The 72,089-nt window shown below is 33.1% G+C and overlaps 5 protein-coding genes, 2 long non-coding RNA genes and 1 pseudogene across 8 annotated transcripts; 5 read left to right on the top strand and 3 right to left on the bottom strand.

The window, feature by feature from the left end:
- Window positions 1-275: 275 nt before the first annotated feature.
- LOC129303981 (ethylene-responsive transcription factor ERF013-like) lies at window positions 276-1,194 on the bottom strand. Its single transcript, XM_054943588.1, has one exon. The coding sequence runs from the start codon at window positions 1,071-1,073 to the stop codon at window positions 417-419; it is 657 nt and encodes a 218-aa protein (XP_054799563.1). The 5' UTR covers window positions 1,074-1,194; the 3' UTR covers window positions 276-416.
- A 12,235-nt stretch (window positions 1,195-13,429) lies between these two features.
- Window positions 13,430-17,620, top strand: LOC129304082 (E3 ubiquitin-protein ligase ORTHRUS 2-like). Its single transcript, XM_054943719.1, has 9 exons — window positions 13,430-14,044; window positions 14,471-15,003; window positions 15,545-15,670; window positions 16,098-16,197; window positions 16,294-16,355; window positions 16,436-16,538; window positions 16,682-16,826; window positions 16,992-17,206; window positions 17,335-17,620. Exons 1-9 carry the CDS (start codon window positions 13,583-13,585, stop codon window positions 17,506-17,508), a joined length of 1,920 nt encoding a protein of 639 aa, XP_054799694.1. The 5' UTR covers window positions 13,430-13,582; the 3' UTR covers window positions 17,509-17,620.
- A 184-nt stretch (window positions 17,621-17,804) lies between these two features.
- LOC129303594 (uncharacterized) lies at window positions 17,805-20,929 on the bottom strand (annotated as a pseudogene).
- A 1,733-nt stretch (window positions 20,930-22,662) lies between these two features.
- Window positions 22,663-25,524, top strand: LOC129300898 (uncharacterized). Its single transcript, XR_008590860.1, has 3 exons — window positions 22,663-23,005; window positions 23,275-23,373; window positions 25,303-25,524. It is a non-coding gene; the product is annotated as an uncharacterized LOC129300898 (long non-coding RNA).
- A 1,672-nt stretch (window positions 25,525-27,196) lies between these two features.
- On the top strand, window positions 27,197-29,843 carry LOC129301871 (transmembrane emp24 domain-containing protein p24delta3-like). Its single transcript, XM_054940485.1, has 4 exons — window positions 27,197-27,573; window positions 28,136-28,348; window positions 28,458-28,534; window positions 29,440-29,843. Exons 1-4 carry the CDS (start codon window positions 27,334-27,336, stop codon window positions 29,582-29,584), a joined length of 675 nt encoding a protein of 224 aa, XP_054796460.1. The 5' UTR covers window positions 27,197-27,333; the 3' UTR covers window positions 29,585-29,843.
- Window positions 29,844-40,728: 10,885 nt separating this feature from the next.
- On the top strand, window positions 40,729-45,166 carry LOC129301645 (WAT1-related protein At4g08290-like). 2 transcript variants are annotated; one of them, XR_008591061.1, is made up of 7 exons: window positions 40,729-41,164; window positions 41,245-41,307; window positions 41,640-41,756; window positions 41,854-42,256; window positions 43,822-43,973; window positions 44,067-44,696; window positions 44,810-45,166. XR_008591061.1 is itself a non-coding variant. In XM_054940219.1 (6 exons), exons 1-6 carry the CDS (start codon window positions 40,917-40,919, stop codon window positions 44,302-44,304), a joined length of 1,221 nt encoding a protein of 406 aa, XP_054796194.1. In that variant the 5' UTR covers window positions 40,729-40,916; the 3' UTR covers window positions 44,305-45,166. The 2 variants fall into 2 exon arrangements, 1 of the variants encoding a protein (XP_054796194.1); XM_054940219.1 differs by having other exon boundaries at window positions 44,067-45,166.
- Window positions 45,167-46,528: 1,362 nt separating this feature from the next.
- LOC129301336 (uncharacterized) lies at window positions 46,529-48,060 on the bottom strand. The gene is made up of 2 exons (XR_008590963.1): window positions 47,946-48,060; window positions 46,529-47,723 (listed from the first exon to the last, which is right to left on the bottom strand). It is a non-coding gene; the product is annotated as an uncharacterized LOC129301336 (long non-coding RNA).
- A 6,846-nt stretch (window positions 48,061-54,906) lies between these two features.
- Window positions 54,907-58,369, top strand: LOC129303682 (WAT1-related protein At4g08290-like). Its single transcript, XM_054943156.1, has 6 exons — window positions 54,907-55,151; window positions 55,253-55,315; window positions 55,480-55,596; window positions 56,606-56,840; window positions 56,924-57,085; window positions 57,193-58,369. The coding sequence occupies exons 1-6, from the start codon at window positions 54,949-54,951 to the stop codon at window positions 57,598-57,600; spliced, it is 1,188 nt and encodes a 395-aa protein (XP_054799131.1). The 5' UTR covers window positions 54,907-54,948; the 3' UTR covers window positions 57,601-58,369.
- Window positions 58,370-72,089: the final 13,720 nt, after the last annotated feature.

The raw sequence follows: 72,089 nt of genomic DNA, 5'->3' as shown, positions 1-72,089 counted from the left end.
TAAAATGGAGGAAGAAGCAATAATGATACACGATTTGAAGTGTGCAGAAATTCACATCAGAGTTCAAATTCTGTGTTATCTCTACATGAGATTCTTTAACATTTATGTGACATAAATTTAGTCACAGTCAGTAATAAGAACTTGGGAAGGAATTTGGGTTGGCTTGAAAACTTAAACACCGGGACATTGATGGGCATTAACTTGTTTTTGTTTTCTCCCCTGAAAATCATTTCTCACATTGATATAATAGAGGAAGCAGCAATAATGATACACGATTTGAAGTGTGCAGAAATTCACATTAGAGTTCAAATTCTGTCTTATCTCTACATGAGTTTCTTTAACATTTATATGACATAAATTTAGTCACAGTCAGTAATAAGAACTTGGGAAGGAATTTGGGTTGGCTTGAAAATCTCTCAGCAGAAGCTCCACAAATTGATGTCGATTTCTTCGTAGAAATCATCGAGCAGCTGGTGTGAATAAAAATCAAAAGAAGCACTACTCAGCATTTGATCAACATATTTAGGGGATTGCAGCCCTTCAAGGCCGTACCAAGGTTCCGTCGCAGGCACTGGTTCATTCGGGTGATCATACCTAGAGAAGGACTTAAAGGATGAGATTAATGAAGCGTCATCATCAACTAGATTAGAGGGAGAGGAAACCATTGATGAAGATGATACTGATGAGGAAGAGGCTGAAGCAGGAGGAGGAGGAGGCAGGGTGGTGACATTATCAACGGAACTATTAGCAGCTGCTGCAGCTACTCTTTGGATTGATTTAGGGGACAGAAGAGTATCTTGAGGGATATTGAAGGGCGAAGAAGAAGAAGGGAAATTGAGATTTGCAGAGGAGCCTTTCAGGCACAAAAGTGCAGCGTCATAGGCTCTGGCTGCTGCCTCAGGAGTTGAGTAAGAGCCCAGCCATATTCTTGTTTTCTGGTTAGGTGCCCTAATCTCTGATACCCACGATCCCCAGCTCCTCATTCTCACTCCCTTGTACTTCTTCTTCCCATCTGGTACGCATACTTTCCCCTTCGATGCCCTCTCCTGGATCTTGTGTTCTCTCTTCACCATCTAGTTCAAAATCAGTGATTTTGACGAGAGTGTATGCAAACTGCAACGAGTCTCTCTTGGCTCTCTCTTCCTCTAATGTTTTTGCCCTTCCCAACGTATCAGATCGCAGCTGAAGGCGAGGATGAAAAGGTCCCATATTTATAGATGGAGCCTGGAGGCTTGCCTTCGAAGATAGCTTATTAATAATTAATCCCTGAGCTCGCCCTTATTCAAGATTTGACATCACTGCCAGATGGGTTCTGGTTATTAATTTTAATATTCAATGAGGTTCGTAAAATGACATCTCTGTCCTCTCTTGCCGAAGCTTCCTTCATATTGCATTCTCACTGTTCCTGATGTTATTGCACCAAAAACAGAATCAAATTAACCTGTAGGTCAATTGAAAGTACATTAGGTTTCCTACTGTAAGAGTTTTTGATTTAGTCAATTGCATGAATGCGAGAAAAATGTTGACATATATATATATATATATACACACACATTCAAGCATGCCGGTGAGAGAAGTAAATGCACCCATGACTTTATGATATGGGAATACTGGTACGAGTTACGAGCAACGGGGCAAGGACAACTAAGAATTAAATATGTGGCCACACCACCTTAACTAAACAAGAAGACTCGAATTCTGCGAACCAGTGACGAGGCATACATTGAACTATTGAAGTACATTATGAATATGGCGCCGTCTGATTTGTTCCCCAGTTGAGACCCAATCTCTCTCCTCAAGGTTGAAGTGAAAACCGAAAAGTGCAAGGGTAAATTTGTAACTCGGCGAGGACAACGACAGGATTTGATTTTATAGATTTTCTTTTTACTATTCACGGAAGGAGACCCATATGATTGATTAATCCAAATGATGATGGAAGCTGGGGAGAAAGAAACGTACTTAGGACTTCGGAGCATGAAAAAATAAATAAGGGAGGCAGCTTCCTGGATACTCAGGTTAAGTAAAAGCTGTTGCGCACAAAAAAGTGAAGCGTGAAATAAATAAAAAATAAACAAATAAGAACAGAGTCAACAAATAAACCGAACAGTGAAGGGCATTTGCAGATGTCATCACAGCTGTTGCCTCTCTGTACGTACTCCGTTCCAAAACCGCGTTATTCAATTGCCATGGACCCTCCTTCCCATGCAAAATCTTGGTGTTTTACTCTCATAATTGCCGAAAACTATCATTATCAATCCATCAGGCATTAGAAGCGCTTGATCACTAAATTCAAAATTTCTTATCCAAGTTGATGGATGAAATGAAATCAAAGATTGATATATTCATCATCAATATTATATACTTCTTGTTGATTGTTACTGTTGGATGCTTGTGATCACTACTAACTCACTTTTCATTTCCCCACTTTCATATTTGTAATTTGAATTTTTCTGATTTTAAGGTTTTGTTCGGATCCCGTGTTGGTGTTGCAATTAACTTTGGGAAATATCGCCAGCACACATGCAGGAGGATAGGTGGGGGTAGCCAAAAACACAATCTTTTGCTCTTTTTTTTTCCATTGTTTGAGAAGGAAATGACCGTTTCTAATTGGGTTAGGGGCAATTTTCACGCGTTTAAGGGAGTATGCTGGCGTGTTTTGTCAACTTTACAGCGAAGGTTTTGGTAATCGTCCGCGATAAATGAGTTATACTTGGCATGGTAGCGAGGTTCCTGAGGTTTGATTAAATATCCAAAGATAAGGATAGGACACCCAGCGTTTTTATGTTCTCAGACTAGATTTTTCCCTTGATCAGGCTAAACATATCTTGAGAGAAATCTTTTTGAGATTGTGTAATCTTAATTATCAACCGCGATTCTTTCATGGCATGTTAATTATTACAAATCACTAGACAATGTTTTCATAATCTGGAATGTGTGGTTCGGCCTATGATTTTTGGACTGAAAATAAACCCAGGCAAGGCGAGACAGACATATTAACGATGACAAATCGATCAATAGTCGCAATTTGCAAGATCTACAGTAAGTGTTCATGTGGGAGAAGAATGGGATCGTCGATCCGTACGAGTACATGTTATTCACTTGCACGCACGCACTCATCAGCAATCTCCATTAAAGCATGAACATTTAAGATCTAATTACCCAAAAGAAAATAATTAGAAAAAAGGATTAACTAGGTTGGAGATAAAGGCATACGATGATCCTTTCTTTAATTAGTTTATATATATATATATATATATATATATATTAATTGATAATTGATTCTCAACGCGATTGATGCCAGGCTGATCATGTTGACTGTTGTTTGTGGAAACATTAGGGAGGAAGGGTGTTTGGAAGGTAGAAGGAACCATCATCAGTAGCGAGCGGGAGCAACAAGATACGCTTTTGAATTAGTAGGCAAATGCATCATTCAGAGTGCACCTTTTGGAATTTGTTGACAAATTTTCTGCTTAACCCACCACGTAAGTGAAATCTGCTTGAGAAAGAGATCTAAAAATCGAAACGTGTCTTTTTCCCCAAAAAAAAAAATGGTTCGAGCAAAGTTCAAAACTGACACGCGAGTTTTGTACATCAAATATGAAGACCACAGAATGCAACAGGAGCGCAGTAAAAATATAATGTGGCAGGATGGTTGTGCGTTTTTAATGACAAATTAATATCAGGTTAAAAAAATAATATTAATAACATCAAATTCAGAGGAAGAGGGAAACATGGTCCACTTTGGGTGCTTATCATGGTAATGAGGTATGAACTATTTAAATTTTAATCAAAATGATCCAAATTTAAAATATTATTTTTATTTTTATTTTTTTATTAAAATAAAAAATTATTAAAAATTAATAAATATTTTTACCATCAACATGGTCTAGATTTAATTTGAGAAGTATAATTTAATATTAAAATTTTTATAATTTTTATATATGAATTATCCAGTTGTAATTTGTGCAATCCATATTTAATATTAAACATTTTTTATAATTTTTATTTTGATAAATAAAATATTAAAAATTAAAATATATAAAACTGGCACATTTTTAAAAAAATATTTTTAATAAAAAATTATAAGTTAGAAATTTTAAACGTAGAGTATATTTTGATAGTCAATATATAAAAATTAGGGAGAATGATAAATAAGAACCTTGTAAGAACGTTAATGTCAAATTAAGATTTTTAGTAGTAAAATATGAGAGAAGGAGTATTAAAATTTGAAAATGTCAATATTCAAAAATCCTAATTTGATATATTAATATACTTATGAGGCCCTTACTTGTCATTCACCCTAAAAATTATAAAAATTTAGTATTAAATTAAACCCTTCAAATTAAATCTAAACCAAATTGATGATAAAAAGACTTATTACTTTTTTTATAAATTTTTATTTTAATAAATAAAAATAAAAATAAAACTTTAAATTTAAACCATCCAAATTTTAATATAAATGGTATAGATCTCATCACCATGATGAGCGTCGAAAATGAATCTCAAGTCAAGGCCTACAAGGATAGCACGAGAGGGATGAGTTTCCTATATGACACACTTTTAATTAAATTTGAACTTATCAAAACACTTAAAGTGTTATCTGGTTTCTATTTTGAAAAATTATTTTCTATTTTTAAAAATAAAAAAAATTAAAAACTCATTTAGATAAGTGTTTTAGGTTTAATTATTTTTAAAACAATTCTTTTTTATTTTTAAAGATAAAAAATAGAAATATCTTAAACTTGTTTTTATTTTATTTTTCTTGTTTTCAAAATACGCTATATTTGATATTGGAAAATATAGTTAGCTTGAATAATTTTTATCATAAGCCATCATTAATTGCTTACAGTCATTATTATCAGCCTATTTTAAAATTTTAAAACTATTTGTAAATTAACATGACCAAATATATTTTTGTTTTTTAATTTATTTTGAAAAATAATTCTAAAAACTATATCATAAAATATTTTTTAAAAATAAAAAATAGGAATGTAAATAAAACATGCTCATATATTTCATTAGTTTCTGTCGGATTTGTTGACCGTAGTTGATCGTTTTAGGGGCATTGGGATCTTCTTTTTTTCTTTTAAATCTTTTTAATGGCCGATTGATTTTGTGAATAATAAAAGTATTTTATTTACGTTTTGAAAAAGAAAAAAAATAATAAAATTCTCTCGAATTATATAAATGACATTTTAATTTTTTAAAATGTTGAAATTTCACAAAAATTTCTAGAGACTTCTGTGTCAATAAATTTTAAATTGAAAATATTATTTTACCCTTATTGATAAATTATGATTTCTTATTTAATTCTTGCGATTCTTTGAATAAAAGTTATTATTCTTTAAATAAAAATTGTTATTGAGGTTTTTTATTTTGATAACTTGTTTTTTAATAATAAAAATTACATTTGATAAGTTGTGATTTTTTGTTCAACTCTTACAATTTAAATAATAAAAGTTATTATTTCTTAAACAAAGCTTGTGATTGAGGCTTCTTATTTTCAATAAGGGTAAAATAATTTTTTTACTTAAAAATTTATTGACACAAAAATCCCTGAGGATTTCTTTTCACTTAAAAATTTATTAACATAAAAATTTTTAGAGATTTTAGTTAAATTATGGCACTTCAAAAGATCAGATTATTATTTATATATTCGAGAAGATTTATTATCATTTTCCCTTTAAAAAACTTTAGCATTAAGAGATTAAAAGGCTATGTTGATTAAAACAGCTGCAATACGAGAAAGGATATTCATCCCTCCTTTCATATAAAACTTGTTACACATTTGACTGTTCACAAGTGTTTAGAGACAACCATGTACAAAATATGATTGGGTATTAAATATGAACCAATAATTATGTTGGTAGAATGAAGAATACTTGAGATAAATTTAATTAATAAAGAGAAACCAAATTTAATGAGGCTGATTTTAAAAAGTTTGGCTAATATTTGAAAAGCTTAACAACTTGACTAACCTTGATAAATTTTCTTAGTCTATATTTAAAATAATCAAAGGTAACTTACATGTGTTGAAATGGTAGAGCCAATGATCTTGTAGTTTAGTAATATGTAAACTTCCTTGTAACTTGTAAGTGGGTTTGATTGGGAGAATGATAAAAAGGTTTCAAAAGAATTAATTAATTCAAATTAAGTTTTAAATGTCAAATTTTAAAAATTTGTGATACAATCTCTCAATTTTATAATTGCGTTATGATAAATTTGTAACTTGTTTTTCAAATTTTAACATAGTTGAAAAATAAAAAATTATTTTTCCTATTAAAATTTGGAATACAAATTGTAAATTTATCACAATGGGGTTGCAAAATTAAAAAATTGAGTTGCATGTTTTTAAAATTTGACACTTGAGACCTAACTTAAATTAATTGATCCTCTTGAGACTTCTTTGTCATTCTCCCTTTTGATTTTGCTCACCCAAGCCTTTTAGTTATCCTATTTTTTATTTCTCTTGAACTTTTTCATAAAATACTTGAGAAAAAGGAGATGATTTGCGAAACAATTAATCATGACGGATGTCAATTAATAGCTAAGGTATTAATTACCTTTAATTTCATGCTCATTATAGCTTATTGTTTGCATATTATTTAGTAACATGACATTATTTAATATAAGGTTAATGAGCAATATATTTCTTAAACTATTGTACTAACAGCATCCTACACTCCAAGCTCTTATATTGTGCAAAATCTCCCTCTAACCTTCAAATTCTTAGTACTTCACATCTCATTGTTAAGTATTGGAATGTTGACCATTATGTGTGATGGGAGAGAAGACGATTTGACTAAAATTTGCCAAGCTAACATACCACACGTGGAAGGAAATGTTAGGCTGAAGGGTTATATTTGTCATTGTGCCTAAACAATGGTGCTAATTGAGAAGTAGAGGAACATGACTTAGTTTGATCTATTAGGTGTCCTAAACGACTAAACCATACCCCATCTGATATGTTAAGTGTCCTAAACGTTACCCTCGAAGCTATTTCAAGTTGCACCCATCAAGCAAGTTCCTTCTTTTGGTTCTTTAAATGAGAGAATGCAAGCCAAACAAGAGAAGCAACAGTAGTAATGATTATGAGTACATAGGTTGCACCATAATGGAAGTTATAACTACTCCCACAATGGTAGCAATGAAGCAAAGAGCAAAATTGATAGTGGCACCATAAGGAAGGTGTAATTTAGAGCAAGACTCTTGAAGATAACAATAAAGCTCTTGGTCAAGTTTAGAAAAGGAGTAGCACATGTGGCTTAAGTTAAGGGAATCACTATAAGAAAAGGGATTGTCTCGAGTATCAAATCTAAAGATGTCAGAGGCACAATCACACTGGGATCAAGTAAGATGATTGGAATCAAGGGGAATAATGTGGAGAAGATCATAAAGAGAAGTGTGCATGATATGCACACAACAAAGACATCAGAGAAGTAGAAACTAAAGTTTAAAGGTGGACTCACCATAATTGAAGTAGGTAGAGATAAGGTGAGTCAAAGAATTTGATTTGAGTTGTGAGATAGCTTTTTGGATGCAATCTTGATCAGGTTGAAGCAACTTTTTCAGGAATCTCCTTTGGGAGTCTTCGTAGATGAGCTAAGTGTAAGGTTTCCCTTACTAATCTCTACTTAACTTCAAAATCAAGATAATCATGAAATTAATCCAAGAGGATTACTAAGTTTGTAAAATTACATAAATGGTCCCAAATTTTCAAACTTTTAAAACATTATAAAATACTTCTCATGAACCAAAATAAGAAAAAATATTTATAAAAGCATAAAATATCTAATTGTATCAAAGTATTTGTATTTGAGTTAAAATATACAATTTAGTAGAAAGACACAGAGGTATGCCACAACATCCCTCCCACATGTTATGGTACAATCCTCTCAGTGTCATGTGCCGCAACGCATTTCACAAATTAAATAATACTATTGCTGTCATTTGACAGCAACGGAGGTAAACTTTTGACTTGCCCCATTTTTTCATCCAATATCTGATTAAGGTAATTTAGATATTCACAAAAAAAAACTCCTTCAGAGCTTTAACTAAAGGCATTGATCTCACTCACAAATAACTTCTCATTAAAAAATTGGACATCCATTTGCAAACTCATTTCTCTTTACTCTTACAACTTTATTAGGGTGTCTAAATATTCTACCAAGTGCCATACACCCACAAATACCTTTATATCACACTCATTAGAGTAGAAAAGACTTGCATAACACATCACAACATTTCAGTAATACAAATATTACATTTTTAACTCTCAAACCCTTAATCATAAAAACAAAAAGGTGAGACAAATTCTCATAAATCAACTCATAAACCATCACATTCATGCATTTACACATTTTCTTACTTGTAGTATTTCGGCCTTATTTAGACTTGCAAACATGTCATATACAAATCAAGGTCTAAAATAAATATTTAAATCAAATCAACTTATAGTACAAGTAATTCAAAATAATATGATAACCTAGTTGAAAATTATCAAATCAAAATACACATTACATAACAATAGATGCCGACAGATTAGGAACCAATATCCTAAGCCCTTGGTGCTTTTTTCTTATCTTGGCTCAACCCAAGTCTTGTAAATATTAGAGAGCAAAAGGTTGAGTATCTATAACCACCCAAAAATTAAGGACAATCTAACATATATAAGTACATATCAATCGATTATAATGATGTAAGCATCATATACACAATTTCATGATTTTTTAACCTTTTCTTTCAAAGTTTTTGCTATGACCACAAAGCTAACAACTATGTGGTCGGACACAAGAATACAACAACACTCACATCAATGATAATTATTGATACACATAAGGAAACTTAATACTAATAATCATGTGCCTATATCAAGTTATGTAAAACCACAATAATAATAACTATGTGATCATATAAAGAAATGTATGATCAATACCATCTTTATCTTCTCCTGATACCTTCAACATGAAACTATTGGCTATTTGGTGGAATTTGCCTATTTGATCAAACTACTTAAGCCTTTCACTTATGATGAGCTGCCTAACTAAGACTACTATACCCAATTATGAGTCATAGTTTCTCCCAATAATAAAAATTATAGGGTGCTACACCCTTAAGCTAGCCTCCCATGAATAGGTAAAAACTAATTAGATTCAAGTCCTTCAAGAAATAAATGGGACAATTCCTCAAAAAACAAATGGGACAATGAAAACAAGGCAAGCCATCAAGCTCTAAATGATAGCCTTATCTTATGAATTTCAAATCCCTACTCCTCTCCTTAAGGTGAACTCCTACCTCATATAATCATATAAATGAATTTGTTGCTTAAACACAAAACTTGCACATTTTTAAACATGCCCTTACATGTAAATTTCAAACGACGTCTTTTATGGCATGTAATTTCTCAACACATCACTAGTAATGTCACATCATTCAACAACCACACAAATGACCTTTTAAAATAATCAATCCAGACATAAATATAGTTCATGCTTTTTATTTCAAAACTTTATCAATATTTTACGCTACTCCTACACATTCACATATCCATGTAAAATTTCACAATCATCACACAACCTTTATTTCATGTTCATGTTCATTTTCACACGTATCACAGAGAACATTTTTTTTAGTTATCATACTTGCATCTAAAACAAGATTTTAATCTTCATGATTTTCCAAACAAATTCATAAACTCATATAATCAATTAAATAAATAAATACACAAATTAAATTTTTTTTAATTACTTCAAACCTTTAGTATTTACGATCTTCACAAGTAAATCCTAGCTTCAACATCTAAAGAAAATGGAAACGAATGGAAGTAAAAAGCTTAGGAGACTTACCTTTAGTATTTACAATCTTCAGTTTTCTCTTAAATCTTCAATCCCTTGTCCGCTAGCAGAATTCTCAAGTTCTTTTCATTTTCTCTATATTTTCTTTCTAATTTTTAAACTTATGATTGCTCTTTTTTACTATTAGAATTCTACTGTGCACTATAGCGCATGCCATATATACCGCAACATGTGGTATAAAGAGTTGTGTTTCATGTGTTGGTGACTCATGCACTATGGCATGTGACACAAGAGTACTTTCTCTTGTTTTTCTCCCTTTTTGAGGTTCGAGCATCCCAACTCCACACTAAACTTAATCCTAAAGTTGAAATCATAACTCAAAATATTTATTAGCTTTCTTTAATCACACACCACATTAATTTACTTAATTAACCTCATTTAACTTAGCTTAATCAAGGTTAATTTTTCATAACATTACATTGAGGTTGGTCCTATGAAGGATCATTTCTAAAGCGGTTGAGTACTTCTATATAACAGCATTAGATGGGTGCAGCTTAAAGTAGCATCGAGTAAAGAAGAGTAAATGCAGAGCAACCAAGATAAGGGCAACATTGATATCTTGTTTCCAACTCAACAATACATCAAAAATGGCAAGGAAGAATGAGTGCCCCATGTCCGTCTATGTGGCCCCACCTTTCGAAAGTAACGTCCATTTTTCTATTACTTAACAATGAGGGGTTAGGTGCTAGGAATTTTAAAGTTGAAGGAATATTTTACACAATATATGAGTTTAAAGTCTAGGATACTATTAACATAGTAGTTTATGGAGTATATTGCTCATTGACTATTTAATGTAATATAAAGTTACCTGATAACTTGGAAAAATTGGGATAGTATGAGGGAGTTTTCAAATCTGGAGTGTGATCCTCCATTTTTCATGTCACATGAAATTATATTTATCATCAATTTTTTAAAAAGAAAGTTCAAGTAAATTAGGTCATGAAATTAAAGTTGCTAAAGTTTAGGCATGCTTTTAGGCTAAAAAAAAAAACTTTTAGAAATGCTTAAAGATTATCCATTTATAGGATCTTGACATCAATAGTAGAATTTGAACTTATGACCTTATAAGTTATGATCTTGTAGGTCAAATTCTTACCAATTAAATCAAATCTTTATTAATCCACCCCCTTCTTATAATCTGTTGTCATGTATTGTATCTTTATGGATTCATATGTTTTATGATAGTCAGGTTCATAATAAAACATACTGTACACTCTATTCACTTGATCAGCGCGTATTCAAGATTTGATTGATTTGTTAGAAATCTATGTCCTATATATGGTTTATTGCAGATATAGTAATAAAATTAAAATCATTTTATTACGTTTAAGAAATATTTAATTGATTAATTGATTCCGGGATTTTTTTTTTAACATGCTTTCTTGATTCCCCCAAAGTACGCCTCTATTTCTCGCCTCCTTCAAATAATTTACTCTCCCTCCAATCCTCTAATCATTTCACACCGAAAAAATGCCAATTGAGAAAAATTTAAGTATTCATATACGAATATCTGAAGCTACAACAAGAAAATACATAGAGAAAGCAATGATACTAGTGTTCTTTTTTTGTTTTTTTTAAAAAAACAGGTGGTCTTTTAGTAATCAGAGTTGCTAAAGTATTCACCTTTTTGTTTGCCTATACTTAATAAATCTCCAATTTCTTCCTCAATTTTCAGAAGGGAGGATTACATATAATCCCAAGTAAAAACTTTAATTACTCATATGTCATATTTACATGTTATCTTATGATATTTTACACACATGGATCTATGGATAATAAATTTTCCTTTGCAATATTTCTCTAGAATTCTTTCCGATCTCTCTCTTTCTCTCTATAGAAGGCGTGCCTCCAATACCCTTTGATTCTATATCTCCTCTTCAAGTTATTTATTCTTCTCTAATTATTCAAATTGTGTCTTTTTCTTTGTTATTTACAAGTATTTTTTTATTAAAAATAATCTTATTTAAAACAAGATTTGATATTAAATATAAACATATCTTCCATTCATAACATAAATTTAAATATTAGTTTGTAATGTTGTGAGGGACCTATCCCTCCAGTGAAACTTAACTTCTTTTGTGGTTTTAAAAGTAATGAAATTTTTAATTTTATGCTGGGTAAGAATTTAATATTTACATTTTCTGCAATAAATAGTCAACCTTTTTGGAATCTAGAAAAAGATTTCGAAGTTATTAATATTCTTTTACTCATGTTCTCTTGGTGATTCATTTATTTATATTAATCTTATCTAATGTGATCAGATCTTGGTGGCTTCATCATTTTAATAATTTCCAGAATAATTTATATTCGTTTCTCGGTATTAAAGGGACATAAAATTTTACCAAAAAGGGGGACATAAAAGTTACCCACACCGCAACAGAAATAAATTGCGAACAGCGATTTCTTTTAAAAAAAACTCCTGAACCCAAACATTCGTTGCAATAAAGCCAAAATATTTTATATTCATTTCTTAGCATGAATGTGTCATAACATTTTATTTCACAATAACTTATAAATATTCTTTTCATTTTAAATTATAAGATATTTTTTTTAAAAAATTTTTTGATGCACATGCATATGACTGTATAGTTGGGACTACAGGCGAACTTGACCTTTAAAGGTCTAAGCCCTTAAGCCCGATTATTCATTTTCAGTCTCTTTTTTTAGGCTTGATCCTTATGTAAAGGACTCAGGGGTGAACCCAAAAGCCCTGTTAAAAAAATTAAAATAAAATTAAACATTATAAATTAATTAAAATATTTTAAAATTTAAAAATTAAAATTCACACAATATTTTAAAAATTAAACAATATATTTAGAAATCTAAACAACACACATTTATCAATCAAAATCCAATTTTTTTTATTCTCATTATCTACAAATAAAACATTAGATCACTCAGATATAAGTGTATTTATTGAAGATAAATTTGAAAATTCAATGTCAATTACCTTTACAACTTCTTCTTGATCACTTACAATAAATATTAACTAAATTGTGTCATTATCAACCAAATATATGTATGTGTGTGTGTATATAAAATAATCAAGTTTATCAAGACTTGAAAGGTCGCCCGAGCTTGAGCTTTTTTTCACATAATTTATCAGGACTAGATCCTCAAGCCTGATTTTTTTTAAAAAATAATTTTTAAAATCTGAATCCTTATTTAAATAAGGCTTACAAACCCTAAAACTTAAATATAAACCTTATTCTGGACTTTATATGACTGTCGCCGTGCATGTCCTTTCATCGTCTATCGGGTCACCGGCCCTAATATTTCATCGTCTAACTTTTTCAAGCACGGAAAAGTGTCATAAAATTTAACCAAAACAAAATTATGTCCAAAGGGTCAATTTCTTATGAAAGGGCAGAACACACATTCACTGCAAGCTGCAAATAAGGAAGTTTTTTTTTTAAAGCAAAACAAGTTAAGGAATTTTTTTTAAAAAAAAAAGCAAAACAAATAAGGAAGTCTTTAGAAGACTTATTTCCAGTAACTGCCGCGAACACCTGCATTCTCACATGAACCACTCCGCGCCTCGTTATTCCAAATTCCGACCCAATTAAACTCTCTTCTGAATTCGCCTTTCATCATTCATTCTCTCTTTCACCGCCTTCATTTATAAGTAACGTTGAGAAGTAGAGCAGCAGGCCATCACACGTTCAGTGTTGATTTGCAAACCGTTCTCCTTGTCTCTTGTCCAGCCTCAAGCTCGTCCGCTTTCATCCATGGCGCACGTTGCCCAACTTCCCTGCGATTGCGACGGCGTTTGTATGGTCTGCAAGGCGAAGCCGGCAGAGGAGGAGAAGCTGACGTGTAAAACTTGCACCACGCAGTGGCATGCTGATTGTCTTTCCTCCCGTCCGGCAACTATGGAGGAGACCGTTCAATGGGAATGCTCCGACTGCTCCAGCCTGCCCTCTGACCTTCCGGTACTCAATGAGAAGACCTCGCAAGAGGGAGCTGGGGGCTTGATACGTACAATTCGAGCGATTGAGGCGGATGCTTCTCTAACAGAGATGGAGAAGGCCAAGAAACGTCAACGACTTCTCAGCGAAAAGGCTGTGTTAGAAGAGGACGAGGACGAAGCCGAAAAGAAGAGAGAAGAAGGAGGGAAGGACGTGCTGGATATTCTCAATGGAATTCTGAACTGCTCCTTCTGCCTGCAATTATTAGAGAGGCCGGTTACGGTAACTTCGAATTCCCTGAGATGCTTCACCACTAGCATAATTTCTCAGTTCTTCTTCGGTGAATGTAAATTATTTCAATCATTTTTTATTCTCTCTTCTCTTTCCTTCGTCAGCATTCCTTTATTCAACCCCATGCGGGTAGCTCCTTCTCTAAAGTGTCCCATCTAAAACGAATAAATTTTCTCTCTCTGTTTTTCTCTGGCCAAGTTTTCTCATATGATTTTATTTTTAATATGAGATATAGGCGAGCACTCTAAGGAAACCTTCGATCCTTATTATTACTTGTTCTTTGGTTATATGGTTCTCGCTCATTTGGATTATGTCCAACTTTTGTAGTTTTTTATTGGGATGGTGATGACTTAGCATCCATTATTACATCATATTCTCGGGGACTAATAAGAGATCTAATCAAACGTTTTCATCCAGACCCCTTGCGGCCACAATTTCTGCCTAAAATGCTTCCAGAGATGGATCGGGCAGGGCAAAACTATATGTGCAAAGTGTCGCGCTACAATCCCTCACAAAGTGGCAAGTCAGATTCGTATCAATTCTGCTCTTGTAAGTGCCATTCGTAAGGCAAAAGCTTCCAGAGTCAATGTTGGCGGAGAAACTTCCAAAGTCTACCATTTTGTACACAACCAAGATAGACCAGACAAGGCATACACAACAGAGAGGGCCCAAAGGAAAGGCAAAGCAAATGCTGCAAGTGGAAAGATTTTTGTAACAGTGCCTCAGGATCATTTTGGTCCAATCCCAACCGCGAATGATCCATTGCGGAATCAGGGTGTGCTTGTTGGCGAGTTTTGGGAGGATAGGCTTGAATGCAGGCAATGGGGTGTTCACTTCCCACATGTTAGTGGTATTGCTGGACAGTCAAATTATGGTGCACAGTCCGTTGTTCTTTCAGGCGGTTATGTTGACGACGAGGATCATGGAGAGTGGTTTCTCTACACCGGAAGGTTCGTAGATGGTTCCCCAAGTTTTGAACTGCATGTTTTTGGTTTCACTTGGCCATTCTATCTATATCGAAGTCCCCTGTTCACTGCTCTTAGTTTTGCTCGTTTGGCCTATGTGGCTTGGGCTGAAATGTGCTCACTGGTCGTGATTCCGTCGCAAATTATTGTTATATTGGTCATGCATGGTTGATAATGTTCTCCTGCTTCCCTCTTGGTTTATGCCAAACCATGACTACAATAAAGAGCTGAAAATATTATATATATATATATATATATGCCTCGACCGGTTGTTTTGTCCTTCCTGTCTAACAGTTTTAATTATTGGTTTTATTGGAAGTACCAGACTTAACTCAGGTGTTCTATCCCATTTCTTTATTTCTTTTTCCCCATACGGTCAGTTATTTTCATTCTTGTCGTTTTTGTTTTTTGGGTATTTGAACCCTGTTGAATAAATGTTCTCTCATAATGCGTTGCTCATATTGCGGACTCCTGATTCATATCTCTCCGTTTTCTGTTGAATTCACTAATGCGTCTGTTGTTGCAGTGGTGGTAGGGATCTCAGTGGAAACAAACGCACGAGCGATACACAGTCTTTCGACCAAAAGTTCGAAAAGTATAACTTGGCACTTAAATTAAGTTGTTTGAAGGGGTACCCAGTCCGCGTCATCAGGTGAGTATCTAGATCCAGAGCAGCTCTCTTTTCTTGGTTCCTCTATCTTTGAAGTATTTGATATTATGGTAGTGCATTTAGACGTGCTCAATTAGATCACACATGCTATTTAGTATAAGTAGGTACGCAAATTGCGATAACATTATAAACCACATTTCGTTTGGACTTGTTCCTTAAAATATTTTTTGTCCAAGTGGGGATAAGACGTAAGCTGGGAACAAAAACTTGTTGAGCGAGATATGTTAATGAAATACTAGCCAGTGATCAGGACAACTAAACTGCGATTTTATAAAATATGTAGGTTAGCGTTCAAGTCCCCAAATATAAGTTCAACCTCTTACTGGATTGTGTCTATTATTGTTCAACCACTTAACATGGCCAATATTTGAGATTTATATGTGGAACCTCTTCATAAATTCAAATATAGATCCCATAAAGAGAAGCGGTCCTCGTATGCCCCCGAGGAAGGTTTGAGATACGATGGGATTTACAGGATCGAAAAATGCTGGCAAAAACAAGGATTGCAGGTATATTTTGCTATCTATTGATAGTTTATTGCTTGACTATTAGCTAGTTCTTGTTTTAATTTATGCAACTTTTCTGATAACATATGGTTTATCCAGGGCTTCAAGGTTTGCAGGTATTTGTTTGTTAGATGCGATAATGAACCCGCTCCTTGGACGAGGTATTTGCTATGTTATTCATTCTATTTTCTTATACAGACTAATTAATTACTCCTACTAAATTATCTTAAATGGCATATAGTGATGAGCAAGGTGATCGCCCAAGACCATTACCAGTAATTCAAGAATTGAAGAAGGCTGTAGCCATAGCTGAAAGGAAAGAAACTCCATCTTGGGATTTTGATGTAAGTGACTTTTGAAGATTATTTTGCTGTGATTTCATATGGCTTCACTTTTTCCAAAAATTGCTTCCCAAATGAGATTAGTTATATCGAATACTGATGATGCAAGCAGAACCTTCAGAAAATATAATTAATGATTTCTTTAGGAGCAAGATTTTTGTTGGAAGTGGAAGAAACCGCCGCCTCCAAGCCGAATGCGTTTAAAAAGTGTGGATCCAGAAGAGATTGAAAGGCCAGGGAAAGAAATAAAGAAATCCAGAAGCATGTCAATTAGAGAAAGCTTGTTAAAAGGTACGATTTCTTCGCCGAGCTCTGTATTGGTCAACTTGTCATTTATAGTAATTCTATTTAGTTTTCTCAAACTAGTTAAACGGTTCATTTGCTCCTAATTAATGTAAACTTTAATAGTACCCCATCATAGATGCTTTATTTATGTTATTTTGTTTCCATATGTAGGATTTAAATGTTGTATTTGCGGGCAAATTATGGTTGCTCCTGTGACCACACCCTGTGCCCACAATTTTTGTAAGTCATGTTTAGAACGAGCATTCGAAGGCGTGCCTTTCATCAAAGAGAGAAATAAAGGTGGAAGGTCACTTCGTTCGCAAAAAAATGTACTAAAATGTCCTGTTTGTCCTACCGACATTTCTGATTTTCTTCAAAATCTTCAGGTTGGTCGTGCGTGATTTGCTCTCACCATCTCAAATTTCAGCTTCGGTCGATCTTTATTATTGTTTTAAGTGAAGAGAATATGTAAAAATGGTTTCTAAGTTCATCTGGTCGCATGCTTGTTCGACAGGTTAACAGAGAGCTAAGTGGTTTAATTGACTCGCTGAAGGATGAGATTGAAGCAGAAAGAGATTCATCGAACTTGATCAATGAGAATTCAGGCGGGGCAAACGCAGACTATGCGGAAACTGGAGATGAGGAGGAGGAAGAATTGGTTGAGATGACGGGTCTCATAGGGTTATAGAACAGGAACATGCATGCATGAGATTTTTATTTATTCATTATCAAACGAACAACTATCCTCAGTTTGATGGCTCTTTTCAAATGCAATGATAAAAGTTCAAAGGATTATTTCAGTAGTGGCTATCCTTTTTTAAGTCTGTCACAGCAGAGTTTTGTTTAAATTATCGTGAATATTAATAAACGTCAATACATAATTTTATCTGAGTAATAAACGTCATATTCATTCTTCTTTTTTTTTTAAGGGGGGGGGGGGGAAGGGAGAAAAGCAAATGAGATCTGAACTAAAAAATGTTCATAGATTCCAACAACAAAAAGTTTCCAATCCTGAACTTGTCATTACAGTGAACTTAGTCTGATTCAAAGAAAAGACTTTTGATCTTGAAAGAAAAAGGGATCAAAAGCAAGGCAATAATAGTGAACAATAAGAAGCAGACAGTTTTTACGCCATGGAGGATGCTTCTTTGTGAAGAGACAAGTACGAGGTCACCTCTTTGAAGCTTCCGCGAATAAACTCAAGGAACTTATTACTGACTCGTATATCTCGATTCCCCTCATATACACAGTATCTTGTAGGTGCTGCGAGCGAAGGCCATGGGAGTCAGAAGAAGAAACTGTCATCCAGCAAAAGTGGAGCGGAATAGCAGTAGAGGAGCTTAATGATGGAGGATTAGGGAAAATGTCAAACCTCATTGTGATCATGAAGCAGCATGGGGGTATTTGTCATTGCTGAGAAGCCAAGAACAGGAATTCCTCTCTGTCTAACATACCGAGAATCGGTTGTTGAAGCAAGAATTTCAGGTTTTGCAAGTTTTCCTCCAGTTGATGTGATGGCCTGCTCGAAAACTAGCCACCATGGATTGGAATCATCAGTTCGGGTCATCATGGGGCGCCCCACGTTGTCTCTAAGAGGTCCTTTCTCTTTTCTCTGCCACAAATCAGATGCACTCAATGTATCAGCAATTTTTTACATCATATGTGAGGCAAAAAAGATTGCAGTCCAGAAATTGAAGCGAAGACAATGGCCAGAGATTCACAGCCCTTTCTTATTAGTTATTATTACTTTTTTGTTTCTGATGTCAAATTCATTTTTTTCAGAGCGCAAGAATGGTGATAGGTGTTCATCCCTATACGTTGTTTATATGATTTGAGGCTGGCGTTAGTTAGAAAATATCATATGAAAGTCAATAAAGAGACCATAAAACGACAGGAAGTGAAGCATTTCGTGCGGAAAACAAAATTCACTTTTGTACTTGAGAGAATTTGGAAAAGGACAGAAATTGATTCAAAAGATGGCTTAGAAAATCATATACTGTAAAAGGTCATCTAATGCAGCATCTCGGGGTCATACATTTTCATATCTAGGCTAATCCAGGCTGTCAGCATAACTGTTCGAGGCCAAAGCACGTCATGCAGTGGGGGGAAATCCTTCCAGGCACAAGGCTTTTTAATCAAATCTGGACTTTTGAATTGGGCAGATTACCCAAGTTTTTTGAAGTTTGGGTATCATTCTGACATACTACGCTAAATGCTAATATGCCACAGTTCTCTTACCAACAGACATAATTAACTGGATGTTATTTCTAGCGCATAAAAATGAATTTCTTCTGGCGCAACATCCCACAAAATCATGATATCAAGCAGCATAGGGCTTCTAATCAAGGATTTACCAAACCAACTATTGGAACCTGTGCCGAGAAAAAACATTCTGCAATTCTCCGGTTGTGTTTGGCATTGCACGCAGCAATGATTGAACCAGGCATGAATCAAAGCAAAAAAGCAAGTTCTAAAAGGAAGCAAAATTCCACAAAGAAAACATGCGAGTAAAAAGGAACGTTTAATGCAAAGCCAGAACCCAGAAAATTTTTGAAGTCACTTGACAGACAAGTTCTCTGACCAAGACATTGCTTTTCAACGTGACAACTTGACTCATGTGATGAGGACCTTCAAATCTACATGCAAAGCGACCAAAAAAAAAAAAACAGAGAGAGAGAGAGAGAGAGAGAGAGAGAGAGAGAGGAAGAAAGAAAAGAAGCCAACTTCATCCGAGACAATTGACTCATTCGTTGATATATATCCTGCGTGTAAGGGCAATCTAAACATGACAAATAGTAACATAAAAAATTCATCAAGATTCAGAAGCTGCGCCCAAATCTTTCAATACTTTGCACAATATACGGTGTTCAACATGGAAAGGCAACCCAACTCGTCATTTCCCATTAAGATATAAAACGAAAAGCAGATTTCATGTGGATTTTACCTCATAAGACATATTTCTAGTGGCTGGTGCCCATTCTTGAGCAATTCTTCTTCTCATTTCTTCTGGATCCGCAGTAGGGGGCAGCCTAAGATCGAAACCTGCTTCAGCGTCCGAAGGCTGCACATTCATTGCAAATCCCTGGACAAATACCGCACAACATTTATTTCGAGGCTTTTTTGGTACATTATTTCAAGTCATTTTCAATATAATCAGAAGTGTCAATTTCAAAATAGATGTGTTTATGAAGCTCACGGTTATAGAAGGAACCCCGGCTTTCAAATAAACGGGATTAATTGAAATAACTACAGAATTAGCAACTTCACCGGACTTGACGACATCAAAATGACTCTCCCTAAACTTGCTTACAACCTCACAGCTCTTCATCAAATTCTCCACCGCACTATTATCATACATCGTCGACCCATGCCCAGGTGGCCCTCTCGCTTGAATTTTCGCTTCTCATGGCGACCTATCCGCATAGAACACCCTAAACTCTTCACCAGGCGAGGCCTGTCCTTCATCCAACATGAACCCAACATTTAAATCCTCAAACTCCTTCGAACCCACAAACTTGGCAGCCCCATCAAACCCACCAATCTCCTCGCCCGGAACATAGGCCACGTGAATCGTGCGGGCAGGCGTGAAATCCTTCTCTTTGAGATTCCGAATCGCCTCCAAATACTGCATCCCAATGCATTTATCGTCCTGAGCTCCACGGGCATAGATTCTCCCGTCGGGCGTACGGCGGGTGGATCCACTTTGAGGGCTTGGCTGGGACGTAGTCAAGGTGGGAATTGAAGAGAAGAGAAGGAAGAGAAGGATCGGAGCCAAGCCATGTGAGGAGAAGAAGGGGCTTACCGGGAGAGAGCTCTAGAATTTGATGTTGGATGCCGATGGAACGTGCTTAAGATGTAAGGAAGGAGACAGCTGAAGAATAATCGGGTTCTGGATGTGCGATCTTGATTCCGAGGTATCGCTGGAAACGAGTGATCGGCGTGTCATCTTCTTCTTGGTGGTGTTTATGGGATTGAGGCGCGGGTATTGAAGCTGCAGAGAAGAACAGTGATGTCGAGAAGATCAGAGTATGGTAAAGAAGTAGGAAGCTAGGACAGCGAGGTGCAGCCATGCATAAGGGAAAGTGACAGAGAGAAAGCCGACAGTAACTCGGAACTGGTGAAAGAGGAGACCAGAAAATTTCCAAGCAATGGGGTATTTATTGTTGGGGCCAAAAAAATAATTAATTATTATAAAATTTATTAATAATTAAATTAAAATTATTAACAATGCAGTTGTTAATAATTTTAATTTTATAATAATTATTTTTTGTTGTGAAATTTATATATAATTTTTTCTTTTTTATTTATTGATTAGATTTTAATTTTAGCCAAAAATAAATTTTAATTTGTGATTATTGTTTGATTTTTGCTCGAATTCAATAAATTTCTCCCTGTCAATTTTAACTACAGATTTGGCCAACAAAATTTATATCTGTAAATAATGTTAAAATACTCTAATATTTCTGAAAGTATGTATAAAAAAGTATTATTTTGAGAGATAATAACTTTTAAATGATGTTTAAATTTTTTGAAAGATTAATTTCATGGCTTTTGATTTTAAAGATATTATAAGCAACAAAAAGAAAAAACACTCTGACTTTTTCTTAATCTTACTCAATTACAAAGATTTCTCTTGTATTTACAAAATATACAGTGTCATTTGATTTTAACTACTCCTTGTTGGAGACTTTGAAATATCTTCTATTATTTAAATTATATATAAAAATAATTACCTGTTGTAGATAGGAAATAAATTTGACTTTTTGTGGTGTGAAAAAAGACACGTGCCATTTATATTTTTAGTCATTAGAGTCTAATTGAACTCACTATGAATTACAGATTATTTTTTTTTAAGAACATTCAATGTCTTTAAATGATGAAAAATGCTACTAGAGTGAGTAATTCACATCAAACCCCACGAATTAAGCCAAACAAGTTAAGAACAAATTTAGGACCAGCTTTAATAAAATAATGGTTTTTAAATGTTTAGATTAACTCAAATAGACCCAAATATTCAAATAAAAATATTATATGTTTAATATATATAATATAATAAATGTTAATTAATTTTTTAAGTTTTTGATCATTTTATATTAAAGTGTCAAAACATTTGAGTGCATTATTATAAATATTTTTTAAAAAATAAAAATATTTTTATTTTCATATTTTGATTATTTTTAATTAGAGGCAATAATTTAAACTAATTTAAATAAAATTTAAAAAATTAGGGTTAGAATTCATAGTTTGAAAAAATTTATATTTTGAGCTTATTCGAGTTGTCTAGATAAGCTCGAATATTCATATCTATTTTTTAAATAAAAAATAAATTAATTTCAACCGATGCCTCGCTCATCGCTGCACCCTACTTTTTCTCCCTTTAATAATGTAGTTGATAATTTAGATGAGTCGGGTTTTATTTGGATCATAATTATTCGAATTGAAATTAAAACATCAAAACATATAAAAAAATCTATATAGACAAACTCAACCCCAGCCCCTCAGACTTATTCAGACTGGCTCGAATATTAAAATTATTAAGTTTTTAATATTTTATATTTTTATGTAATTTTAATTCTAAAAAATTAATATCTTAAATTTTTATACTATTTTATTTATAATAAAAAAATCAAGTATTTGAGGAAAGTTGATTCCGGTTTAGACTTGCCTGAATTTCTTCACTTATTCAAGCAATCAAATAAGCTCAAAATAAAAAAATTATTTTAAATTAAACTAACAAGCTTGAATTTAAAATTTTTAAAGTTTATTCGAGTTGACTTGTTTAGCTGGCTCAAATTACCCCTCCATTCAGCAATGACTACGTCTTCCCTGCTGCAAAGGGTGACGCTCGACTCTCAGCTTTCCATCTTCATCCTTCGTCTTCTTCGTTCAGTCTTCTTCCTTCTTCGCTCGACGCTTGCCCAGCTTGGCTCAAAGTTCAGATCTGAGTAAAAAGCAAGAAACCAATTGCTCAGGTCCAGCTTCCAGAGTCAGATCCTCCCATTGACGTTTCCTTTGGCATCGTTCTCATCTCCAAAGTCCTGTAGTTGCCTTCGTTTTTCGCTCAGGACTTCGAAACGGATCTGCGGTTCTAGAACTGCGCCGTCGCCGCCCTTCAGGAAGTTGTCGAAGCTTATCTGGTCTGTCTTTTCGAGGACACTAACCTGTGTGCCATTCACGCTAAGAGGGTCAGTGTTATGCCTAAGGATATTCAGCTTGTGAGGCGTAATCTCAGGGATGAGCGTGCTTAAGCATTGAGTTAGAGTTGCATAATTCGTTTGTTAATGTTTAATTGCCATAGCTTAGATGGATTTACCTTTTGGAGCTTTTTCGTGAGCAATCGCTGACATAATGGTTATATTTCTTCTATAATTTTGTGATTCGATGTGCCATTTTTTATACCTCTTAATCAAAAATTAAAGATTTCTGAAGCATTTTTGTGATTTATGGATGACAGAAAATCCTTATCCTGGGTAGGGATTCAATCTTGCGCCTCATGCTCGGACTTCTATTTCTACTTTTTATATTCAGGGGCGGACGGTCAATTATCTTGAAGGTAATGTGAAAGAATTGATAGCTATTGGTGTATTTTAGGGTGTGTTGCTGTGTTTATACTGTTTGCAGAATTTTAATTTTTAAGTTAAAAATTAAAATTGGTTAAAAAATTTAATCTTTAAAAGTTTTAGATAATAGTGCTGACCTGAATAAGTTCGAAACTCAAGGTTATTTAGAGTTGAGTTTGGCTATATTAATTTTTTATAAATTTGGGTATTTTAAACTTAATTCGAATAAATCTGACTCACCTGAATTATCAACTCTAATTTTTATTTATAAAAAATTTTAAAATAATATTTAAAATATATTTTTATAGTGATTTTTAGATTTTAAGACTCACATATTTATTTTTTAAAACATTGAATCTTATACATCACTTAAATATCTAAAAAAATATATTTTTATATTTTTTATTAAATAAAAATAATTAATTTTAAAGTATAAAATAAATTAAAATTAATTTAACAAAATAAAAATGCAGATATTTGGGTTGCTTGAAGTCTAGAATAAATTGGTGTTGAGCGTAGTCTTTTAAGCTTTTCAAGAAGCTTAAGCTTGTCTTGGTCAGACTTATTTAGGCCTCAACCCGTCCAAATTATCATCTCCAAGTATAATAATATCCATAAATTTGCTTTAATGGGTGCATTAGTTCCCAAGCAATGAAAAAACAAATGACATTCATTAGTTTTCTAACTTAACTTCCACAATCCATGCTAGGTGGCTTTTATCCACTGCCATGTCACTTCAATTAGACTTATTAATTCAGGAGAGGTGGGCATATTTTGGTTAGATGCAATTTGGGTTGGTCTTAGTTTGAACTTATAAAAAACCCAAACAGTCAAGGTCGGTTTAAAACTCCTCGAGCTTATTCAGGTCAGTCTAAATATTCAAAGTATCAATTTTTTTAAAAAATTAATTTTAATTTATTTTTTACTTTAAAAATAATTTTTTATTTTAAAAAATTAAAAATATATTTTTTGGAATATGTAAACGCGGTAGAAAACTTGAACTTTTTATTAAAAAATTTATCTCTTAATTTTTTTAACTTTTAAATCACTCATAACTTGATTTCTCAATTATAACTTGTTATAACTTATTCTCTCAACTATTACTTATTGCGACTCAATTTCTCAACTTTTAATTCACTTATAACTCAATCTTTATTCTTAATTTTTTTAAATAATTATCCTTACAAAATAAAAGGGATAAAATAAATGCTTATATCTTACTATAAAATATACTCCTCATGCTTTTTGATGTGAGATCTAAACTAATATGAAAAAAAAAAGCTAACAAACATTGAGGGATCGAGTCAAAGAAGAGTTAAAAGTTGAGGGACTGAGTTATAAGTAAATCAAAAGTTGAAGGACTGAATCACAGTGAGTCATAATTGAGGGACTAAGTTATAAGTGAGTTAAAAGTTGAAAGACTAAAAAATTATTATTTTTTAAAATATATGAATTTTAAAATATAAAAATCAGTATTAAAATGCATTTTAAATATTATTTTGAGATATTTTATAGATTAAAAACAATAAAATGTGCTAATATAAATATTATTTATTTTTATTTAAAATTATCTATAATAATGTACTCAAATATATGATATCTTAATATAAAATGACTCAAAACTTTAATAATTATTTTATATTCAAAATATTTTATACATGTTTAAAAATATAGCTTTTTTAATTCAAGTATTTGGACTAAGTTTGAACTCAATTAGGCTTTGATCAAATTTTTTCAAGCTTGTTTGAACTAGTTTAAATAAGTCTAAATATTAAAAAATATTATTTTGTTAAAACCTTGTGTTAAATTTTGTTGAGCTTGGTTTGTATTATCCACCCTAATTTCAATCTTGGCTTTCTTTTCTTTCTTTGTCTCATCTCCGCAACTCAATTCCTTCTCACACCTCCCCTTTGAAGTCGTAGTGTGGATATATTCGACATTCTTCTTCCAATCTCGCATAAAGATTTTGTTACCTTATGCTGCTACAAGGTATGCTATCCCTAAATCTATTCTCTTTCTGCAATAAGCCTTTGGCTGGCCCTTTCTTTATTTCAAATTTGATGGGATTCCATCCCGAGAAAAATGGGCACAAAAGAAAGTGTAACGACATTTGTCATTAACTAATCATAAATCCATATAATCAAACCAATCACTGAAACTAAGGAGCAACTTTGGTTAAAATTATTTTCTCAATTGACTCCTAAAGTATTATAAGTGATGGGATCCAAAAATTTTTTAAAGAAGATTTATGATGCACAGACATTTGAAAAATACTTAAAATCAAGGCATAAAAGTTTGCAAAAACATAAAAATAAGTTGAGCATTTTGATGAGAATCAAGGGATGAGTCATAATACAGTATTTCGTACAGTTGATTCAAGGGCATCGGAGGATTAATAATTAAATCCAGAGCCAAGAGACAAAAGAATCCTTAAATTCATTAATTAAAAATGTCCTACATGATTAAGAAGTCCTAAAAACAAATAAAGTTTTTCAAGATCTAAGAAAAACTCTTGGCATATATGGCTTGACCCAATATACTTAGACTCATCAATCCAATTAGTTTAGTTATTATTTTTTTCTTAAATTTAAAAAAATAGTTTAACTCATTTTAATTTTAAATTTAAGTTGAGGAAAATTAGTTTAATTTATTTTAAATATAAATAAGGATAAAATATATCCATTAGTACTTTATCTATCCATTTGGAATTAAAGACTAACTACAATTATGTCATTTAGGTTTTTAGAAGTCCATTTAAACAATTAAGTCATTTGTATTTTTCATTTTTAATTAAATTTATAATTGAGCTTTCTTTCAATTATGAGGCTATTTTAATTAGTGTTGTTTTTCACAGATTTTGAATTATTGTGAGTTATCATTCAATTGCCGCGTATTATTTGGTATCTAGAGTCTTTGTTATTTTTTTAGGCTGCGTCTTTTCATCATGTTCTTTTATGATGTTCTTGATTATTTATCATATTTATCCTTTTCATTCGTTCATTCTTTCTTTCACATATAATTCATGTTTATTGTGTTATTCATTATTTATTATATTCATTTTTTTCATTCATTCATCCTTTTTTTCATATATCATTTATTTATTTTTTTCATCTATTTATATATTTTCCATCCATTCTTTTATTTAAAAAAATCTTTTGATTTGTTATAGATTTTTGTATCTCTTTCCCTTACACATTCAGATTAAAACAAAAGGCAACGTGTTTTAAAGATAAAAGCTAGCATCGTTATGGGAAAAATATAAAAAATCATGCAAAAAATAAAAAGCTACAAAAAATTAAAAAAAAAGAGAGTTGAAAAGAAAAGTTATTTTAAAAAAAAGTTAAAAAAACAGAGAAAGAGAGTGGAGATTTAATCTGATAGAAGAAAAAGTTGGTATATTTTTCCTAATTTGGTGAATCTCATCATATTTTATCTAATACATCTCTTATTATAACTACAATGATTTAAAAAATTATAACTTTTTAAATTATAAAGAATTATTAAAGTAATTTCATACAATAATTTAATGTCATAAAAATCTCTTAAAACTTTATTTTTATTATTATATTTTATAAAATCAAATTATTTTTTTATTTTTAAGAAATTTATTCGTCATTGTTCTTAAAAAATTTTTTCATTTTATTTTACGAACGAAAGCACCTAACCATTTTTTCCAGCTTCACAGTACATTTAAAACCTCAGACGCGCCTATGAAATGCGTGATGCCAGACCCTTTAGGCCTTTAACTATTCACGGGCAGTCGGGCACTTGTGTGTAGCTGTGAAAATATTAATATTAATTAGAACCAATAAAACCTGTAACCCGAGAGCCTGAAAAAGAACGACAGATCGTTTAATTGTCACGACCAAACGCAGAAGCAAGAGAGAATCTGAGATCTGCGCCCGTAGTGGTTGTGTTTGATCTGCTTCTAAGCTGACCTTTGCTAATCTCTAATGGCGAAGGATTTGAAGTTAAGCTCTCAAACAAGGCTATTGCTCCTACCGTTCGCCCTTTCCCTTTTCTGCTTTGCGAGTCGCCTTCTACCTCGAGCAGATGCCATATGGTTAAACATTCCCAGCTCCGGAACCAAGTGCGTTTCTGAGGAAATCCAGTCCAACGTCGTCGTGTTGGCCGATTACGTTGTGGTGGCCGATCATGCTGAAGTTCATCGCCTTCCCACCATTTCAGTCAAGGTATAATGTTTCTTTGCATCATTCTTCATGATTCATTTGCACCTCCTACTTCCCTCTTTTTTGTTTATTTATTAATATTAATACTAATTCTCCGCTTCCTTTGCGGTCAGGGTGGCCTATTTGATATTTTTGCCTGGTTTCAGTCCCTAAATTCACTTAATTTTCGGAAATTAAAATTTTAATTTCACAAATGAGGCTCGCTTAGTTTGACGACTCTTGAAATTGGACAATTAGCTGAAGGTCATTGAGAGATATTGCCCTATTGACATAGAACAATTTGCAATTTGAAAACTAAAATTGACGTATGTATATCGGAAGACGGAAAGGGAGGGAATAACAGAGTTGATGACTAATCTTGAAGTTTGGGAACCTTGGGATCTTTCTTGAATTCCCTACTTTGTCGAAGATCGGTAACGAGTTGGAGACTGGAGACTCCATAACTTCCTCATGTCTCTGATTTGCTGTGCTAGAATGCTGTGAGCTAGGACTAGTCTGTGTCTGTGCATGAATGGATTTATCTAATTGGATTATCACGAAGGGTAATATTTGCAATCTTTGTCAGGTAACATCTCCTTATGGAAACAATCTTCACCACAATGAAAACGTGACCCATGGTCAATTTGCATTTACAACTACGGAGAGTGGGAACTACTTGGCTTGTTTTTGGGTGGATGGTCAACACCAAGAAGGTGCAAGTACAAGTCTTAATCTTGAATGGAAAACTGGAATTTCTGCCAAGAATTGGGAGACAGTTGCGAGGAAGGAAAAGATTGAGGCAAGTTTCTCTAATGTGTTATTTCCTCTAACCGCCATAATTTAATATTTATATGGAGTTTAGACTACAGAGTGTAATGCCTTTTTTTTTTTTTTTGGCATTGTTCAAGGGTGTTGAACTTGAGCTGAGGAAACTTGAAGGGGCAGTGGAAGCCATCCATGAGAATCTGATTTATTTGAAGAATAGGTAAATCTGCTTTTATTATCATTAAGAGTTCTCTTCCAGTTCAATTCATACAGGATGTGTTCTCACTGTTGTGAATGTAGGCTTTTTCTTCTTATTTCTTTGGCTTTATAGGATAGAAATTTGTGGCATGGATGGGAGAACATATATCCTGCTAAATATAGGCACGTCCATGGGATAAAATCATGTATAAATATCAGCTATAGTCACAAAAAAGGAAGCCATCCCCCCTTTTGCAATGTCGATCAAGTCATTCTCACCATTACTCGGTTCCTTTTTACAATTTTCAAGGGCAAGCCTACAGGAGTTATCTTTTATGTACAAAATTATTATTATTTTATTTCTCTTCTATATTTTAATCAATGAAATAATTTCTCCCATGAACTTTCTTCATAATACAGATAGCATGGAAAGTAGGTTTTGTCAAAATGGGTCATGCCTACATGCGTGCAGGTTCAATTCTATAGAAGTATGAGGCTAGAATGACGTTCATTTGAAAGAGCACTTTTTAAGAGCCCAATTTGGCCCTCGGGGCCAATCTAGACTCAACGCATATATATACGTTATGGCGGAGGTTTAAAAAAGTGAAGAAAGAAAGAAAGCAAATGATAGTTCAATTGTTAAATATGCAACTCAATCATATTCACAAGAGAGTGAGATCACATCCTTTTGTCAATGTAAGGACATGATTAGTAAATTAGTTGAAAGTATTTCTACAAGTTTTTTCGAGCCATGAGGTTTATTATGATTTTGAGAAGCCTCAAAACCTAACACATCTAAAGTTAAAGACAATAAAAAGACCCGGAAGGCATGCTTTGCATATTTGAGTTCTTTCAGGTCCTGTCATCAGCTGATCTTGTGGTTCTCTTTAGCATTTTGAAAGTTTCTTTTGTTGGACATTGTCACAGGGAAGCAGAGATGAGGGAAGTCAGTGAAAAAACTAATGGTAGAGTGGCTTGGTTAAGCATCATGTCTCTTGGAGTTTGCATTTTGGTTTCAGTTTTTCAGCTCTGGTATCTGAAGCGCTACTTTCAGAAGAAGAAGCTCATATAGATACTGTTTTCTCGTGACGCTTGTTGACACAAAACTGTTCTCTCAATTTTTGAAAAATCTAGGATTAGATGATATGCTTGAAGTATCTACTGGGCGTGTACGTTTTATTCAAAAAATGTAGGATTGAAGATTCTTGTTACTTTCATATGGCTGAACGGAATGACGTTAGATTTTGATGATGAGTATAGATTGATTGATCAGGTCATCAGAATTCAGAAATATAGTGAAATAAACCAACTATTGAATTGTGGGGTTGGCATCTATTGAGTTAATATTCTGTACGATGATTAGTCTGTATTTGCAAGATCTTACATCCTCCCCAGTGCGCTCCATATTCTGCGAGGGGAATCATGGTAGTATCATTTTATACCTGTAAATAGAAAATAGAAAGGATAAATATTTGTCAGTTTCTTGGGTTAACGAGGCTTCGATTATGTGAATGGAGGGGAAAAGACAGAGAGAGAGAGGGAATCATAAATTTATTCATGGTTGCCGGCTGGTGTTCGCAGGGGAGTCTAGTGTTCTTTCTTTATGGTGCTTCTTCTAGCTGACAGTAGTTCCAGCAGCCAATAATTAAACTTACTAAACTAAGTACCGGCCCATTCTGAGAATCTGGTTGACCATATATCAAATCACATATCGAATGGGCTAGTATTGGGCAGCCGTTGTATTGTTCTTATTCACGCATTGGAACCCCACCAAATTTTTTTTTAAAAAAAAGGCATACCACAAAAAGCTCGTCATACAATTTCGTGCTTATTATGTTGTCCGGCGTGCTCAGATGACGGTGAGGTGAGTAACAAGGGAGAGAACAAATCCATTGGAAAAATAAAAGATTCATATGCCTAAACTAATCTGATAGTTGAAGGCATAAATTTCTTTACAAAAGATAATAAAGTTAGTCAACAATTCTCAAATTTATTTTCATATTTAATAAAAGAAAACCAGAACTGATCAAATATATGAGCATGCAAGATTAAAAGAATTTTTATTCAATTAATCACATAAATTGAGATGCTTTAAATTTAAAGTTTGAAATCAGGCTCTAATATTGCGTGTAAATGCTAGTATCTTAATTAAAATAAGACTTAAGACAAATGAAATTTAAGTAAAGTAACGTGTGTATCTGAAGAATTCATGAATGATTGTAATTTTTCAATTACCTTAAATATAGATAGACTTACAACTTACTAGACTCCTGTAGCTTGCAGAGAGTTTAGAGATAATGAAGATGGTAAAAAAGTATCATGTATTTTGGTTATTGACTAATTAACTTATATGGACTAGATCAGTAACCGTTTTAATAAATTAATGAGTTAAGGGTCAATTTTATCCCTGAAATGTACTTGAAGGTTCACAAATGACTTTAAATTCAACTTGGGATTAATTTTATCCCTTAACTTAAAAAATTTGATCTTTTGTGCCCTTGATATTATTTTTCTATTAAGTGGGTCCCATGTTTAAATTTTTAATATTTTATATTATCAAATATTTGATAGCGAGTCCTACAATTCATTTTTAATATTTTTTATAATATAAAAAAACTAGTCTCTCTCTCCCCCTCTTTGCATACTCCCTCTATCCTCTCTTCCTCTCTGCTCTCTCCTCTGGTCATTCCCTCTCTCTTATCCACTCCCTGCCTAGCTTGATGGTTCCTAAATCATCAACCTCCTCATCTCATCCACTCCTTGATGACTACCATTGTCTATTTGCTATGCCACTATGATGCCTAGCTTGCTTCGTCGTGCACATTGGAATTTTAGTAACTTGTGATTTGTATGATAGGGGGCTTAGCATGGATCATGTATAGAATGAGATCCTCAAGATCTTGATATCTTGAGACAGCCCAAAGTTAGAGACCTTGGGATCCTCGTTTTTGTCCAGGAATACATTCTCAAGCTAGATATCCTAGTGGGTGATGTCATAACTGTGACAAAAATTGATGTAGAAGTTGAAGTTACACTTGGGTGAGCTTGGTGTCATATATGTAAAACTTGAAGGCATGTGGTTGGATGATGAGCTAAAAAGATGAGGATAGTAAGGACGAGATGAATGAAGATGACGAGAAGCTTCCTGAAGAATATGAAAAGGTAGTAGGAGCAACTTTTGCTATGGTGATAGTGAGAGTTGGATTGCTCACCCAGAGGAACAACTTATGGTTTGTGGATGGCAACATCTACGGCCAGAAGGGCTTCAGGACTTGTTCAAAATAGAGTAGAAGAGGTCACTTTGTTTTCATGATCTAGGAATAGAGCAAATGTGGGATTTATTCAGAACATCGGCTTAATGCAATTTCAAAGTGAGAATGGAGGAGAGAGAGAACATGTTCATACTACTATGCCTTTTCTAAAGTCGTGCATTCTTAGAGTGATGCTTGCAAAATCAAACTTATGACTTGCAACAAAGTAAAGCCAACATGCTCCCATTAGCAAGCCACGAGTTTAATAAACTGGCATGAGACAAAGAAGAGAGGGTAAGGAGAGGCAAAGAGGGAGAAGGAGAGAGATTTCACCAAGCTCAGCCATCAAACATAGCAACCTCTATGGCATGAGTTCGTGGGCAAACGTGAGTTAAGGAGCAAGAATTGGTTCAATGAGGAGTGGGAGAGAACCACCATGGTTGCAGCAGAAGCTATAGTTTATAGGCATGAGTTTATGGGCACACTGAAAGCATGAAGATTGTTGAGAGGGAAGAGATTGGGATAGAAAAATTCTTAAAAAAAATGAACACCGAGATCCACTTAAATATTTTATAATATAAAACATTAAAAAATTTGAATGTGGGATCCCCTTAACCAAAAAATAATGTCAAGAGCATGAAAGATCAAATTTTTAATGTTAAGGGATAAAATTGATTCCAAGTTGAGTGTAAGGTCATTTGTGAACATTGACATACACTTTAGGGGCAAAATTAATCCTTAACTCTAAATTAATTAATTATTTAATCTCATATTATCTTTGACTCTTCTGTCAGTTAATTAAAAGATAGAAAATAAGTAACAGTTATAGAGCTGTAGGTTGGACCTCTATACATTGGACTAACTTGTGTGGTCCACCTATCACGGTCTACACAAGTTCATAAAAACTAATCTCTTTGAACTTATTAATTAACGCAAATTTATAAATATTTATAAATATTCCTACATGTTAATCATTTTGATGGATTTATTCCTAGTGCTTTTTGGGCTCGCAGGAGCGAAGGGGAATCGCCATTATCATGAAGGTGAAGTTTTCACATGCTTGGTCCATTGTCTTTATTTTTGACTAGATACATCATACATGTTCCATTGCCAAGAACGGTTTCTCTTCACACCACGGCATTCCAATCGACATAATTTTCACCATGAAACACCAAACCTATAAAATTGCAAGCTTTCTAGGAAATAATTGAAAAGTTAGGTCTTAGGATTCTTCAGGATCATAGCATGCTTTTGAACTCAAGAAACATTTAAAAGAGATATATATAAATCTCTTGTCAAGAGGATCCTTACAACAACAATGAGATTTAAATCTATGATTTTGTATATGAGTTAAAGGTCAAATTCTTATCAATTGAATTAACCATTATTAGCAACTTGGGGTTTGTTATTAATTATATATCCTAGAGCCTGCTGTCAAACGCGTAGCCAGTGGAGGCTAAACATTGATGAGAGCTTGAAAGCAAATTAAGCAACTATAATATAGTCATGATATCAAATTCTCAAGTTTGGCCCATTCATCCTCCACTTGGTCACACGTGAGAGGATGGAATCATAAAGTGAAGACTATGCCAGCCAATTTCGCGCGACTTCAGGATAAATTTAGGTTCATTTCACTATCCATTTTGGTGAATATTGCGCTTCCAATCCTAATAATGCAAGTCATCAACAAAGCAAACAAGATATTCTATAAAAGCATCGTTTTTGTTTCTTGGTCATGTTATAGTGGATAGATTATATCTGACTGATAGCGCCAATACCTATTATACGGGGAAAAAAATTTCTTGGTATGTCCCTTATGATGGACCAAAATTATTGCTGAGTTTTCAAAGAAAATCACTTTAACGAACTAAAAGGATGATAAAAATAACTCTTCTTTTGACAATAATGCTTTGGACCTCAATCAGGGCATCCAATTAGATATTCACTCCACTACCTTTTTTATCAGATCCAAGGGAAAATATTTCGAGTTTGTGGTTCTTCTTCTTTTTGTACGTACGTTTCTCCTCAGTCTTCCTCTGCTTTTGGCTTTAAACTTTCCCTCCTCCATGGCCGCCTCTTCTTTGCAGAGCATATATTTTCTGTTCCCTTCTCTCTCCAATTCATCCTGATGGGAATGGCTGAGCTGCACCACTCACGATCTTATAGGCTAGCTTTCTATATACTTCAACCAAGCACAAATGAACTATTCAATCTATGAACATCTCTTCCGTAACGCAGGCCATAAACCTCATCTGCCAAATCAAGCTTTAGTTTCATATTCATCTCGGGAGGTGCTTTTGCCTATACTTTTAAAAAACTAGTGGTTGTTATAATGGGCACCCAACGTATAACATATTAACTTTCTAACATAATTGCCGTACTTTTTTTTTTTTGAATACGTGGCGCATCCATCTGATTTGGTTTTACTTTTAAAAGTTAATTGCTTATTTGATTTAAAAATGTGCTCATCTCTTTAACTAGGAGTATCCATACCTGGAGGCTGGCTACATGAAATGGAAGTGAGGGTGGGTAAATGCTCATCACTATTTGCAGATATTATAAATTTTGAGAAAGGTATTAATTATTATTATTTTTGCTTCTCTGCATTTTTTTTTAATAAACTCAAATCAACATGTGCCTTTTTTTTTAAAGATGTAATCTTTGTTATAAATTTAAAGATCTCTTGTGATATTATTAAAATTATTGATGAGATAATGTTTTTATTTATTTATGTGCTTGTTTGGCGAGCACTACTCTTAGATATTTTAAATTAAATATTTATACAGTTTCTAGATTTTGAAGAGAAGATGATCGAAGAGACTTTTGAGAAAGAAATTGATGAGCAATAAATCTCCAGCGGTGACAAACTATAATTGATCAATATGAAAAAAACATATTTACAAGGACCATTCCAACCAACTGTAACATAACTTTTCACAGCAAACAATTGAGAATCGTATGAGAAGATTTTGTACTCTTCGACTTTAATTAACGCAATCTGTCCTTTTGTAAAAAGAAAGTGACTAATAAGTGCATATTGTGGAAAAGGACACGGCACGTTTACTTATATCTTACCTTTCCAGACCTAATTTTGGAATATTATTAGTCCGTGGTTCAATTATGAAAATGGAGGACTTCTTGTTTAACCCCTTGTTTATCCTATTTTCAAAGTTAACGATTAATATATATAAATATATAAATATATATATATATAAAAGAACCTTTATAATCTGAAGAATTAGTTGTCTAATCAAACCATGAGGAGTTACAAGGTATTCGAGATAAAAAAGTCAAAGAAAGTCTCACATTTTAAAATGACAAGATAGAAAGGCATTTTAATTTAAACTTTAAACACATCTTGAATTTTATATATCCTTAATTTATCTTTTGATTTATAGATGTGAACATCGTATTTTGTTTGGAGTTTTTAGATGTAAATCAAAAATAAATAAAAAATCTAATAAAATTGTGTAAATTAAATAAATAAGGAAAAAATATAATTTTATAAAAAATTTAAAAAAATAAAATAATATTTTCATAACTTTAAAAGAAAATTTTTTCCTTTTTTATTGACTCCCAAATCCCTTCATTTTTGTTGCTATCGAATTGAATGCCTTTAATGTAAATTTAAAATATGAAATAATGAAGAAAAGTCAAAATAAAAATTGCCTTAATATGCTTGATTCTATTATTAAGAGGAAAAAAACCCTAATTAAGGCTTATAAAAGAGATAGCATAGAAAAAGAAATAGATGAGGATAAATTTAGAGGGAAAATCCTACAAGGAGATGACAAAAGGCATTTGCAAGATTTTGAAGGTGAGTGATTCTTTTTCATTATTCTTCTAGCTTTGCGTGGTGAATGGGTAAAATTAAAAAAACAAACCTTCTTGAGTCAATATTAAAGCCCTGTTGAATCCTTTCCGCTATGTGCATGACAGCTAATGATTGGTGGGCATCTTATTCTTGAACTTCAGGTATTTGCTTCTCACCTAGTGTTAGCGTCTCGTTTTTTGAAACTTACGTTTCCTATACAGATTCTTGGTTTGGATTTGAAATGACTCTTCTTTGTTTGTTTGTTTTTTTTTTGTTTATTTATTAATGTAATTGATCTTTGCTATGAGTTTATCGTAAACTAGCATGGCACATAGACTCTTTTAATCATCATCTTATATATGAGAAGACGCTATATCTATACTATTTTGATGCTTACTCTTCCTCTTTTTTTTTTTTTTTGTTAAAAGTTGTGAGAATAATATATTATAACTTATTACATAGTCTTGATGATAAAATATTCTTCTAATCTTCTTATATTTTTTAAAAAGGGTAACCATGAGTGATACTAAATCACCGTGGGTATTTGATACATTAATAAAGTGAGTGATATTAAATCACCGCATATATTAAGTGTCAAAAATTTTAAAAAATATTAAAATTTAAGGGTATGTTTTTAGGATCCACGAGTAATACTAAATCATCGTGTATCAATAGAAATATCAAATAAGATATCATGAGTGACACTAAGTTACCACAAATATCATAATTAAATTACTTTATAGAAAATTTATTTTAAAAATTTCTTTAGAGTTTGCCATGAGTGATGTTAAATCACCATGTGCATTTAGAGTATCAACAGGTGGATTGTAAGTGATACTAAATTATTGTGTGCACTTAAAATGTCAATTAGTGAACTATGAGTGATATTAAATTATCACAGGTTGTAGTACATGTTATTTTCCTCTTACCTAAAGGTATTTCCAAGGAAAAAATTTTCATTTTAAAAAAATAATACAACCTAAAATAATATTCTCTTCATAAAATAAATTAATAAAAAAATTAAAAGAAAACCTAAATAATAATATTTCAAAATATGTGGACTTTGATCCTCATTACAGGGTACATAAGCCTTAGACTTTGATCCTAGGTCAAGTCTTCCTTTATAAATAAATAATTTATTTTAAATTGTTATTTTGTTTCTTTTTTTTTTATGTGAATATAAAGGGTAATTAAGATATTATTGAAAGGTCAATTAATTTATGCCATTAACTTAGGATAATCATTCTTATGAATAGGTGTCGTAGGGTATCTAACACCTTCCGTACACACAATTGACTCCCGAACCTTTTTCGCATATCATCTTTTTTATTATATAATTTTTCAAGGTTTTTTTAAAAATTTTGGTGACAACTCCGATTGTCTTATATTTATTGACCTTCCTTCTTTGAGAAGGCACGATTTGGGTGCAACAATGGATGTGGGACTTTCTTTAACTTCTCTATCTCTAATACAAGGGTAGATGATCATAGTGAGCTATATCAAGAGAGATGTTCAATAAAATTCATAGAGTTGATTGTTGAACCAAATTATCTAGTGCTCATTGTTACAATGAGAAACGAAGTATCCAAACCTAATTCGAATGGTTCATATTTTAAGTTTTAAATTTTTAATAATTAATAACAAATCCATTTTTCTAACAAGTGACAATTGGAAGCATAAATCCATGGTGTCACTGGTGCGTGCGCATCTTTCGCACATTAATCGTAAACTAATACGCGCACAAAATGAGTTCGTCAATCGTCACAGAGTCAAGAGATCACTCCGCTTTTTTAATGTTCTTTCATAGTTACAAGTCTTTTATAGATGTTACCCAAAAGTTGTTGGATACGTCCCATTTCGCAATATCGAATCGGCACATATAGTATTTTAACTTCAACCTAAGCATTATATTTCATCCTCGGAAATCCTTGAAGTAGTGATCCTCTAACACATCAGCAATTCCAAAAGCTTCTGGACCAATCACAGTAATTGAAGTTCATAAAGTTCGTTCTCTGTAATACATTAATCGAGTACATGCACTTCCAAATTATAAGTGCGATACAGGCACCAAAGCACCAAGAAGATGCCAAGACAAAATGAAAGCGCTTTGGGTGCGGTAACATTTTCTCTAGTTTGTCTAAAAAGTTAAACCAAACTTTCAAACAAGCCGTCAATAAAGTTAAAAGCCACCATCATATTTGGAACTCTCAGCTTCTGTAGAAATATCCGGAACGAACGGTTTTATCTGGCAGATGTCGAAAACCCAGCTAGCTATGCAAGCTTGATGTTTATCACCTTGAACGCACTCGATCTCAATTTGAAAGAAGTAATCATTCATCAATTAACTAATTGATGAAAAATAAAGGCTTGATTTCACTTTCAGGGTGAGGTCTTCGTCAGACATGTATGCATGCTGAACTGGAAAACAACTATGAGCTATCTTCATAGATGTTAAGTGACTAACATCAACATTATTTACAGAGGAAGAAAAGGAAATCCAACTTTATGACTACTTGTGTTGGAAGAAGTTCTTATTTTGACAAATACGAATCTGACCCATATGTGCAGGTATCACGTTATCTTTAATTTATATGCTTATCCACAAGCTTAATTTGTCAATGAATTCTGATGCAATATATCAATGACTTTGAATCCATATCTGCAGGCTCCCTCTCGCCTTTAAGTTTAGTGGTAATTAATTAACAAGAAAAAAGAAAGGCGCAAAATATCTAGCTTCCACTCTCTCCAATCTTTCATCGTCCAATCTATATATATATATATATATATATATATATTATTATGGAGGCTTTTGCAAATATAACTCATATTATAGAACTACACTAGATAGCCTAACATTTATTATATTTTGCATTATAATTAATTTATTTTATTTGTTAATCATATGTTATTGTATATCAATGATAAATTTCTTGAAAATAATGTAAACCAGCCACTCTCCAAAATTTTCAAAAATTTGATCTATATTTTTTAGGTATAAGAATTTTTTTGATCAATGGACCAATTTATCCATAATTATAAGATTCAATGAATAAAGTTTAGTTTCATGTGGGGTGAGATAAGAAATCTGGATGATCTGGAATTAAATTGGTACACAGATAAGGCATAGTCTGCAGCATTAACTACGACTCCACGTACATTAAAAACCGAAAAAAAAAGCAGAAGAGAGAATAACACTTGAATTATCCTTGTAATTAAGGAAATTGTTGATAATTCTGGCCTCTTAAACACTACGCTCTTGAAATCATAATTGCTATCTCCAGTCTTAGATACAAATGACATGTTTGGAAACCTGTTTTGAGGAAAGAACAAAAAAATCTGTTTGGTAATGTATTTTAAAAAACAAAAAAATAAAATATTATTCTGAAAAATAAAAAAATAAAAAAAATTTTAGATGTTTTGAAATTATTGTTTTGGAGAACTAGAGAGAATGAGAAAAAAAAAATTTTATTATTATTTTTTATTCTCATAACATATTTTACAAAACATCAATTCTCAAAATAATAAAATAAAAATAATTTCAAAGAGTCCTAAAGTATTTGTTGGAAGAAGAAGAAGAAGAAGATACATTTAGTATTCATTAAAAAAAAAACGAGAGTGGTACGTTTAGTATTCATAAAAATAAAGATAAACCATTAATTAAGGACATATCTGAAAAACTATTTTTCCTACAAATTCAAATAATTTAACTAACTTTAATCAATTTTGTTGCTTTGTGTAAGGACATTTGTTAGTGCCTTGTATCTGAGACCAAAGATAATATAATATACAGTATTATATTAACTACCTTTTTTTACCAAAGATAATATAATATACAGTATTATATTAACTACCTTTTTTTAATTAGGACCAAAGTTTTAAATAATATTTTCATAAAAAATTCAAACGTCATCTTCGAAAAAAAATAATAATAACAACATATTGGTCTCAAGTTTATGCACTCCTACTACGTACTACCTAACCTGTCACTTTTCTTCTTTTTAATTTTTTTTATTCCCATATTAAATTGCGTGAGTTCTTATATTATGTTAAACTAATTAACAACAATTCTTCTAATCAAATATCAATGGGAACTGTTGCCACAACTGCATTATAAACTGTTGAATTAATCGTGCAACACTTCAAGATTAATTCAAAATCTAGCTAGTTTTTTTTATTCAACCTAATTAACCACAATAACTCGCATTAATTTTTCTTTTCATAAATATCAGGACTTCAGGAGAAACTGAGCTTTTGATCTCTACTCATATCTTCATACCTTATCTTTATCCATTTGAAACTAGCTTAGAGTAACAATTTTAATTATTAAGTGTGTGTTTATTTATTTAACACAAAGAAGTGTGAGCAATTAGTGATGCCGGTGCACTCATTCAGCAATTGAAATTTACCTGTTCTGTGCAAAATTTTGGAATAAACTTATAAAATACATGAAGATCATTGGATCTGTGTGCTATTATTGCAAGGGATTCCTGCTCTTGTGACACAATACTAAATTCGCCGAAGCAAGATTCTAATACCATTTATTCGTGCAAGAAAAATCAACGAGCTATACTCAGCTAATAATTATTTCTTCGGGCGATAACATAATACGTTTTTGTCATTTTCATTTACAAATTTCCATAGACATGATGAAATTAAAGGTCTCCGTCTTGGGGAAAAAAATAATAAAAAGACTATGCTGCACCAAATTTAAAATTGATAGTCACTTTAAAGCTGTAGAGATAATAAATTACACAATCAATTAGAGAAGATTATATTCTTTAGATTTTGTCACTATTGCATTTCCTTTTTATTTTATATACATTATTATTGGAGAATTCATGCGTTATTATTAGATCAAGTTAAAGATAACTATATCCTAATGTAATTTGTTTGCTCCACTACTGACCTTATTTTGTACTTAACCCAATCACTATTTAAATTGTCATTGTCTATCGAACTAAGCATGGTTTAAAGCAACATAGAGAGGGTAAAGTTACATGTCCTCCAGTAGGACGTCTTCCCTTATAGATAACGTTGTGGACACAGCACAACACAAAGTTCTAATTTTTTTCCCCTTTCGGTAAGATATATACTAGAGCCTCAATTGCATACAATGCAAATTACATAGTTGTTTAATTTTGAAAAGGAGCACCTCCACATGTAAAGTGTAGTAATTGAATATTAAGGTTAAAGCATGCTGAGATATACATATGTACATGTATATGCTGTGAGGGCAGAGAGATGGGCGTTAATTAAGAGCATTGGGCATATTTTAATGGAAAAGTTGGTGTATATAAGGAAGGGCTGGGGTTACATGTGATGACAGGACAAGCAGAAGAATGGGCGAAATGGTTAGAGAGGAAGAGAGAATAGGGAAAATGAGGGGAGAGATCAGCAGCAGAGGAATGGGGTGGCTGAGCAGAGCAAAGCCGTATCTGCTCATGGTCGGCCTGCAGTTTGGGATGGCCGGCAACTACATCTTCGGCAAGGACGTTCTCAACCGCGGCATGAATCGTTTTGTCTTCATTGTCTACCGTAATTCCATGGCTTCCTTCTTCCTCGCTCCTTTCGCTCTCTTCCTCGAAAGGTCCTTCACTCTCTCTACTTCAATTGTTTTCCTTCATCAGAGATTGAGCTTAACAGATATTTGTTCTTTTTTTGATGCAGGAGACGTAGGCCCAGGATGACGGTCCCAGTTTTTCTGCAGATAATGGCACTGGGATTTCTTGAGTACGTAAACCCCAACACAGAGCACCATCATGTTGAGTGGAAACAAGTTTTAGTACTCATCATACAAATGAATATTGAAGAGTTCATCGCCTTTAAATTGTTTACATCTAATCTAGATGGTCCACATTTACAGCCTTTCACTTTTATTTTTTTTTTTTAAATAATTTTTTATTTTAAAACCACAAGTTGAAAAGCTATAAATTTGGATCATGAAAATTAGAGTTGAATGGTCCAAAACGATGAGCTCTTAGCATTCATCATGATGAGCACTGAAATTGATTCTATGAGGTGCATGTATATGATCAGATATATTTAAATGAATGTGTCATCAGGCCGGTTTTCAATCAAAGCTTCACTTACTTGGGGATGAAATACACGTCGGCGTCATTTGCTTCAGCTATTGTGAACGCCGTCCCGTCCTTCACGTTTCTGCTGGCGGTCATTTTCCGGTAATTATTGGCCAACGCATGCAGTTGTTAAGTAGTGATTAGTATTAAGTGATGATGTAGTGATAAGAAAATAATGGTGTGTGCATGGATGAGACAGGATAGAGAGGATAAAAGTGAAGGAGAAAAGGAGCGTAGCCAAAGTGATGGGGACGATGGTAACGTTTGGAGGGGCAGTAGTGATGGCTACCTATAAGGGCCCAGGATTCAGCATATTGCACTCAGCCGCCGCGTCGGAACATGAAGGAGGCGGCGGCGGCGGCGGCAGTAACCATGGGCAGACGAGCGGGGCCCTGTACATACTAATGGGATGCGGGGCTCTGTCGGGTTTCTACATATTGCAGTCGGTGATGGTGAAGAGATACCCGGCGGAGCTCTCACTGGCGACGCTGATATGCATGGCCGGTTCCTTGCAAGCGACTGCGGTGGCGCTGGTGGCGGAGCCTCACTCACGCTCCTGGGCCATCGGTTTGGACTACCGTCTCTATGCTCCCCTCTACACGGTTTCCCCGCCCCCACCTTTCTCTTTGCCCTACTAATTTATTTAACCAAAAAAAAAAAAAAACACGATACTCGTTCTTTTCAATTTATAAGTCACATTTAATTAATCTAAGGACGCTAAGCTAGTTAGTTAAGATCACTTTCTTCAGTATAATCCTATTTATATGACCTTACCTATTATTTTTTTAATATACAAGATATTTTATAAAATTTAATAAAACATTTAGGATATATTTTCACAAATACTCTTGTCTCTTTTACTTTTGATCTTTCCATCCTTCCCATCTCCCTCCCTCCCTCCAATTAACTATACTAATCAAATGATTGTTTTGGGAAGTTGTTAAAATTTCTTGCATTAAATTTTTAACTAATTTTCTTACTATCATGACTGTTGTTAATAGTCTTGGCCCAGAAAAAAAGAAAAGACAGTTGTTAATAGGGTCTTATTTTATAAAAAGGGGGGATTGGATCAGGGAGTAGTTCATATCTTTAAAATTACCCCATATTTAAAAAAAAATATCCTTAATTAAATACAATTAATTATAATCCCATCTTACATATGTCCCAGTCTTTCTTAGGTAACTTGTAATTGAATGCTTCATGATTTTTTTAAAAACTGACTTATAAATCAAAATATAAAAAAAAAAAACTTTTCACAGGTAACTTGTAAATGCGAACTGAGGGAGTGTCGTATGAGGGATGGCATCATCATTTTTTTTTAAATAGTTAATAGTTAGTAGTTAATGAGCTTTTTCGGGGCGCACATGCCCCTCCGGGCTCCGGCTCCATCTTTGAGACTTGGGTTTCGGAAGTTCAGCCTTACGTCGGCGTTTATATAAGAAGAATACCCAAATCTCAGTTAACAGTTGTTTGCTTGGCCATCTAGTTTGGGCTCCCGATGTGTTTTATCATGTTCAAATTTATTCACAAAAACTCCAACTCTTTCTTGACCAAAATAAATAACCTAATGTTTATTATAATTTACATTATAATTAATTTATTATATTTATCAATAATATATTATTATATATTAATGATAAATTTTTTATAAATTTTTAATAATAAATTCTTTATATATCAATATAAACCAACACGCTTTTAAATTTTTAAAAATTTAGTTCATATTTTTTGAATATAATTTTTTTTTCAATCAGTGGGTCAATTTATTCAAAAATAAAGTCTTCAATAACATATTACATTGTATACTTTTTATAAATTTTATCGAGAGCATATGAATCCTTTATGCTAAAAATATGCATGAATTTAAAAAAAATTATAATTTTTATTATGTTTTTTATTCAATAAAATAACATTCATTAGTAATCTAATCATTGATATCAATCTACATAGATATATAATATAAAAAATTAACAATTTGTCCTAATCCTAAATCATAAACAATGCAATTTATGTGGGCGTTCCACCCATGTAGGTTGGTAAAACATTTATGAGTAAAAAATAATCAAGATTAAACTGAAGTGCATGTTATAAAAGTAAAAATGAGAGACGAATTACTGCAATAGTTGGTGGAATAAAAGAAATAGTGAGAATGGGAGAATAAATGCAGGGGATAGTGAGTTCGGGAGTAGCATATTATGTGCAAGGGGTAGTGATGCAACTGAGAGGCCCAGTGTTCGCAACAGCCTTCAATCCGCTCTGCATGATCATCGTTGCTGCTCTGGGCTCCCTCCTCCTCCGCGAGCAAATCCATCTTGGCAGGTATATACACACTTTCATCAATCATCTTCATTCAATCCCTCTTCATTTTTTTAAAATTAATTAATTCCCATGTCTCTGCATTCTCCCATACAGTATTATAGGAGCCATCATCATCGCTCTGGGCCTTTACTCTGTCGTGTGGGGTAAAGCCAAGGACCTCTCCCAATCGCACCCTGATTCATCATCCCCCCAGAAACCACCAAATTCTGCTGCAACTCTCCAGGATCATGATGATCTCAGGCTAGACACTACTACTCACGACATGGCTCAAGTGCAGCTCGACCTGCAGTTATCCAAAATGGAAGCTCAACAACCAAACGCCAAGCTCTAGACCGTCTAATGCCCGCCTTCTTTTCCAATAGATGCACATACTGGTGTGTCTCTTCGCTTTGTGTCAAATATTTTGGCTTAGGTTGGTTCATCATGTACTCATTTCAGATCTGGAAGTGCAGCATTTTCACTTTTGTGAGATAGCAGGTTCTAGCCAGTGGAGGGGTTCGCCTTTCCCTAGGAGACTAGTTTTATCTATAGCTAGCTTGACGATGTCATCGATATCTATCAGTACCTGTTTATTATTCTTGTCCTTTAAATTACTGGTGAACCGTATCTTTATATTACTCGGCCCGTGCACCCTCATGCTTTTTACTTCTAGAAATGAAACAGGAACTTCCCGGTGAACAAGATGAATCACATTCATTTGTTCATGAGAGGCGGGAGATTAAGGTTGGTTTTATTAAGTGAAATATCAAAGAAATTAAGAGTCGAGATGCATCTCGTTTCACAATGTAAAATGAAGTCATGAAATAATCTGTTATGGTTATCTATAAAAATCACAGAACAGTGGTGCAGAAAATCTGAGAATGAGAGAAACAGATGAAGAAGTTGCAGCAGCCGCAGAGGGAAGAGGAAGAAACTTCAAAGGAAGGAGAAGAGAAGCCGAAGCATGTCAGAGGAGACAAGACAAAATTCTTCACAGTTCACTCCACTTGCTTCCACCATCTATTATACCCTAAAATCTCTTTCCATGTCAGCCCACGTCTCCAAAGCCCAATAATCACATCTTGCCACCCATTAGTCACTATCTCATGGTCCCAATTCTTGTTATCATGAAGTCCATCCATTACATAAACCTTCCGCGGATTTCCCTTTGCGGTGCAACTTCACATCAGTTTCAGTAAATGAATTTTTCACAATGACTGATTACCTCTTGAAACATTCTTGAATGAGGGGATATCCTGCACTATTATTCTGTAAAAAGAAAAAAGAAAATACAGATTATGCGATTAATCGGGTTAGGGCCGGGCCTCTAATGTGCCTATTATTCAGATTCATTCTTCATGTATAAATTAATGATATGAGCTTAGCGTCATTACAATTTCCATTAGAACGATAACAATGCTGTGTTCAGGTTGAACTACAGTAAATGGCGACGTACGATTCCGTAGTTAGAATGGCAGCCAAATCTGGTAGCAAAAGTGAACAAAATTTAGTCAGCATGACAATGTGTCATAGTGCAGAATATTCTTGCTTAGAACAGACCATCCTACGTGCTACTGTTTTACATTAGCTTTATATTTGGATGCTAGTTATTATTAAATTACAAAATAGTTGCGCGTTCTCTTTATATGCCACTCCAACTGATCATGCTTCTGAGTCAATCACAAACCAGAAAGTAGGGATGTTTATTAGGCTGGGCTAAATTAATTTATGATTAACGAGTAGTTCTCACACTGCCAATTGAAGTGTTAATTATTAAAAGCTTGATAAATGATAGAGCACAATGGCGTCTTGCAATCCATGTAGCCGACCCCACCTAGTGGGATAAAGGCTTGTTGTTGTTGTTGTATGTATGTATGTAATGAAATATATATAGGGACTAGAGGCACAATGAATGTGCCACGAAACTTCCTGTTAGTAACTTGAGGGAGGAGGGAAACTAACCTCTGCTAGAATAGCTGATGTCAGATTTGACCCTTGTCTTTGATAAAGTTTCACATATATAGCTATTGCCACCGACTAAAAGGAGCATATGCACCATCCGGTAGTCTATAATACCGTCATTTCTATATATTCTGAACATAAACTCTTCATTTTGGTTAACCATGCTCTCTTCTTCCCGGCCATTTATTTGAACGTTGCCAAGAAAACCAATTAATTTCACTAACTATCTGTATGCACTGTAAATTGAATGATAAGTTCACAGAAGCTTCAAAATTAAGAGGATAAGATCAAAAGGCTGAACCCCAGTTAAGGTATACAAGGTCAAGCCCAACTATTGCTTGGGAGTACAATTAACCAAACTACTCTGTTTATCTGGTATAAATGCATGTTGTTTACCAGATTTAGCCAGGCAATTTCACTATCACTGATTCTTCTTTTGCCTCTGTCATGCTTCCATGGAGTGAAAAATGAGCTATCAAAGACGAGTTCATTCTCTTTGAATAAAGTGTAGTTGCTGTTCTTCAGTTATTCATTCTATTAAATATATGATAAGAATGTGGTGGGGATATAATCTGTCAGCTTTAAACTCGTGGCTGCAGTAATTCTGCGACAGATACCAATTCTAATGTGAAATATGATATATATCAGCATGCCATCAGGGTTGGATGCAAAGGAAATAAATGATGGGTATGTAGAAAGTGTAAATGTGAGGGAGGCAGGCGCGAAGCCAAGATGATTGGAATCATTTCACTGTTTGGAGGTACTTAGTTGATGACACCATACGCAGGTCCTCTGTGCTGTATACATCATCCACTCTGCTTCCCACTCGTCCTACTTCAACCCAACAGCTCCTGTGCGTCACACGCACACTCTAGAACCACTCATGTATTTGTAAGATACTTTAATGTTGCATTTGGATGGGTGAATTTGAGTTAGGAATTTAGATTTAAAATCTCACATTTAAAATTTATAGTTTTTAAATTTTTCATTCCGATGATATAAAAATTTTTAAATTATTATATTAAAATCTTTTATTTGAATCTTAAGTAAAATTTTAAATTTTATTTTAGACTTTAAAAGCAACCCAAACAACGTCAGCAATTCGAATACCCAACTTTCACCCAGAGTGGATTGCTAGCGTTGACTAGGATCAAACAACAAACTTTCAAAAGAACAATACCGCTAGCGACGACTGAGATCAGATTGCCGGCACCATCTAGGATCAGATCGCCGGCACCGATAGGGACTAGATAGCCACTTGCGATCGAGATCTAACTGCTGGCTCCTACCATGACTAAGATTGATGACCTCTATTAAGACCAAACCTTTGACGATCAGATCTCGGTTGACGCTAGAGGTCCAATCTCGATTGAGGTCACCAGTTTGGTCTCGATCCAAGTCATCGGTCTAGGACATGATGGGATTTAGCTGTTTGATCCTAGTAGCAAGCAACTATTCAGTCCTAGTTGGCATTGGAGGTTCTATCCTGGTTGAGGCCAACAATTCAGTCTTGGTGAAAGTCGACCTTTTGATCTCAATCGTCGTCAATAGTATAATCCAAATGGAAGTTTGCCATTTGAACCTGGTCACATGTAGCAATTCAATCCTAGTTGGTGCTAGACAGGCGACGATCTGGTCTAGGTTGCTTCCTGCGCTCTGATCAAGGTTGGCCCCAATAGTCTGGTCTTGCTGAAAGTTGGCAATTCGATCCCGATTGGCACCGGTGGTTTAGTCCTAGTGGATGTCGGTTGTTTGGTCTCAATCAACTATGGTGGCCCAGTCCCTATCGGTGATGACAACTGTTTGGTCCTAGCCATTGCCAAATTACAAAAAATTAATGTAGGATTTAAAATAATAAGAGTTTAGAAAGGATTTTAAATTACAAAAAAATTGAGACAGAATTTGGATTTAGCTTCCCAAACAATGAATTTGACTCAAATCCAAATCTCTATGCATCCAAAATAGGATAAAATCATGCATATCGATATAAGTCATTAAAGACTTTTTGTAAATTAATTATCTTACTCTTACCGTTAAAAACGATCGTAGGAAGGGATACAAGCAGGATGTGTAGCCAATGGTGAGGAGGGTGCTGGTGTGAAGCATTAATTGTTGGGTTGTGTTAGGGAGGTGAGGGTGAACTGCGTCATATAATAATGGGGGCATATAGTTATATGGGTGAGTGGGGTTAAAAGCAACAGAAGACTGTTGAGGCGTCACTCCGCCGCCTCCACCACCAAGCCAAACACCATTGCCCATCACCAATCCCTTTCTCCTAATTGAAAGGAAAATGCGCTCGCAACATCATCCACCACCATATTCCCATTATTGTCTAATAATAATCATATCTACTTATAATTGTATAGTATATTTAATTTGCATATTCTCTGCCCTTCCTAATATGCCCAGTTGTCGCCAATAATTGCGTTGCCCCCATCGTCTACTTTGTTTGATTGGCCGTCTTCTCTCACTTGCATGCACTGAACCCGAACACAATGTACAGTGGCAAGCCTATCGTGTGTTCTTGCAAGACTGATAAATACAACAGATTGGGAACTATAATCGCCCAGTTATTTTTGTTCCGGACAAGAAATGGAATTAATTTACTGCTTCTAGTTAAACTTTCTTTCTACTTGTATTCGCCTCTGGCTGCGTATACCCATACCGGTTTTTTATTACATTGATCGAATAATATTCCTGATCCATCTCCCACCATATCTAAACGGCAACTTCAAACAATGCTAATTTCAACGTTGAGAGAGAGATAGAGAGAGGCATTCTGTTGGTCATCACCACTTCCCACTTCAAATGGAATCAATCCCAATCCACAAGTATTCCCAACTCTCTGGCTGATTATGTTATGCCGTATTCCCCCCCCCCCCCCCTTTTCTCTAAAACCTGTTACAGCGTACTTGATATGGGGCAATTACTCAAGGCATTGGAAAATTAGGCACTAACCTTGGCTGTTTTAATTTTTTCGGTTGAAACTATGACTCACATTTAATTTCTATAATTATAAATTATTTTTATTTATCTTGATTTAAAATCTAGGAAAATTAGCAATGAAGGACTGCAGGAGGAAATTTATATCAATTAGAAATTATTTGTTATTAAAACCTAAATGAAAAAAAGCTCGAATGAACTATTATTAATTTAGAATAAGTTATTGTTAAAATCTGAATGGATATTTGTTGATAAAAAACTAACTCAAATCAACAATTATCCATTTAAATTTTGACAATAAATAATCTTTGACTGATACAAATTTTCTCCAATGATTCTTGATTGATATTTTTCCTAAAATCTATTACATCTCTATTAATTATATTTATAATTGATATTTTATGAAATATTATTTATTAATCAAGTTAATCTTTTAAATTGTTTTATAAGCTCTCTCTCTCGTCTCCCCACCCTCTCATAACAGTGAGACGATTAGAGTGAAATAAATAATTTCTCTCTCGTCGTGAGTTTTGTCACTTACATTAGAGATTTTTTTCATATTAAAATTCTTGTATTGTCTTTACTATTTTCTCTCTCTCTTTTTTATAATAATTTTTAATTATTATTTTTAATTCGAATCATCCTTTTCACGCTTCAATTCCCAACCCCCTTTTCTCATATGATTTCACGGACCAAATGGACCTCTAGTCAGTGCCTAATTTTTTCACCCACGTCATCCAACATAATCATCAGCATAATAATACTGATAAGGGAAAAATCAATTATATATTATACGTGGCTAGCAGAAAAAGTTTGGGCATGCTGAACACGCAAGGAGAGGATGTCATCGATCAAGTTGTTGCGTCTTTGTCCAAATGCTCTCTCAGTATTGGGTTCAGCTAGGAATTATCACCCCATCGAACCCAGACAATGTAAATAAATTGTATAAAATAATCCAGAATATTCGACGCAGTCGTTAAAAAACACGAATTAGAAAATAAAGAATGAATATGTATAACTGTTATGTGTGTGTGTGTGTGTGTGTCAAGGAAACTAGTGTGCGGTTAGGTTATGAATCGGTAGATGGATATAGGAAAATGATGTAAATTTTAACTCCTGATTTTTTTGGGGCCGAGTAAGGGCATAGAACATGGCATGCATGTGTTTTAACTTCCCGAGATAGTTACACTCTCTCGCAGCATATTAGGTGTTCAGTTAATATTAAACCTTCATTGATATTTCAAGTCTAATCCAACTGCAAGCCTCAAGTTTTACTTTGGAGGGAAAAAGGCGTGTATAAAACTTGCAGTATAACTATGTTGCCCAATTAATATTACGTTGACATGTGAGTGTTGATATATATATATATATATATATATTTCGAGCAAAGTGTGTTGATATATATGTGTGTGAGTGTGTGCATTAAAATATTTGTTACTTTATTCATATCTGAAATGATTAGCCTTATGAGATATCATGTCCATGCTTCACACGCAAATACCCAATAACCTATTTATTTTGAAAATATTTGTTATACTTCCTCAAGGGGGGAAACATTTTGGATTGGAAAGAGTTTATGTGGGTAAATTTTAAAAAAATGACAAAATTTGAAATTTTTCATTTTAATTTCTTTAATTTTCTCAAAAATCCAAAAATATAATCGAAATGTTTTTAAGCCGTTACGTTCCAATCTCCAAAAAAATTGTAAGAACCCTTGATTCTGTACGCTATTCTCATTTCCAATATTTTAAAACTATAAACTTAATTCCATAACAAGTTTTGGAAGTGCAACAAGGTGCAAAACACGACATAGCCACTGAATCTCCTATTAATGGCTTCGAAATTTCTGCTGGTGCATGTATGCTGAAGCAGACAAAAGCATTAAAACCAGCGGCCATCCTTTTCAACACTTTGGCTAATGTCTAATGATGTAGAAAGCACTAGCACTTGGATATCTACTTATCAAGCGTCATCCATTAATTAATTAATTAATAATTATATAACTTGTTTTATTGTGTTCTCGGCGTATTTCCATTATTCGTGTCGCGCTGTCCCTATTCACTCTGATGACAAGGGGAATTTTCCTTGATCTATGATCGCTTTGATATTGCTTGCTGAGTGGGAAGCTACTAGCTATATCACTTATAAGAGTTAAATAAGAGGGAAATGCCATAGAATTATATTTAGATAGATCCCTCACAATGCAATAAAAGTAACGTTTGTTTAAGATTAAAAAAATTATAAATTTTAATAGTTTAAAAAATTTATAAAAAGAGATTTATTTTATAAAGATTTTATAAAAAATATTATTTTATATTTGATTACAATAATAAAAAATTAATTATTAATTAGTTATTTTTAAATTTTTTAATATCTCTCCATTGATTTATATTTTATAAAAATTACTTATTATTATATTATTTTAAAATTTCTTCTCGTATTTTGCCTATTTAAAATATTTTTTATTATATATCACATTAAAATATTTTTGGAAACTATTTAAAATAACTTCTTAAAATAATTAAAAATTTACTTGCTTAATTATTTTTAAAATTGTAAACAAATGTTATGAAAACCCACAAAATAGTTTGTTTGTTAAAAAAAAGTGATTTTTTATAAAATAAACTGAAACAAACAGCACCTAAATGCTGTAAAGTCCATTAATAATAACTAAATGTAATAAATGTCAACTAAATATAGTTGTTATTTTGTTATGCTTTACTTTTTTTTCGTAGAAATTTTTGTTGTACTTTACTGGTCATTGGACTCTGTGTATTTAATTATTTTGCGGAGGATTTGGATTTAATTCTTCGTATAATTTAATATTTAATAATATATATATATATATGACGTGTAGTTTTCTAATTAAAATTTTTGTCGAATTTCCTAAAATCTGCCAATGTTCCATGTATGTACGTATAATGATTAATTTCATTATTCGTCTCGAAATTTTATTTGTAAAAGAAATATTTACCCATTACTTAATATATTATTCATTTTTTTACAAAAATTATATTATTACTTTCATCTCAATTTATAAGATATTTTTAAATAAAATTATATGTACAAATGCACTTTACAATCTTATGAACAAAAAATATAAATTTTTAAAAATGTCTTTAATTTAATTTCATGTTACATTTGTAAAAGAATATTAAAGAGAAAAGTAATCTTAAAAAGCCTCAACAATAAAAAAATATTTTATATTTTGATATATTAAAAATATCTTAAAAATTAAAACAGAGAACGTATATTACATAATTAACGAAGGTTATTCCCCATAACACCGTGCGCTTGGGACTCCAAAGCATCCTTTTTTTTTAAAAGTATATTACAGAATTTTAAGAATAATTGATATCTTTTTATCAAATTCCTTCAGCTGATTTATAAGAAAAAATAAAAACCTTACGATTATCAAGAAATTTGTTAAAAACTTCTTAATTATATATGTTTCAATTTGATTTTTTGCTGAAATATCTTTTTTATATATTGTTATTTAACTAAATCAAACTCGAGTATTCTTGGGTCTAATTGGAGATAATTCTTCCAAGAGCATTTTTAACATTTGGGCAAACCCAGATATAAGGCCTTGTGCTTAAGCAATCATTTTTTTTTTTTTACTCACGCCTTTTCTTTTTTCTTTTTTTTGAAATATTATTAGCATGATGTTTAATTTTTTTCCCCTCACTTTAATGATAGTCATTCACTACAAACAATTGTAACAAGGAGAAATTCTTGCATTGACCTAGTGCCTTGTATTATTTATAACCTGTTCAATAAAAATATATCATCTAGTTGTAAATATAAATTTACTACAACATTAATGACATTGAAGAAAGAAAAGACAAGAAAAGAAACTTTAAAAATACTAACACATAAGATTTTATTTAATTTAATTGATACTAATATGGCATGTTTTCATTTGACAAATCATAGATGATGTGATGCATTGATCCGTGTACAAATTTCTTTCACAACAAGTTCCATGTTTATTACACAATTTCATTTGTTTCTAGTTTCTACTTTGGTCTTTATTTCTTAATTACAAATTAATTGAAGGGTAGGCTTATTTTTGTTAAAATTTGTACACATTTTTATAACATATTATTTATTGAGATTTATTCTTTTAAATTTTGAAAAAAATTGTATTCATTAGTCTATTTATACATACTGTAATCTTTCAACACTTTTTTCAAATTTCCTTTATTTCTGTCATGGTTTTTTATCCGTTATAATTAAAACGAATAAGAAGACCCCTTTAAAAAAAAGTGATCAAAAGAAACAGATAATTAACTAACTATATATTTCTTAATGAATGTGCATTAAGTAAAAAAAAAAAGTATATAAATACAAAACGGAGCGTGTTACTGTATATGAAAACAACGGACATGAATAGCTAGTGTTTTCCACGTTATACGTCATATCGCAATTTTTATGCGTGATCCCACCCCCCGCCCCGGGGGTTGGGGGACTGTTATATAGAAATAATATCGTGTTTGTTTTGTTCATCAAATCAAATAATCCAATAAATTACGCGTCCGTTCTCCTTAGGATTGTTAGGCAACTATAGGAGAACGTCACTAAATATTTTGACAGATGACTTAGGTGATTAAATTTGTCTTATTAAAAGCGGATGTAAATCCTCTAAAATTGGGATTGATGAACTTATGCAACGATTTTTTTAAAAAAAGAGAGAGAAAAGATTTTATATTTTATAAAAAATAATAAAACCAGTGAAAATACTAAAAAAAATTCACCTAAATTCACCCATCCCAACTTCAAATGATATCGATTTGGTGAGGCGGTTGTGAAGACTGAAGAGAATGCTAACAAAATTGAAAATGAAAGCTCATGATCCTGTATGCGTGCGTGTACCTCAAAGGATGACATCCACGAATCAGGCTCCCGAGCGCATATATACCATCAATTAAATAAGTAATGCAAAGATGACCCCTCCATATCTCTAGAGCCTACATTCAGCTGGCACTGTTATTATCAATTAATTTATCAAATATAATATATAAGATTGGATTATACATGAGCTCTCCGTGTCTCTGTAGCGTAGTGGAATAATTCTCTTGAACTACTAATAATATAATACTAATTATTTATTTTTATTTTTTGAATTTCGGATGCCCTCCCACACTTGATCATTTGTCAATTCATCTGGAATATCATGTGCCACGACACTAGTCTTCTCGGATCAGTTCTCCTTTTATTATCATTTAAAGAAATAATGGTGGGAACATGACACAACCTGTTTGTGTACCACATTAGGTCTAAGGTTGACCCGTGGAGTCCACGTCATATTATTTGGCGATACATTGACTAGGAACATGACGCGAGTGGTCTGTGGGTACCGTACTTATTAATCTCCGCACTAAGATCCTGGTTATTAATCAGTTAACTTAATTATAGTTTGCCTTTTTTTTTTCCTTTTCGGTTTGCATTTTCTAAAGCACTCATCATCAAAATGCAGCATTTATTAAAGCAAGATATAAAGAAAAATATAACGATGTGTTTTACCTTTGTGCATACGAATCGTATAAAAATGGGATCTATTATCTTCTTTCTTCCCATCAAATTTCTTTCTACTCCACCCTCAAAAGCATTTTAGAAGATCCAAATTTCATTATCATCGGGTAACGTTAGTATAATTAGCTGGCCAGGTGCTTTGTCTTTTAAGTTTTTGGATAAAAATAATCAACTAATCAATAGTGATTTAGTAATAAATTGAAAGAGGTCGTAACAATCAAGTACAGAACCACAAGAACTAGAATTGGTTCGCATGGTTGCACAGGCACTGTGTGCAATAATTTTGGCATCCACGGAGCGAATCTGATGAATAAAATAATGAAGAGGAAAAAGGGTTAGGCAGGGAGTACGGTGCGTACATTTATGCAACTTTTGGTACTGACATATACAGTAGGGTTTCCACAATATTAATTTGAAAATAAAATTAAAAAAAATAGAGCGAAGAGACGGATGATTAAGGTCGTCATGTATAAATAAGAAGGGTAGGTTATGCATGGAACGGCATAGAAGCATCAACAAGCTGTGAAATTCAGAATCTCTTAGCAGAGAAGTGAAAATGAAATACTGTGAGAAAGCGGGGGCGTGGTTGAGAGGGGCGAAGCCATACCTGCTGATGGTAGGGCTGCAATTCGGGTCGGCGGGCATGTACATTATGGCCAAGGACGCTCTCAATAAGGGCATGAGCCATTACGTCTTCATCGTCTATCGTAACGCCATTGCTGCCTTGTCTCTTGGCCCCTTTGCTCTCGTTCTTGAGAGGTCCTCTTCGTTCTCATCCTTCTTCCCTGGCTTTATTAATTAACCATGCCATGCAAATAACCCTTTCTGCTCTCCATCATCTCTTTTGTATCCTTCTGCAGGAAAGTGAGGCCCAAAATGACGTTTCGGATTTTTTCAGAGATTATGGCGCTGGCTTTTGTCGAGTAATCATCGTCTTCCTCTTCGTTTTCTTTTCGAGCCTCAGCTTGCAAATTAAATTACGTGTTTGTATAAATATATCTCTAAATGAAAGTTCGTTAGATACAGAGTTTGAATATTAGTAATTATAATAATAATAACATATTTACGTGATGTTTCTGGTGGACAGAGTAATACTGGATCAGTGCTTCACCCTCTTGGGTATGAAATTAACTTCGGCCTCCTTTGTAGTTGCCGTGATGAACACTGTGCCCGCCATTACCTTTGTGCTGGCAGTCCTTCTTGGGTAAGTGTTTGCGTTACGAACTACGTGTATTGGTGATGATGTAGAGAGCTATATACGCATCTTATACTTTGATATCCATTATCTCCTCATCCTATCACAGGCGTTGGAAATGAAAAACCAATATCTCTAAGACTGGTGGCTAGGATAATAAGTAGCAGTTTAGTTCTGTCTGAGTGCCTTGCGAACATTTGTTAGCTCTTATTCACTAAACAGTAAATATTTGATCTTCGTCACCACCTCACATTTCACGTCCACACCCAATAGTACAGGAGGTCATGTTTCTGCTTTTCTTTTCTTTTCTTTCTTTTTTTAATCCTTACTATCGTTCTTCTCTAAATACAAGGAATGGCCAGAATTCAGCCTCCAATTAATTAACATTGAATCAACTTCCATCCACACACACACACACACGCACACGTTATTAATTCATGTTTGCAATTCCGATACCATTTCTGTTAAATTCGTAGAATTTATATTATAGATTATTATTTAATAATATCAATTTAATTACAATCAGAACTTCGAAAAAATCATGTAATATAAGTTGAAATTATAAATTCAAATTATTAGAAATTCATGAGTCTGAACTACAAATCAAACATTTATGTTTTAAATATAGATCTTAGTAATGTGATTCTCACTTGCAACTATTTGATTGATATTTTTACAGATATTTACAGATATTTTTTAAAAAAATTTATCGGATAATTAATTATATATCGCCAATTAAATTGATATTTGAGGAGGCATCTGTCATTCTTCTTTTTAATTTTGAGTTATCCACATACACATGCACGCGTACGACCTAATTTAATGTTTAACTCGTCTTTGTTTATGTGTGTACGTGCGTAAAATAACGTTTGAATGCACACACACGCACATATATAAAAAAAAAACGAATAAACCATAATAATAATAACAATGAAAGGAAAATTAGGACGGGGTGTTTTTGTGTCGGAGTTTAGAGTAAGGAATGAAAATGGTGGGTTGAGACTTGAGATGGGTGCAGAATGGAGAGGATGAAGATGAAGGAGATTCGATGCCAAGCAAAGGTGATGGGGACGGTGATAACAGTGGGAGGAGCCTTATTGATGGCACTGTACAAAGGACCCATCGTGGACGTCGCAAGCGGATCGTCAGGCCACCCCGAGAACGTCAGCGACCCCGCCGGCTCTCAATGGCTGCTGGGTTCTTTCGTGGTCCTCGTCGCCTGCATCGCCTTCTCCGGTTTCTACATTTTGCAAGTAACTCCTCAGCTTCGCCCCGCGAGGTCCCATGCAAAATTAGAAGGGTCTTTTGTTTTTAATTAATTAATATCAATTTTCAGGCGGTGACACTGAGGAAGTACCCGGCGGAGATGTCGCTGGCCACGTGGATATGCCTGGTGGGGTCATTCCAGAGCGCGGGAGTGGCGGCTTACATGGAACGACACCGTCCTCAGGCGTGGTCCGTGGCCTGGGATTCCACGTTCTTCGCCCCCGCCTACTCGGTGAGTAAATATATATAGGAACCTTGATTTGATTTGATTTGATGTGGAAGTGTAGATTGGGGAGTTAGATCTGATTGGCTTAAATGAGAAACGGAATGTGTGTGAAGGGGATAGTGACGTCGGGGATCCAATATTACGTGCAAGGGGTGGTGATGAGGAGGATGGGCCCAGTGTTCGTGACGGCTTTTAATCCGCTGAGAATGATCATCGTGACCAGCCTCGCGTGCTTGTTGCTGTCGGAGCAGCTCCACCTGGGCAGCATAATTGGGGGAGTAGTGGTGTCCGTGGGGCTCTATCTGGTAGCGTGGGGCAAATACAGAGAATTCAAGGATGTCATGCCACCCTCCCCTGCCAAGGACAGTACTCCCCATTGGCCTGAGCAGCAGCTACCCGTAACCATGACCCCCACAGCTGTGGATCATCCCAATCCTCATGAATCCATCGTCATCTGTGACCAAAACACCTGCCCGGACTCCACAATTTCCAACAATACCCAACAACCACAGTCTTCGTGACGCCCGGCCGCGTCCGAAATAATAACGGACTTCATTTTTGTCCCCTTTTCATTTTTAAAATTTTAAATTACCTCAGCTCATGGATTTACAGATCCCCCTTCTCACCCTAAACCTGTTTTTGTTTCAGTGAGTGGCTTAAGCACTGCGTTTCACTTAATGAATGTCTCAATTACGGCCGTTGAATTTCCTCAATATATATTTGCAAATTATTAAAGCATATTTCCCTCTAAAATTCAAAGCAAGCATAAATGTCCCTTCCAAAAGTTTGAGATTTGATATTTTCTGAATATTATATGAAAAAGTCTTTGATAGCTGTTCGATTAAATTAAACCATTGTTTTTGTGTCACATGAGACGTTCATTAAATAAGCGTACTAATTAAGTCACTCACTAGATTTAAATCCATTCGTATGATCCTTTTCTTTAAGAAACAATAAAAATATATAAGAGGTCCGAACAGCAACGAGGCCGCTGGTGCTAAAGAATAACAGAAAAAGGAAAATAACGACTGAGCCTGCAAGAATAGCAAAGCCAATAAACAACCAAACGAGGAGGACGGTGCGGTGGGGACGATAGATGGAAAAGGCGAGCCCTATGTGAACCGTGAAGTGGCTATATCCAATATAATATATACATGGACATCGTAATCCCATTATTATAAAAGATAAATTCAATTAATCCTGTATTTGCATGCTTATAGTGACACAGTACGTATCTCCTATCCCAAAATATTTATTTGAGAAATTGTGAAGCCAAATTCGAATAGTTCATTGCTGTGTGTATGTGTATATACAATCAGATTCATGCATGATTCCTATACCATCACGTGGACCTAATAGATACAATTGAATATATGGCTGTATTTTGTCCACTCTGACTAACGGCTCTCCTACAATCATGCTTATAAAATATTTACAATTACTGCACAGTCATAATTGAATCCTGAATATCTCTAACACTTCCCTTCAAGTTGGTGCAATGCATAATGCCCAACTTGCTTACTAGGAATGTCAATCTATCTCTCCCAAATGCCTTCGTAATTATGTTTGCCAACTTGTTCTTTGTTCACACTTTTCGTGGTTCCACTTCTCCTAATCGAACTCCCTCTCTTGCAAATTTGCAAATTAACAGTTCATTTCAACATGTTTGGTTCGCTAGTAAAAAACAGGATTTATTGCTATTTGCAATGCTACTTGATTGTTACAGTATAGCTGTAACACCTTAATTTTAACATTAAAATTTAAGTGATAATAGAAATCAATTTATTGAGTGAAATTTAAAGTAGTAAATATTTATTAATATTGATTTGAAGTTGATGAGAATTATAGTAATTAAAATTTACCAAATAAATTATTTGAGGAAAAATTTATCTAAGAAGAGTTAAATTTTAAAGATAAAGAAACTACGTCATGAATTTTAAAAATAGGAAAAAGATTAATGACGGTGAGTGAAATTAATAAATTCTGTAAATTATTTTATTATAATTATTTAAACAACATGAGAATTTATATTTGAAAAAATATGGAAATTAAGTCTACTCATTTAAATTATAATAGAAGATGATACCAGAATTTATTAGGTCATAATATAATATTTTTGAAATAAAACGAGTATATAGCATAAATTAAAGGGGAAAAAAAGGAAGAAAGGAGGAGAAAGGATTAAAAAGAAAAGAAAAGGGAGAAGGGGGTCCCACAATTTAACGCACGCACGCACCTAGCTAAATATGCATTCTGCAACACGCACATTCTTTTTGTTCTTTCTTCGAGCGGCGCGCACGGAAACTCCATCAATGGGGTTTGAGAAACTTCTGAGCTCGATTAGTTTTCTTAATCACTCTAAATGAGAAATCTCCCTTAACAAAAGTTATCATACCTGATGAGAGTTTTCTAACGCTATAAATATTGAAGGCAGTAGAGCAAGTTTAATGATTAAGGTTCGGACTACGGGTATGAAGTTTCAATCACAAGATTATTAAAGTAAGTGAATACTTAAATTTAATTAGTTTATTTTGTTAAATAAATTTGCATTTTTATATATAGGTATGTTAAGATTGCTCTTTGGTCTAAAATGAGGATTTCAATTTTTAGAGATAATTATTACTTGAAACGTTTATAATTGATTATGGATAATTTAGAAATACTTGTTGAAAAATTAGTCTAGGGTTGAATCAGTGGTTTGTGTGAATTTTTTAATTATGAATGAATTAATGCAAATTTTTGAAGTATTTTTAGTATGATCAATATACATAATGTTTGGCGAATAAATTATTTTGATAAAAAACTTTAACTAATAAAGATGTTATGTTTAAATTCTTATGGTAATTGAATTTGATTTGAGCTCCTTTTAAGTACTCAAGATTCTTACTTTGAAAAAGGATTTGGCATAACTATGAAAATGGCAAATCTTAGGCTTGCTTGTAGTTTTTGAAAGCTATTTGAGAATAAATAAAAGGTTTCAAGATAAATGGAATTGTGGGATTCGGTTGTTGTACTTTGATACATGTGTGTGCGCGCGTGCGCATAATTGGACGTATAATAATGAAATTCAAAGTTTAGCATTTTGGATGTTAACCATAAGATTAAGGAATATTTGGTATTTTGTATATTTGGAGGATTTAATGATAAATTAAAATTTCTAATAAGTGATGAAGCTAAGAAAATATTTGATTTAGAACTAAAATGAAGAATTTAAAAATTGGAGGTGAGAATTGAGAATTTTAGTATATGTAACTAAATTAAAAATTAACCCTTTATCATCAACTATGTTGACCACTACACTAATAAAAACCCCAGCCCGAACATCGAATTATAAAGAACAATGGGTCATAATTTTGATGGTTCAACCGGTTAGACTAACATCGAACCGACATAAAAATTAAATAAAAATAATATTTACATATACAAATATATAAAATAAAATATTAATTTGTCAATGGTGCTTGGGATCTCGATATCAAAAACTAGATGCTCGGACCGCTAAAGCTAAAGGCAGAGGCAAGTTGGCATAAGCTCACAATCTCAAAGAAAAATGTTGGAGTTAGAGGCATGCCGTCATATCATAATTCATGAGTTTATGATCTCAAAGTCAAATGCTAAATTGCTAGAGCTACAGGAGAGGTGAAAGAGTGAGTCTAGGCGATGGAAGAGATTCATGACTTATCCTAAATTTCTTTCTTTTTTTATTTTTTTGCTTTTGAATTGGGTTGACTAACTTTGATTTTTTGGTTAAATCTAGTTCTCTTAAAATAAACCGAGTCAACCATGATCCAGATACAAAAGTGATCCAAATGGTTTAACCAAACTATTCTGTTGAGCTACCAGATTGTTTGGTCCTATTTGAGTTTCAAAACATTGGCTAGGCCAAACTTGGAGTAATGAAAATTTAAAGTTATGATCAATTAAAAATTAAAAATTGATAATTGAAAGTTCAATTGGATTGACAAGACTTAATGCTAATTGGGAATTAGATCTATGATTATATGTGAACCCAAATGATAATAATTGAGATTTTAAGTTTATGTAATAGCTTAACTCTCTCTCACAAAATTGTACACTACTGATTATCTATATAATTCATGTAGATTTAATTTATTTTGATTATTGTGTCTTAAACACGGGGCTTCTAAAAAATTGTGGTTACTTTTATGAGCTATGGCAAGATGTAATCACTTTCCTACTTATTGTGCATGCTAGTGCTTATTTGTGAGTTATTTTTTAAATGTATGATTTGATAAATGTTATTGAAAAATTTATGATACATTTAATGAAACTAAAATATGAAATATATTATGAAAAATTCTACTTTGATATATGAAATTGCATGTGGAACTCATGTTTATATGTGGGGAAGTTGTTATGGCATACTAAATATATCATGTACTCATTTTTCTAATATAGCCCTAATCATATCATGAATAACAAGTAAGATCGTGATTTTTTATATTAAAATTATTTTATTTTATTACATCAATGAACTTTTATTTAATTTATAGTATCTTGATTTCTAATTTGTCAATTATAAGATTCAATGTATCCCGTGACTAGTTAACAATAATGGGGCATTGATTGTTGCTCAAGCCCTGTTTCGTCCTTTTGGATGATGTAACCGTATACCGTCGCCTTCCTCGCTTTTTATTATGCATTGCCAGCAATCGAACATAGTGAGCTAGGCCAAGCCTGGTCCATGCACCCGTGGTTTGGGCTTCTATCTATCAGGCCTCGTCACCCACACCCGACACCACCGAAAGCCACAACCCACATGCCAACAGCTATGTGCGCGTAAGTACTTGATATCTGAAAAAATCAAGAGAAGAAGACGACTGTAGGAATTTGGGGTGGGGAACTTCCAAATAATTGATATGAGTTTGGATAAGGAAGGCAGAACTTCAATTGAAAAGAAACTTTTATTGTAAAGTGATTAGAGAATAGACACTTTTCTCTTATCACTCTTCTTCTTCACGTGACTCTTCAGACTCTCTCTCTCTCTCTCTCACACACACACACACACACACTTTTATTTTATTCTTTCTCACTCAATTTGTGTTAAACTCCAATCCTCACGGAATCAGTTTCGGTGCACCATGGTGCTCAGTGTTTTTTTTTTTTCTTGCTTTTTTAATCACAAATTTATTATAATAATAATAAATAAATATTATAAAATTATTATTTTAATATTTAATAAAAAATAAATATTAAGATGTTAAAATTAAATCTGAACAGATTAATTCATTAAAATTTGACTTGAACATTTCACATATAAGTTTTGGTTTGAACAGTTTAGAACTGTATTAAAAAAATTAAAATTGTAACTAAATATTTTTTTTGATTTTATTGATTTTGCACGGTTATTTACCTATGAGAGATAATATCATTTAAGGCATAATTAGGTATTAAATATATAGGTACTTCTCTTAATAGAAATTCAAACATTGATTTATTACAGTGCAAGAAACTAGCTCATTTTATTAGACTCAACTTTTATTTTAAATTATTCAAAGCATTTTTTATTTTTTTCAGTACAATTCTCAATGTTCAAACCAAAATTTTTATTTAAACTATTCAAGTTTAATTTTAACATCTTAGTATTTATTAATTTATTAAATATTAAAATAATAATTATTTATTATTATAATAAATTAATAATAAATTTGTGATTTAAAAAAACGAAAAAAAAAATTATCAAATGACAGTGTTTTGGTACTGAGCACGACGGTGCTCATTCGAAACCGAATCCCAATCCTCACACACTTTCCTCAAGTCACCTCTCTCTTTACTCCTCCACTCGCTGCACAGCACACACTTCACAGTTCACAGTACACTTATTTTGGTTTCTTTCTCCCTCTCACACACAACTCTATAGTTCACCCTCTGATGTCGGTTTACAGTGTTCTTCAACAATCTAGATTTTTCTTCACCGCCTTTAATACTCTTGGAGAGGAAGAAATGTTTGACAATGTCTAGAAAAATCTGCACATTTCAAAATTTGAATATTGTTTGTGAGAGGGAGAGAAGCATCTGGACCTTTTTTTTGTTTTTTGGATGAGAGAGAAATTAAGTTCCGGAAAGAGAAAAATTTGAAGGAGGGTGAAATAGAGTCGATGATATATTTTAACAATAACAGGAAAGGAAATTTGGGTAACAGATCGAGTATGATGCAAGATCGAATGCATTACGAGTTAAAGCAAGCAAAATCGGAATATTTCATTTAAAGTAATAGCCACCAACATGGGTGTGTTTATATTCTCTTCGATCGATTACCCTCACCCACCACATTTATGCCGACGTCTTTCACCATTATCGTGTATCATCCCCTTCCTTGAATCATTCTCTCGTTTATTTATGCTTCAATGCTACAATTGACATTTGTTGTCACATGAGGTGACACCCTAGGACATATTCCACCCAACTTCAATAGAAATATGTGCCTTGTATTTATTGTTATATCGTGCTGTTTAAAGGTTGAAATCAGCCTAGTTCGTGATACTACTTATTACAATTAGGGTAGATTTTATATTTTAAAATAAACTAAAGCCTCGTTTGATGTAATAAAAGAATTTTTAATGAAATTAAAATTAAAATTAAAATTAGAATCAAAATTAAATTAAGTTATAAAAGTTTATTTGATATGCGTATGGAATCCTAATATAATTTTAATAATTATATGCATTTAAAATAATAAAAATATCAAAATGCCCCTTGCTAAAGAAAAGTTGCAGCACACCTCTCCTTCCACTAGCCATGATTTCAATGTTCATCTGCAAATATGCATCAACAACTTCAACTCATATACAAGATTTTGATATAAATCACAAGATTTTTTTCAGAACATAAACAATATTGGAGAGATTTTAGACTTGCAAGAGGCGAATCAACCCACCTCTTCCTCATCCTCAAGTTACTGCAGATCTACTTTTGGAATGCCATGGAGGGAGAGGGGAAGAGAGAGAGGGAAATGGGGAGAGAGAGAGGGAGGGGGAAGAGAGAGATGTTGTTGGCAGTGTCCAGTCTCCACAAGCTCGAGCACTTGTAGATGAGCAACACCGTCTTGGGTGAGCGCTGCCATGACTGACGATGATCTCTTCTTCATCCTCAAGTCGTTGCAGATTTACTTCTCGAATGCCAGGGAGGAAGAGGGGAAGGGAAAGGGGGAGAGAGAGAGAGGGAGGGAGAAGAGGGAGATGTTGTGGGTGGTGGCCGGTGGACAGGAGCCTCCATGAGTTCGAGCACCTGCAGATGAGTAACATCATCTTAGGTGAGCGATGCCATAACCGATGATGACACCTGCCTCGACAGGTTGAGCCCTGTCCACGATCATGTTGTTCGCGAGATAAAGCACACGATCAACCGAGTGTCATGGGTCACCTGCAACTCCTTCTATATGATCGATGACGGAAAATGGGAGCAGATAATGGGGAGGGTAGAGACGTCTCACAATAGCAACTTTATGGAATTGAACAAATTCCATAGTGATAAAGATGGAATTAAATTCCAACAATTTTGCTAAAATTATAAGTCTTAAGAATTTCAACTCAAGACTATCAACCACTTTTAAACTTAAATTCTGATTCCATTTTCATTTTTAAATTCATGATTCATAGATATCAAAAGGGGCCTAACAGCCTACCACTATTACAAAAAAAAAACTATTTTTATATCTATTATTTTAATTAACTTTTTTATATCTCACGTATGCCAAAATAAAATGATAATCACTGATTATGAAGCCGCAAGGTAATTATAATGTAGGAAGGACCCTCCAATATCATGCGAACATATTTTTGTCTATGTAATTTTTACATTAGCTTTTAATTTTTACAAGGGTAAATAATCAGCTCAGAGATAAAATAATGTGTTTATATTTTTAACATGTACAGGAGTAATAAACTGTAAAAAAAATAACAAATTGAAATTAAAATAAGTGAGGCATGCCGTAATAAATCATGTAATATGAAATTTTCCTGGTAATAATAAATTGTTAGATTACAAAAAATAAAAATTGTAATTAGAACTTCTCACGTTCAAAAAATTATTTTTTACATTATATTTCTATAACATCATTTTAACATATTTTTAAATTTAAGTAGCTAAATTACTTTTCGTTATTCTCAAATTTTTATTAATGGCCACGTACGCGGTGAGGTGTCAAGAAATAGCACGAGATATAAATGTTGTAGCGGGCTATATATGAACATTAATAACAAAATAAGTTAAGTAAGTTGTTGTATGGTTGAATATTACTTCTACAATATTATTGGGTCATATTAATCAGGGAGAGTGATCGAGAGGTTTCCATTAAGTCTCAACTGCCAAACTTGAGGGATTTATAAATTCAACTCTCAATCTTATAATTTCATTATAATAATCTGTATTTTAAATTTTAATAGAAAAAATAAATTTATTCATTCTTCAGCCATTAAAATTTAAAAAATAAATTATAAATTCATCTTATCGAAGTTACAAGATTGAGAAATAAACTTGCACATTTCTAGAGTTCGATACTTAAGACCTTATTTAAATTAATTTATCATCTTGAAACCTATCTTTCATTCTTCCTATTAATTACTATTCTACTATTTGTATGCTTAATATGCCAAATAGATATCTTTCTAGCACTATTTAACAAATTCTTATTTTATAAAATTGTTATTAATTTAACAAATAATGAGCGTGACAGCTTTTTTTATTTAATCTTGTGCAGTATTATTGTTCTCCGCATGGTGTATCATCATCGTGACCTTTTAAATAAATGAGTCGGGTAATTTCTAGAAGATTTCATGTTGATTTATAAGCCTGTCATAGAATCTCACCTTTCTATGTCAGTTTTTACTAAAACTAGTGAAGATTTTTTTTAATTTTTTTTCTAAAATATGAATAATATATTTTATATGTTGGTTCTTTTTTTCCTGAACTTTTTACGTTTATTTTATATTATTAACCGACATGAATACCCCAAGCGAGCACAGGTTTTTATTGTACTAGTGTACTTAGGAAAAGTACTCTAAAATGTATAAAGATGAATATAATCTGAAACTTCCGTTCTGTAATTAAGTACGCCAAGGAGGTTTTTACGTTGCTTTCTTGTTTGCTGTCTCCTTTTTGTTGATTATTATTATTATTATTATTATTATTATTATTATTATTTTGCTGTTTTAGCTGATTCCTTCTGTACTGTTGACTTGTTGATTTATTTGAATTGCATATTTTGGCCAAAAAAAATTAAGTACGCCGAGAAGGTATATTATATACAGATGACATAGTTAATTAGGAGTAGTTTGAGCAATGAAGAATCTCAGATGGTTTAATAATTCCAATTTAATGATATATATTATTAAGTGGTACTCTTCATTATATTCTTCGAGTATATATTCTTTGTTTTAATGACAATTCGAGTATATATTCTATCCTAGTAATAAATTAAAATTAATAATATAATGGAGCCCAGCTTAAAAAGGATGAATGAATCGACCAGCACCCTCAGGATCCTACAATTGACCATCTCCTTTGAAGTAGTTATCCAATTTGGTTTCTTTTTTTTATTCATTCTTCAATATCCTGATGTGTTCACCACTAAATGTATTATCATGTATAGTTTATTCTCGCCACTCACCACTCGAAATCTTTCAGATCGTAGTAATATAAACTAAGAACTCGATAATCATTCCCGCAATTAGATCACATATATTCTTCATCATCATCATCATCAAGGGTTTAAACTGTTCACAAAGCATTTATAAAATACCACACATGTTAAAGATTTAAATTTAATTAAATCGAGTCTCATATGTTTCCAGCTAATTGCCGTCTCTTCTGTAAACCACAAATTTTTATATTTAAATTTGGTGAATAGCTTAAAGTTTATTCATTTAATGAACGTTTCACAAGGCACATGCACCAACAATAGTTCAATTTTAACTGAATGATTATCAGAGATTTTATCATATAATATTTAAAAAACATTGAATTTTAAATTTTTAGAAGAGACAACATATTCAAGAAGTATTCTAATTGAAAAATTGTTTTACATTTTTGGAGGAAAATATATCTTATAAGTTTTAAGTATTGATAAAATCATATGGCTGTAATTGAAACATTTATTGAGTGAGTCCAAATCTCAAATTTTCACTCATCTACTTCAACCCTTATTCCAATGATGGTCTCTATAAATAGCACATGTCTGTAAACTGCCATATATTACTATTAACAGTTGCATTTGCACCATTATTGTGGTTGTAACAAGAATTCTATCCTTGAATTAATTAGCATGATGTTGATATTAATTAATATGTAATGTTTAAAGACATTTAAAACGAAGCAGATGAGAGTGTGATGGAATCAAACGAAGTTTGATATATATATATATATATATATAGAATATTGTTATCTCTTTCCCGTGCACCAGGATATTATTCGTACTCTATGATTGTTTTCATTGCTGTGCATTCTCTTTCATAACAGAATGTTCTTGAATTGCTTGTTCATCCATTGCTTGCTTCAACGAGTATTGACGCACAACTTTTTCTTTACGAGTCCTTCTATATAAAAGTCATCATTTTATATTCGATGCCATCGCATCAACGTAACTCAAGGGTGTGTATTTATATCAAAAGATAGTTTTTTTATCCCTTAATTTTCCCTTTTTGGCCTGAACATTTTAAAATATGAATTGAGTTTTGATATATCCTAGAAGTGAACCCACATCGGATTATATTTTGAAGCTTCGTTCCTAATTTTCCCCTTTCCTGGCTCTCTCATCTCTTCCTAGCTAGTTCTGTATTCCTTGTTATATGGGTGGGTACATGAATTTCTTGTATAAACAAACCATGGATAGCTGAAATTTTTCATTCTCGTAGAATTATTTGGATTTTAATCACAGGTTAATAGTTGTTTGCTCTTCCAATTAGTGAGTATTGATTAATTGTGAGTTAATTGTGGTATTGGATATTGAATTGAGAAAGAGGGAGACAAAATGGAAAAAGGCAGCAGTGAATGGCTGCGGCTGCGAGTTTCTTCAGCTTTCACTTTTCATCAATTAACTGGACACTTACTTTGTACCTTCGCTGCTTTCACTTAACGTGTCCCGTCATCATTTCCTCCACTAAGGATAAAACCCTTGCATTGTATATTCCCTTCCAGGAATAGTACTAACTTTATCGCTATCCCCGCCATGGATCGCATTATCAATTACGTTTTTATATATTTCCGCCAAAAATATATAACATGTTGTGCTGTTGCCATGTCAGCATCAGCAGCAAATAAGCAAATCGTTCTCTTTCTATCTCCATTCTTTCCCCGAGATTCCACGATATGGTAATTGCAAAAGCTTGACTAGACTACTTACCCATTACACACACACACACACACACACACACACACGTGACGTGAGTGTATATATATATATATATATCAAACTATCCATTTATATTTTCAATTATTTTTTTGTTACTAATTTGGAAAAATGACAATTAAGAATCCACAAGACCATTAATTATAATTATGAACCCAAATTATTGAAATTCTAATAGTAAATCATGGTCTTACTTAGAATTAAAAATATATGAGTCTACAAATATTATAGGTTGCAACTATTGTTAATTTCAATTGAAAAAACCAAGATTCATGTTTAGAAATGTCATTAACAATAATTTTAATCCATAATAATAATTTCAATAGTCCCAACTCAAAACACTTGGGATCTAATTGATTTTCTCAATTGAGATTAACAATGGTCCTAACCCATGATGATAATTTTAATAATATCTTTTTTTTATTTTTTAAATTGTTTACCTATATATTGACAAATATAAAAATTAACAAGTGATTGGTTTCATATTCAAAAGTGATTTTGGTGAATTTTCAAATGACTATCTTATATTTGTAAGTGCCTTTGAAAGTTTTACAAGTAAAGTTTAGTTTCATATTATGAAACAACCCATTCCAAGTGTGGATCCTAATTTTTTCAATTAACAATAGTCAATCCATCATAATAATTTTAGCAGTATCTTTTTTTATTTTTCAAGTGAAAATAATTTTATAAACTCATTTATGTTTTCAATTTCAAGTAAGGATCATGATCTATTATTAAAATTTCAATAATTTGGGGCTTCTAATTATAATTAATGATCTAATGAGGACCATAATTATTATTTTTTCTAATAGGGTTAAAGGGTGAAAATGCCTTGGAGCTTTTTCTTTAAAAGCACCTAGCATTTTAAATTTCTTTTTTGAAGCATTTTTGCCATCAAAGGTTTTAAAAGGAGAGCATTTTCATCCCATCATTAAATATTAGGAATGTTGACCGTTAATTGAAGTTTGACTTAGATATTTTACTATTTTGCCCTCCTTTGTTTTTGTGTTTCTCGATCTTTATTTTTATTTATTGAAGGAAGAAAAGTTAAAGAATTTACTGAGAATGAAACCAGGGGCTAAACACATAAGGAATGAGGGCAAAAGATAAAAATATCTTTGGTCAAACTTCAGTTTAATGGTTAATATTTTTTATATTTAATGGTAGGGTGAAAATGCTCTTCTTTTGAAACTTTCAAGGCAAAATGTCTCAAAAAAAGTTTAAAATGCTAGGTGTTTCTGGAAAAAAATTTCAAGGCAATCTTTTAACCCTATAATAAATCATGCGTCTCTCTTCTCATTACTCATGACCCAGTTATACCCATTTAACTTCCAATTATTTTAAAGAGAATTACTGATGGGTTCTAAAGTATTGAATGAGAAGTGTATTTGTTTCGATAATAAAAATAAATAAAGGGTGGAGACACATGCATGCGTGGTAAAGAAAAATGAGAAACGAGAGGGTTTGGTTTCTTTACGCCAACCTGACACCTATACACAATGGAGCAAGCATCTGTTGCTGTTGCTAGTGCTTGCCCGGCCCTGGTTTTTACTTTGTGGGATTCCACCCACTCCCTCTGCTTATTGGATTCCAAATACGAAACCCACCATCTTTTCTTTTAATTCTTTTCATTTCACTCTCTTAATTAGCCTTAAGCTAAAACTAACTCGTCACCGAGCACATATTTCAGCACCCCACGAGATTCACATTTAAAATTTATTCTCACTCATCAATCAACATAATTTATACGCCACTTTCTCTTTAATCATGAGGCAACAAATATCTGATCTGTATATGCATGCATGTCAATGATTTTAAGATATAGTATAGTATCATCGGAGTTAATTAAGCTTCAGATTTAACCTCTAACTAGATTAAGAATAATGGATGCCGATGATCAAAGATTCCTAAGTTAATACCCCCGTTAACTAATTCAACATAACAATAATACTAATAATTAATACTGATTAACCAACTGGCTACCAGACATCGTTTTGAAAGCTGTCCTCCATTGTTGAAACCATTATTGAAATGAGAAAGATGAGCAAACTTGGTGTTTCTGACCCGGTTGCCAAACGGCCACTTTCGGAAAAAGTTTTCAACTCCAAAAAAAAAAAAGCATCTTATTTGTTGCTTTCAGTTCATTATTGGTTTCTCATTTCCCTTTTTTAACATAAAAATCAAACATCCATTTATCAACTCCATCCCCCTTACGAGAGGATAAAGCACTCCATTCCATTCACTTTCAATATCCAATACGAAACTGAGTTTTAATGGAATTTAGTGTCTTCCTGAAGGAATTTTACTCGAAGTTACATCAAAATTCCATGAATACAATAACAATCTAATTATTTTCTGTTTTCTTTGACCAGGCGGATGATTGACAAGCCAACCAAATTTCCATCAGTAGACTGGATTGGACGACTCAACTAAACCCCGATCTAATTCAATATTAATTAAATGATTGTGATGCTTTTGACGTTTACAACATGCGTTTCAGCGGTATATATATTTAGATATTAATTACCACCCGAGCGCGCGTCATTCGCACTGTTAAATATTCGATGGTCTCGGATGATCTGTATGGAGCTAACTAATTATTAAACTTCAGAAGATTTTATCTTGCAAGTTGTTATTAGAGTCAAAATCACATGATTTTGCTGCTACTTTAGCTCAAATTATAAAGAATATTATATTAATTCATGAATATAATTTCACTGACAATATTACAATCATCACTATAAAATATAATTTCCGTTGCAAAAACGTACAAAAAATACATCTAGTTAAATTAATTGGAGACAGATCAGATTCGGCGAGTAGATTGCCTGTTTAATTTGGTTTGCATTATTTGCGAAATGGCGTGCTCTCTTACATAGCATCCACTTTTTGGTTAAATGCATATGCCATGACACAGCACTTCACCCCATTTCCATTTGTTTGTCAATTGAATCGAACGCCCCACTCACGTTAAATAAACACTAAGTGAAAAGGAAGGAGAGAGAGAAATTATAATAATAAAAGAGCCCCAACACGATGTCTTCTTGGCAGAGGCTAACGCTGGCATATAGCATAACAGAGAGAGATATCCGTAGCTTTTGTTACGATAATGACAGAAAGGGAATTCCAGGAACTGTACGGAGCGTGGCCATGAGCGGATAAGGGAATATGTGTGAAATGGAAAAGAGAGGGGGTCTTCTGTGTTATATTAAATATTTGGGAAAATAGCATTTAAGGATATGTAAAATTCACATCACATAAGGGTCAAATAATTTTATATTTGCTCTGTAGTCCTCTTGTCATTTTTTGATATTAATTTTGTAAGTAAAATAAAGGAATTGCCCCTTAAGTTAAAAAACTTGAAAAAAAATAAACTCTCACTATCATCGGCTGTCGAACCGCCGGTGGCAGGTCACTGCAGCTCCAGTGTCAACGATATTTTATTTGAAAAATGAGCTTTTTAGATGGTCAAGAGAGGGTTTGATCCTATGACCCTTAGCACTTAAAAAGCTTGGTAGCCACTTCCATATAGCATATAACATATAGCAAAAAAAAAAATAATAATTAGTAAACCAAACTTCTAACCACTTTCATGTAATAACATAATGATGTGTTGTTAATTTTTGAACAGAACTTGTTATTTTA

Source organism: Prosopis cineraria, unplaced genomic scaffold (assembly GCF_029017545.1).
Source record: "Prosopis cineraria cultivar Desert tree isolate PC_DT_omini unplaced genomic scaffold, ASM2901754v1 PC2, whole genome shotgun sequence".
Classification (NCBI taxonomy): domain Eukaryota; kingdom Viridiplantae; phylum Streptophyta; class Magnoliopsida; order Fabales; family Fabaceae; genus Prosopis; species Prosopis cineraria.
This window is presented reverse-complemented; position numbering and strand designations above follow the sequence as displayed.

Bases quoted from the DNA above. Each gene is read 5' to 3' on its own strand.
- LOC129303981 (XM_054943588.1), bottom strand. From the start codon at position 1,073: ATGGTGAAGAGAGAACACAAGATCCAGGAGAGGGCATCGAAGGGGAAA.
- LOC129301645 (XM_054940219.1), top strand. From the start codon at position 40,917: ATGGGCGAAATGGTTAGAGAGGAAGAGAGAATAGGGAAAATGAGGGGA. The intron at 41,308-41,639 runs GTACGTAAACCC...ATGTGTCATCAG, and splicing joins ATGGCACTGGGATTTCTTGA to GCCGGTTTTCAATCAAAGCT. The intron at 42,257-43,821 runs GTTTCCCCGCCC...GAATAAATGCAG, and splicing joins TCTATGCTCCCCTCTACACG to GGGATAGTGAGTTCGGGAGT.
- LOC129303682 (XM_054943156.1), top strand. From the start codon at position 54,949: ATGAAATACTGTGAGAAAGCGGGGGCGTGGTTGAGAGGGGCGAAGCCA. The intron at 55,152-55,252 runs GTCCTCTTCGTT...ATCCTTCTGCAG, and splicing joins TTTGCTCTCGTTCTTGAGAG to GAAAGTGAGGCCCAAAATGA. The intron at 55,316-55,479 runs GTAATCATCGTC...TCTGGTGGACAG, and splicing joins ATGGCGCTGGCTTTTGTCGA to AGTAATACTGGATCAGTGCT.
- LOC129304082 (XM_054943719.1), top strand. From the start codon at position 13,583: ATGGCGCACGTTGCCCAACTTCCCTGCGATTGCGACGGCGTTTGTATG. The intron at 16,356-16,435 runs GTATTTGCTATG...AATGGCATATAG, and splicing joins GAACCCGCTCCTTGGACGAG to TGATGAGCAAGGTGATCGCC. The intron at 16,539-16,681 runs GTAAGTGACTTT...TGATTTCTTTAG, and splicing joins CTCCATCTTGGGATTTTGAT to GAGCAAGATTTTTGTTGGAA.
- LOC129301871 (XM_054940485.1), top strand. From the start codon at position 27,334: ATGGCGAAGGATTTGAAGTTAAGCTCTCAAACAAGGCTATTGCTCCTA. The intron at 28,349-28,457 runs GCAAGTTTCTCT...GCATTGTTCAAG, and splicing joins CGAGGAAGGAAAAGATTGAG to GGTGTTGAACTTGAGCTGAG. The intron at 28,535-29,439 runs GTAAATCTGCTT...ACATTGTCACAG, and splicing joins CTGATTTATTTGAAGAATAG to GGAAGCAGAGATGAGGGAAG.